Genomic DNA, 72089 nt, shown 5'->3' with positions numbered 1-72089 from the left:
AATCTAATCTCTCCAATCTCATCTCTCCAATCTAATCCCTCCAATCTAATCCCTCCAATCTAATCCCTCCGATCTCATCTCTCCGATCTAATCTCCCCGATCTCATCTCTCCAATCTAATCCCTCCAATCTAATCCCTCCAATCTAATCCCTCCAATCTAATCTCTCCAATCTCATCTCTCCAATCTAATCTCCTCAATCTAATCTCTCCAATCTAATCTCCTCAATCTAATCTCTCCAATCTAATCTCTCCAATCTAATCTCTCCAATCTAATCTCTCCAATCTAATCTCCCCGATCTAGTCTCTCCAATCTCATCTCTCCAATCTAATCCCTCCAATCTAATCTCCCCGATCTAATCTCTCCAATCTAGTCTCTCCAATCTAATCTCCCCGATCTAATCTCTCCAATCTAATCCCTCCAATCTAATCTCTCCAATCGAATCTCTTAAATCCAATCTCTCCAATCTAATATCTCCAATCTAATATCTCCAATCTAATCTCTCCAATCTAGTCTCTCCAATCTAATCTCTCCAATCTAATCTCTCCAATCTAATCTCCCCGATCTAATCTCTCCAATCTAATCTCTCCAATCTAATCTCTCCAATCTAATCTCTCCAATCTAATCTCTCCAATCTCATCTCTCCAATCTAATCTCTCCAATCTAATCTCCCCGATCTAATCTCTCCAATCTAATCTCCCCGATCTAGTCTCTCCAATCTAATCTCTTAAATCCAATCTCTCCAATCTAATATCTCCAATCTAATCTCTCCAATCGAATCTCTTAAATCCAATCTCTCCAATCTCATCTCTCCAATCTAATCTCTCCAATCTAATCCCTCCAATCCAATCTCTCCAATCTAGTCTCTCCAATCTAATCTCCCCAATCTAATCTCTCCAATCTAATCCCTCCAATCTAATCTCTCCAATCGAATCTCTCCAATCTAATCTCTCCAATCGAATCTCTTAAATCCAATCTCTCCAATCTAATATCTCCGGAGATATGACCTCGAGCTTAAATACACAGAAGTCACTAATTCATTTTAAGATTTAATTTCCCAAAGTGGGCGGAGCATAAAATATGTACAAATATAACAAGTTACAGAAATACAAAGATATAAGAAGACCCACAAATGACCGATTACTATAAAAGGGAACAAAAGACAGAATAACACGTCACCCTGCGGCTGGAGCAAGCCAGAAATCGGCAATGACACCTTGTCCATTCACTGACACCTTGTCCATTCACTGACATCTCCTTCATTCACTGACACCTCCTTTATTCACCGACACCTGTCCATTCACTGACACCTCCTTCATTCACTGACACCTCCTTCATTCACTGACACCTCCTTCATTCACTGACACCTGTCCATTCACTGACACCTCCTTCATTCACTGACACCTCCTTCATTCACTGACACCTCCTTCATTCACTGACACCTCCTTCATTCATTGACACCTCCTTCATTCATTGACACCTCCTTCATTGACACCATTTACTGACATCTCCTCCATTCACTGACACCTCCTTCATTCATTGACACCTCCTTCATTGACACCATTTACTGACATCTCCTCCATTCACTGACACCTCCTTCATTCACTGACACCTCCTTCATTCACTGACACCTTGCTCACACAGATTTTGTGTATTTTTTATTTTCATACAAATGGTACCAATTCCACTGGTTGTAACATGGGAACCTTCTTACCATCTGCCATAGCCCTCCCCCATCTTTCCCCATTCCGCCCCCCAATAAGGACTGACCCCGGTCTGATCTGTCTACCACGATATAATCCCTGATGTACAGGAAGACAGGACTTCAGTGAGGAACATTTCCCTCACTCAGGACAGGAATACGGCTTCTCCCTCGTGTGAGATCTCTGATGTTTGGAAAGACCGGACGACTGTGAAAAACATTTCCCGCACTCAGGACAGGAATACGGCTTCTCTCCCGTGTGAGATCTCTGATGTCTGGAGATATAGGATTTATAGGAAAAACATTTCCCGCACTCAGAACAGGAATATGGCTTCTCCCCCGTGTGAGATCTCTGATGTATGAGAAGTATTGATTTTACTATAAAACATTTCCCGCACTCAGGACAGGAATACAGCTTCTCCCTCATGTGAGATCTTTTATGCATACTAAGTTTAGCTTTAGATTGGAAACATTTCCCGCACTCAGGACAGGAATATGGCTTCTCCCCCGTGTGAGACCTCTGATGTATGATAAGTGTTGATTTTTCTACAAAACTTTTCCCGCACTCAGGACAGGAATACGGCTTCTCCTCCATGTGAGATCTTTTATGCCTACTAAGTGTAGATTTAGATTGGAAACATTTCCCGCACACAGGACAGGAATACGGCTTCTCCTCCATGTGAGATCTTTTATGCCTACTAAGTTCAGCTTTAGATTGGAAACATTTCCCACACTCATGACATAAATACGGCTTCTCCCCTGTGTGAGACCTCTGATGTATGATAAGTGCTGATTTTTCTACAAAACATTTCCCACACTCAGGACAGGAATATGGTTTCTCCCCCGTGTGAGATGTTTTATGCCTACTAAGTTGAGATTTAGATTGGAAACATTTCCCGCACTCAGGACAAGAATACGGCTTTTCCCCCGTGTGAGATCGCCAATGTGTGCAAAGATGGGACTTATCTGAAAAGCACTTTCCACACTCCGGACAGGAAAATGGCTTCTCCCCCGTGTGAGATCTCTGATGTATGTAAAGAGAGGACTGCGCTGAAAAACATTTCCCGCACTCAGAACAGGAAAATGGCTTCACCCCCGTGTGAGATCTCTGATGTTTGTAAAGAGATGACTTCGCTGAATAACATTTCCCGCACTCAGGACAGGAATATGGCTTCTCCCCCGTGTGAGATCTTTGATGTATGATAAGTAAAGATTTTTCTACAAAACATTTCCCGCACTCAGAACAGGAATACGGCTTCTCTCCCGTGTGAGATCTTTTATGAGCATTAAGTTTAGATGAAGAACGGAAACATTTCCCGCACTCAGGACAGGAATACGGCTTCTCCCCTGTGTGAGATCTTTCATGAAGATTAAGTTTAGATGAAGATCCGAAACATTTCCCGCACTCAGGACAGGAATAAGGCTTCTCCCCCGTGTGACATCTTATATGCTCATTAAGACCGGATTTATAATGGAAACATTTCCCGCACTCCGGACAGGAATACGGCTTTTCCTCCCTATGACATCTTATATGCACATTAAGTTTAGATTTAGATTGGAAACATTTCCCGCACTCAGTACAGGAATATGGCTTCTCCCCCGTGTGAGAGTTTATATGCTCATTAAGACTGGATTTATAATGGAAACATTTCCCGCACTCAGGACAGGAATGTGGCTTCTCCCTCGAGTGAGATCTTTCATGCCTATTAAGACCAGATTTATATTGGAAACATTTCCCGCACTCAGGACAGGAGAACCTCTTCTCTGTTGGAAGGCCGGCCCGGTCCCGCACAGTCTGAGGTTCCTCAGGATACGAGGAATCCGATGGTCCATCTACACTGGGTGGTGCCGGATGGACATTGGAGGGAGCCGGGTTTTCTCCTGGACTATACTGTGTGATGTCCTCATCTTCTACTTTCCAGTCTGGAGACAAAGTGAGACAATCCTCGGAGGTTTTCCTCATCTCCCGGCCATGGACTAAAATACAAAGACAAAGAGGATTACTAGACAGGAGCTGATTGGTTCCCCCAAACCAAGACTCCGCCCACATCAGGCAGCTTGGTCTCGGAGGAGCTTACAATTCCACCCTCAAGGGAACTAGGAAATGGCTCCTCTGATCTCCTACCAGGTCATTTCTTTATTCATGGACCTTAGTCAGAGAGTGAGGAAACAACCAGAACTGTCTTTTATAGGAGGGACAGTGATGAGGGGATTATAGGACGAGGGTCCCCACCCCCTCTATCACTCATCGCCATCTTCCCAACACAAGAAGTACTGCACTTCCTGATTTACTCCATGATTTAGTCATGAAGAACAGCGGGGCTGAGCCCCACCAGAGGTCAGAGAGTGAGGATGGGGGGCGAACAACCAAGATGAAGACTGGACTGATCCTGAAGACCACCATCATTGGGGTATTGACTCCTCCCTCATCCTGAAGACCACCATCATTGGGGTATTGACTCCTCCCTCATCCTGAAGACCACCATCATTGGGGTATTGACTCCTCCCCCATCCTGAGGACCACCATCATTGGGGTATTGACTCCTCCCTCATCCTGAAGACCACCATCATTGGGGTATTGACTCCTCCCCCATCCTGACCCTGAAGACCACCATCATTGGGGTATTGACTCCTCACTCATCCTGAAGACCACCATCATTGGGATACTGACTCCTCCCTCATCCTGAAGACCACCATCATTGGGAAATCTCCTCCCTCATCCTGACCCTGAACACCACCATCATTGGGGTATTGACTCCTCCCTCATCCTGAAGACCACCATCATTGGGGTATTGACTCCTCCCTCATTATCACTTTCTGGTTGGAGGATGTTATCACATTATTATCTCCAATCACATCATCTGATATAAAATGTCCAGCTGGGAGGAAATAGGGGGAACAGAGGAGAAGACATATTATGTGTATATATAGCAGTGGGGGGAGAGCAGGGGTCAGGAGTATGTAATGTACAACACGGAGTATATAGTGCAGGGGTCAGGAGTATGTAATGTACAACACAGAGTATATAGTGCAGGGGTCAGGAGTATGTAATGTACAACACAGAGTATATAGTGCAGGGGTCAGGAGTATGTAATGTACAACACAGAGTATATAGTGCAGGGGTCAGGAGGATGTAATGTACAACATAGAGTATATAGTGCAGGGGTCAGGAGGATGTAATGTACAACATAGAGTATATAGTGCAGGGGTCAGGAGGATGTAATGTACAACATAGAGTATATAATGCAGGGGTCAGGAGTATGTAATGTACAACATAGAGTGTATATAGTGCAGGGGTCAGGAGGATGTAATGTACAACACGGAGTATATAGTGCAGGGGTCAGGAGGATGTAATGTACAACACGGAGTATATAGTGCAGGGGTCAGGAGGATGTAATGTACAACACAGAGTATATAGTGCAGGGGTCAGGAGGATGTAATGTACAACACAGAGTATATAGTGCAGGGGTCAGGAGTATGTAATGTACAACATAGAGTATATAGTGCAGGGGTCAGGAGTATGTAATGTACAACATAGAGTATATAGTGCAGGGGTCAGGAGGATGTAATGTACAACATAGAGTATATAGTGCAGGGGTCAGGAGTATATAATGTACAACATAGAGTATATAGTGCAGGGGTCAGGAGTATATAATGTACAACATAGAGTATATAGTGCAGGGGTCAGGAGTATGGAATGTACAACATAGAGTATATAGTGCAGGGGTCAGGAGTATGTAATGTACAAGTTATATAGTATAAGGGTCAGGACTCTCAGTATTAGTATTCTGTAATCAGTGGAAGCTGAAATGTTTACTGTAGACAACATGTAGAGGTGAGCTGGGATTAAACCATCATGAAACCGGTTAGATTGGAGGTGAGCAAATCCTTGGACAGAGGGGTGGCTGTGGACGTGGCGCACTCGGACAGAGGGGTGGCGGCGGACGTGGCACACTCGGACAGAGGGGTGGCGGCGGACGTGGCACACTCGGACAGAGGGGTGGCGGCGGACGTGGCACACTCGGACAGAGGGGTGGCGGCGGACGTGGCACACTCGGACAGAGGGGTGGCGGCGGACGTGGCACACTCGGACAGAGGGGTGGCGGCGGACGTGGCACACTCAGACAGAGGGGTGGCGGCGGACGTGGCACACTCAGACAGAGGGGTGGCGGTGGATGTGGTACACTTGGACACAGTTCCCCACACACGGCTAATGTATAAGGTAAAGTCTATGGGCTGGAAAAATCTGAATATAAATGGATAGAAAACTGGCTGAAAGATCGTATTCAGAGAGTAGTGGTTAATGATTCATACATTGCATGGTCTGGGGGTGTCAGTGGGGTACCCCAAGGGTCAGTGTCATTAGTGGGGTACCCAAAGGTGCAGTGTTGGGACCACAAATTATTAATATATTTATAAACAATATAGGGTCTGATATTAAAAATCCCAATACATAAGGGGGATATGATCTCCATGTATAATACATAAGGGGGGATATGATCTCCATGTATAATACATAAGGGGGGGATATGATCTCCATGTATAATACATAAGGGGGATATGATCTCCATGTATAATACATAAGGGGGGGGATATGATCTCCATGTATAATACATAAGGGGGGGATATGATCTCCATGTATAATACATAAGGGGGGATATGATCTCCATGTATAATACATAAGGGGGGGATATGATCTCCATGTATAATACATAAGGGGGGGGATATGATCTCCATGTATAATACATAAGGGGGGGGATATGATCTCCATGTATAATACATAAGGGGGGATATGATCTCCATGTATAATACATAAGGGGGGGATATGATCTCCATGTATAATACATAAGGGGGGATATGATCTCCATGTATAATACATAAGGGGGGGATATGATCACCATGTATAATACATAAGGGGGGGATATGATCACCATGTATAATACATAAGGGGGGGATATGATCTCCATGTATAATACATAAGGGGGGGATATGATCTCCATGTATAATACATAAGGGGGGGATATGATCTCCATGTATAATACATAAGGGGGATATGATCTCCATGTATAATACATAAGGGGGGGATATGATCTCCATGTATAATACATAAGGGGGGGATATGATCTCCATGTATAATACATAAGGGGGGGATATGATCTCCATGTATAATACATAAGGGGGGGATATGATCTCCATGTATAATACATAAGGGGGGATATGATCTCCATGTATAATACATAAGGGGGATATGATCTCCATGTATAATACATAAGGGGGGGATATGATCTCCATGTATAATACATAAGGGGGGATATGATCTCCATGTATAATACATAAGGGGGGGATATGATCTCCATGTATAATACATAAGGGGGGGATATGATCTCCATGTATAATACATAAGGGGGGGATATGATCACCATGTATAATACATAAGGGGGGGATATGATCTCCATGTATAATACATAAGGGGGGGATATGATCTCCATGTATAATACATAAGGGGGATATGATCTCCATGTATAATACATAAGGGGGATATGATCTCCATGTATAATACATAAGGGGGGGATATGATCTCCATGTATAATACATAAGGGGGGGATATGATCTCCATGTATAATACATAAGGGGGGATATGATCACCATGTATAATACATAAGGGGGGATATGATCTCCATGTATAATACATAAGGGGGGATATGATCACCATGTATAATACATAAGGGGGGGATATGATCTCCATGTATAATACATAAGGGGGGATATGATCTCCATGTATAATACATAAGGGGGATATGATCACCATGTATAATACATAAGGGGGGATATGATCTCCATGTATAATACATAAGGGGGGGATATGATCACCATGTATAATACATAAGGGGGGGATATGATCTCCATGTATAATACATAAGGGGGGATATGATCTCCATGTATAATACATAAGGGGGATATGATCTCCATGTATAATACATAAGGGGGGATATGATCTCCATGTATAATACATAAGGGGGGATATGATCTCCATGTATAATACATAAGGGGGGATATGATCTCCGTGTATAATACATAAGGGGGGGATATGATCTCCGTGTATAATACATAAGGGGGATATGATCTCCGTGTATAATACATAAGGGGGGATATGATCTCCGTGTATAATACATAAGGGGGGATATGATCTCCGTGTATAATACATAAGGGGGGATATGATCTCCATGTATAATACATAAGGGGGGGATATGATCTCCATGTATAATACATAAGGGGGGGATATGATCTCCATGTATAATACATAAGGGGGGGATATGATCTCCATGTATAATACATAAGGGGGGGATATGATCTCCATGTATAATACATAAGGGGGGGATATGATCTCCATGTATAATACATAAGGGGGGGATATGATCTCCATGTATAATACATAAGGGGGGATATGATCTCCATGTATAATACATAAGGGGGGATATGATCTCCATGTATAATACATAAGGGGGGGATATGATCTCCATGTATAATACATAAGGGGGGGATATGATCTCCATGTATAATACATAAGGGGGGGATATGATCTCCATGTATAATACATAAGGGGGGGATATGATCTCCATGTATAATACATAAGGGGGGGATATGATCTCCATGTATAATACATAAGGGGGGATATGATCTCCATGTATAATACATAAGGGGGGGATATGATCTCCATGTATAATACATAAGGGGGGATATGATCTCCATGTATAATACATAAGGGGGATATGATCTCCATGTATAATACATAAGGGGGGGATATGATCTCCATGTATAATACATAAGGGGGGGGATATGATCTCCATATATAATACATAAGGGGGGGATATGATCTCCATGTATAATACATAAGGGGGGATATGATCTCCGTGTTTAATACATAAGGGGGGATATGATCTCCGTGTTTAATACATAAGGGGGGATATGATCTCCGTGTATAATACATAAGGGGGGATATGATCTCCGTGTATAATACATAAGGGGGGGGATATGATCTCCGTGTATAATATATAAGGGGGGATATGATCTCCATGTATAATACATAAGGGGGGATATGATCTCCATGTATAATACATAAGGGGGATATGATCTCCATGTATAATACATAAGGGGGGGATATGATCTCCGTGTATAATACATAAGGGGGATATGATCTCCGTGTATAATACATAAGGGGGATATGATCTCCATGTATAATACATAAGGGGGGGATATGATCTCCACGTATAATACATAAGGGGGATATGATCTCCATGTATAATACATAAGGGGGGGATATGATCTCCGTGTATAATACATAAGGGGGATATGATCTCCGTGTATAATACATAAGGGGGATATGATCTCCATGTATAATACATAAGGGGGGGATATGATCTCCACGTATAATACATAAGGGGGGGATATGATCTCCACGTATAATACATAAGGGGGGATATGATCTCCACGTATAATACATAAGGGGGGATATGATCTCCACGTATAATACATAAGGGGGGGATATAATCTCCACGTATAATACATAAGGGGGGATATGATCTCCACGTATAATACATAAGGGGGGATATGATCTCCACGTATAATACATAAGGGGGGGATATAATCTCCACGTATAATACATAAGGGGGGATATGATCTTTACGTATAATACATAAGGGGGGATATGATTTCCACGTATAATACATAAGGGGGGATATGATTTCCACGTATAATACATAAGGGGGATATGATCTCCATGTATAATACATAAGGGGGGGGGGGATATGATCACCATGTATAATACATAAGGGGGGATATGATCTCCATGTATAATACATAAGGGGGGGATATGATCTCCATGTATAATACATAAGGGGGGGATATGATCTCCATGTATAATACATAAGGGGGGATATGATCTCCATGTATAATACATAAGGGGGGATATGATCTTTACGTATAATACATAAGGGGGGATATGATTTCCACGTATAATACATAAGGGGGGATATGATCTCCATGTATAATACATAAGGGGGGATATGATCTCCATGTATAATACATAAGGGGGGGGGGGATATGATCACCATGTATAATACATAAGGGGGGATATGATCTCCATGTATAATACATAAGGGGGGGATATGATCTCCATGTATAATACATAAGGGGGGATATGATCTCCATGTATAATACATAAGGGGGGGATATGATCTCCATGTATAATACATAAGGGGGATATGATCTCCATGTATAATACATAAGGGGGGATATGATCTCCATGTATAATACATAAGGGGGGGATATGATCTCCATGTATAATACATAAGGGGGATATGATCTCCATGTATAATATATAAGGGGGGGATATGATCTCCATGTATATTACATAAGGGGGGGATATGATCTCCATGTATAATCCATAAGGGGGGATATGATCTCCATGTATAATACATAAGGGGGGATTGCTGGAGGAAAGTCCTGGATCCTTTCTCGGATACACAGAATATAACTGGATATAACATTTATAGGGAAAGTTGATCCCGGGAATATCCGATTGCCTCTCGGGGGGGTCAGGGAGGAATGTTTCCCCTGCAGGAGGAGATCGGATCGTGCTTTGCTGGGTTTTGCCTTCTGGTGGATCAGCTGTGGGTGTCGGATTATAACTTTTATTATTAATGGTACAACTAGATGGATGTCTTTTTTCAGCCAGACTAACTATGTAACTATGTAGGTCCCACACCGCTGCCTCCCATCTCCTGAGACTGCACTCAGTGACTTGGGGCTGAGACACTCCAGACATATCCCTCCACCCGGCACAGCCAGCAGATTACAGAGAAGGAAGATTATGGGAGAGAAATCCAGGAATACAGGACGGGGGACACAGCTCAGGGAAGTGACCCGGGATTACAGGCTGAACATAGAACAAATGGCGGCTGACTGGTGCATTACCGCCTACAAAGTGCTTCATTCCATCCCATGCGGAGTCATGTGACCTACAAACCTTCAATGCCATGTTGTATGTATTACCTCCGAGGGATGAAATCATGGAAAAATGATGAATGCAGGGAAACGGGATACGACGTCATCACGCTGGGCGTCTTCATAGGGTGCGGTATCCACGAGGAGGGAAGAGGCATGAGATGCAGCTCCATCTTGGATGAGCACGAGGCAATCTAGAATATGACGAGGCAACCGTTCTAAGGAGTCTTTTGGGTGATTTCAGAGACACGGCTCACTTCCTCCGGTGGCCAGTAACAGTCTGATTGGCTGAGTGACTTTAGATGGGAATCGGGAACGTTGGTTGTTCTGCCTGCAGCCCGAGTGTGAGGGAAATGTTTGGGCTCTAGGTGGTATATAGTATATACTATGTTGTATACGGTCAGTGATACGGGACGCAGGTCTCATACACCCCTAGAGGAAGCGCACTGAGCCTCTAATAAGAGCCATGTGTGGACCCCCTAGATGGGGATTCCATGATGGGATGGTGATGTCTGCATGACTTTCTGCACCTCCCATATAGAAGATCCTGGACCTTCACCTCCCTAGTCACAATACTGGGACCTCACGTCACATTCTCAGGGACAAGGAATGTCTTCTCTGCTCATTTCCATCATTTCTTCTTCCTGCACATATTCCAGGATCACTGATCTCCGATGGTCACTCTTCACGTTTCCAATCACTTCTTATTGTGGATTCATTTCTGATTGGGGGGATTCCCCAGGAAGGTTTCCTATCCATTGTAGATGGATGATGGCACAGCCAATGAGAAGGTAGAGGAGAGCCATACATGGCGGAGTATGTGCGTCCCTTCTGGGGAATGGAGTGACATTCATCATTTTCCAGGATTTCATCCCTCGGAGTTCATCCAGTTGGATGGTGTTATTTATGAAGGAACAATCCAAGAAGAATCTCTCTTCACTAGGATGCAGTATATGGGATGTTCCTGCTGATGTCTGCAGGGCCCTCCATTGCCTCATACCGACCAATTCTTCCCATACAGCGGCTGAGTGCTCAGCACTTCCCCCTGGCAGTACTCGGGGCGCTGGTTCCAATCCCAACCACAACACCACCTGCCTGGAGTCTGCATGTTCTCCCTGTGCCTGTGTGGGTTTGCTCCGGGTACTCCGGTTTCCTCCCGCACTCCAAAGACATGCTGGGAGGTTAATTAGCTCCTGTCTAAATTGTCCCTAGTATGTGTACAGTTGTGTCCAAAATTATTCAACCCCCAATGCTGTAAAGGGGTTTAGGGACTATAGTGTACATTTGGAATTGTATTCAGAATCAAATCCTACAAGGACGTTGTAACTACCCAAATGCAACTAAAATGACATCAATTGTTTATGTAATACAGTAGTAAATGGTTCTTATGTGGTTTCTTCATTGCCACAATTATTCAACCCCTTAAAGACTACCACTCTGAAGAACAGAGGTTCATACAGGTGCTTTCCATCAGGTATTGAAAACACCTGTGGATGTCACCGAGCAGCAATCAAGCATAATAAGCACCAATTAGGCAGCTTTAAAATGACTGTGATACTCAGCTCCTTCTAGACATTTACTGGTGTGGTTACAAACATGGTGAAGGCAAGAGAATGGTCCAGGAAGACAAGAGAAGAGGTGATTTCTCTTCACAGGAAGGGCAATGGCTATAAGAAGATTGCAAAGATGTTAAACATACCAAGAGACACCTTAGGAAGCATCATTCGCAAATTCAAGGCAAAGGGCACTGTTGAAACGCTACCTGGTCGTGGCAGAAAGAAGATGCTGACTTCGACTGCTGTGCGCTACCTGAAGCGTAGAGTGGAGAGAAGTCCCCGTGTGACTGCTGAGGAACTGAGAAAAGATTTGTCAGATGTGGGTACAGAAGTTTCAGCCCAGACAATAAGACGCACACTGCGTAATGAAGGCCTCCGTGCCAGAACTCCCAGGCGTACCCCCTTGCTGTCTCCAAAGAATAAGAAGAGTCGACTGCAGTATGCCAAAAGCCATGTGGACAAACCACAAAAGTTGTGGGATAGTGTTCTGTGGACTGATGAAACAAAATTAGAACTGTTTGGGCCCATGGATCAACGCTATGTTTGGAGGAGGAAGAACAAGGCCTATGATGAAAAGAACACCTTGCCTACTGTGAAGCATGGTGGAGGGTCAATCATGCTTTGGGGCTGTTTTGCTTCTGCAGGTACAGGGAAGCTTCAGCGTGTGCAAGGTACCATGAATTCTCTTCAGTACCAGGAGATATTGGATGGAAACGTGATGCAGTCCGTCACACACCTGAGGCTTGGGAGACGTTGGACCTTTCAACAGGACAATGATCCCAAGCATACCTCCAAGTCCACTAGAGCATGGTTGCAGAGGAAAGGCTGGAACATTTTGGAGTGGCCATCGCAGTCACCAGACTTAAATCCGATTGAGAACCTCTGGTGGGACTTAAAGAAAGCAGTTGCAGTGCGCAAGCCTAAGAATGTGACTGAACTGGAGGCCTTTGCCCATGAAGAATGGGCGAAGATACCCGTAGATCGCTGCAAGACACTTGTGTCAAGCTATGCTTCACGTTTAAAAGCTGTTATAACTGTAAAAGGATGCTGTACTAAGTACTAAGATTGAATGTCACTTGGGGGTTGAATAAAACTGATAATGCTGTGAGCACAGAAAAGACATTTGTGGTTATTTCATTATAACTGTTATGTTATATTTGTCTGACCTACAAGTGCCTCTTTAATGTAAATGTAAGCAAGATGACTGAATGATCAAAAGCAATGTCAAACTGGCCAAAACACTCAATTTCAGTGGGGGTTGAATAATTTTGGACACAACTGTATGTATGAATGTGAGTTAGGGACCTTTGATTGTACTCTCCTCGGGGGCAGGGACTGATGAGCATGTATGAATGTGAGTTAGGGACCTTAGATTGTACGCTCCTCGGGGGCGGGGACTGATGTGTATGTATGAATGTGAGTTAGGGACCTTAGATTGTACGCTCCTCGGGGGCGGGGTCTGATGAGAATGTATGAATGTGAGTTAGGGACCTTAGATTGTACTCTCCTCGGGGGCGGGGACTGATGTGAATGTGAGTTAGGGACCTTAGATTGTACGCTCCTCGGGGGGGGGGGGGGGACTGATGTGAATGTATGAATGGGAGTTAGGGACTTTAGATTGTACACTCTTCGGGGGCGGGGACTGATGTGAATGTGAGTTAGGGACCTTAGATTGTATGCTCCTAGGGGGCGGGGTGAGATGTGAATGTATGAATGAGAGTTAGGGACCTTAGATTGTACACTCCTCGGGGGCGGGGTCTGATGAGAATGTACATGGACGGCGATATACAAATACCTGAATTAAATAAATAAAAATACAACCATTTTTGAAGACGCTGAACGTTCTTTCATTTGAATTCTTTGATGTCTCTATGATTACAGCACGTCCACCATGTGAATGACAACCTTTCTATGACCCGTGTGATCTAATACATACAACATGGCATTGAAGGTTTGTAGGTCACATGACTCCGCATGGGATGGAAGGAACCACTTTGTAGGCGGTAATGCGCCAGTCAGCCGCCATTTTTCCTGAGTTCCAGTATTTCAGGTTTACAATCCACGCTTTTATTGAAGTGAGTCGCAGATATAATCCAGATACGTTTACCGGATCAATCGGGACGGCATTGTTTCTTCTGATGTATTACAGGCTGATATCACCCCGCCCCCGCCCTACTCTGGACCAATCAGTGAGCAGTATGGGTGGAGGAATGGATTTGGTGTTCATGACCCACCTGTGCTGATCTCTGTAGGAGTGTCCTCCTCTATAAATGTCCCCGTTATTCCATCCTCCTCCATAGACTGCTGATCATCCCTCACATACGCCTCTTCTTCTTCTGCTTTCACCTCAAATTCTATATCGATTGGATCTCCACTCTACATCAAGAGAAGGAGAGGAAATATCATCTGGAAGATAGAAGGTCACAGAAACTCCACACATTGTCTGTATGAGTCCATGTTCTAGATGCTCCATCCCACCAACCTTGCAATGGGGAGGGATGGTGTGACCTTCCTGTGTGGAATCCCGGGAATACAGAGGACGGGGACATCTCTCTGGTGGCTTCCTGGTATTAGGTGGCTCCATCATCTCCTTGTGTCCTTCTGAAAACTCCTCCATCACTCCATCCTCCTCATCCTCCTCTTTATACTCTTCTTTACCATCAATATTCTCATCCCCGAGGATTCCACTCTGAGAGATATAATAAAACATTCATTGTAACAAACATGCCGAGTATAAATCCCACCTACCAATAATTGTCATCATCTACCCCATTATCATCCCACGTGTGGACTACTGCAACTGCCTCCTCACCGGCCGACCTCCTCACCGGCCACCCCTCCTCACCGGCCACCCCTCCTCACCGGCCTCCCCTCCTCACCGGCCATCCCTCCTCACCGGCCACCCCTCCTCACCGGCCATCCCTCCTCACCGGCCACCCCTCCTCACCGGCCACCCCTCCTCACCGGCCACCCCTCCTCACCGGCCACCCCTCCTCACCGGCCACCCCTCCTCACCGGCCATCCCGCACCACCGGCCATCCCTCATCACAGACTATCCCCGCTTCAGTCTATCCTGAACTCAGCGGCCACTCATCCACCTCTCCAACTGCTCTGCTTCTGCCACCCCCCTCTGTCATTCCCTCCACTGGCCTCCACTCAGTGTCCTCCACCCCCGTCATTCCCTCCACCCCCCTCTGTCATTCCCTCCACTGGCCTCCACTCAGTGTCCTCCACCCCCCTTCTGACATACAAAGCCATTCATAACTCCGCCCCAAACTACCTCACCGACCTGATACCCAAATACCACCCAACCCGTAATCTTCGCTCCTCACAAGACCTCCTACTTTCTAGCTCCCTGGTCTCCTCCTCCCACGCCCGACTGCAGGACTTCTCCAGTACTTCCCCCATCCTCCGGAACTCCCTACCCCAACCCATCAGACTGTCCCCTACCCTCCTCACCTTCAGGCGCACCCTGAAAACCCATCTCTTCAGGGAAGCCTACCCCACCCTCACCTAACAGCCGATCTCCTCCACTCCTCCTACCACTCCATCCCCCACAGCTATTCCTCCTGTACCACTACCCCCTCCCTCCTAGATTGTAAGCTCCCAGGATCAGGGCCCTCGCACCCCTCATGTATTGTATTGTTACTGTATTGTCTCATGTTCTGTCCTCACTATAATGTACAGCGCTGAGCAAACCTTCTGCCGCCATATAAATACTGTATAATAATAATCTACCTGATGATGGTGAGGGATGGTGTGACCTACCTGTGTGGAATCCCGGGAATAAAGAGGACGGGGACATCTCTCTGGTGGGTTCCCATGACTGGATCCACCTACCTGATGATGGTGAGGGATGGTGTGATCTTCCTGTGTGGAATCCCGGGAATACAGAGGACGGGGACATCTCTCTGGGGGGTTCCTGTAGCTGGATGACTCCACCATGGTGTCCTGGTACAGATCTTTGTGTCCTTCTGGAATCTCTGACTCCTCCATCCCCCCATCCTCATCCTCCTCCTCTTTTATCTCTTCTTTAACTTCAACTGTAGAATCTCTCAGGTTTCCACTCTGAATATATAATAAAAATGCCATCAATGGTAACAATGCAGATAATGTACAGATCCTAATGATACTATCAGTGATTGTTCCTCATCTACCTGAGGATGGTGAGGGATGGTGTGACCTTCCTGTGTGGAATCCCGGGAATACAGAGGACGGGGACATCTCTCTGGTGGGTTCCCATGACAGGATCCACCTACCTGATGATGGTGAGGGATGGTGTGACCTTCCTGTGTGGAATCCCGGGAATACAGAGGACGGGGACATCTCTCTGGTGGGTTCCCATGACTGGATCCATCTTCCTGAGGATGGTGAGGGATGGTGTGACCTTCCTGTGTGGAATCCCGGGAATACAGAGGACGGGGACATCTCTCTGGTGGGTTTCCATGACTGGATCCACCTACCTGATGATGGGGAGGGATGGTGTGACCTTCCTGTGTGGAATCCCGGGAATACAGAGGACGGGGACATCTCTCTGGTGGGTTCCCATGACTGGATCCATCTGTAGGAAACACACACACTGACTGAATCCATTGTTTCTATGTGTTTATCAGATGATGGGGGATCTAGGTGGATCCTCCGTACTGCTCTCTCCTTTACAATAAAGTCTCCTCTTACCCGGTGATGTGAGGGGCGGCTGATTGTCCATCATGACGTCCTTGTAGAGGTCCTTGTGTCCTCTCCGGTGGTCCTCCATCATGACGTCCTTGTAGAGGTCCTTGTGTCCTCTCTGGTGGTCCTTCATCATGACGTCCTTGTAGAGATCCTTGTGTCCTCTCTGGTGGTCCTCCATCATGACATCCTTGTAGAGGTCCTTGTGTCCTCTCTGGTGGTCCTCCATCATGACGTCCTTGTAGAGGTCCTTGTGTCCTCTCTGGTGGTCCTTCATCATGACGTCCTTGTAGAGGTCCTTGTCTCCTCTCTGGTGGTCCTCCATCATGACGTCCTTGTAGAGGTCCTTGTGTCCTTCTAAATATTGATGTGTATAATCTGCTGGAGATAAAAGACGTCACAGTGACTATGGAGGAAGAGGACAGACATGAATATGGAGGAAGAGGACGGACATGACGGGGGGTTACTGGGTGTAAATAGAACATAACATCTTATTACCTCCTCTGCTGCTACTTCCTGCAATGTCTCCGATCTCATTAACACCGAATGGCACAGCCTGTCTTTATGCCACATCACTTCCTGTCTGTTCCTGACATCACTTCCTGTCTGTTCCTGACATCACTTCCTGTCTGTATTCTAGAGAAGTCCTGTCTGGTTAGTAGAAATGAGATCACCATCTTGTGGAGATCAGAGGAACTGCAGCCCCGAGAAATGTCCCCTAATACCCATTCCTGCATTGTATTACCTTACAGCAGGCATGTCCAAAGTCCGGCCCGCGGGCCATTTACGGCCCGGGGGTCGGTTTAATACGGCCCTCCAACAGCCCTCCCTGCTCTGTGTAATGTGGCCCTCCAACGGCCCTCCCTTCTATGGCAGACAGTCTGCTTGAGAGCAGAGGGCAGTGCACATGCCTGACTGCGGCGCGCTGGGAGCGACAGAGGGCGGTGACGTCAGGGCCGGGCTTCCAGCGTGAAGTGTCTCTTCCCCTCCCGGCTGACGAGCAGAGGCCTCCTCCGCGGGACTGCTGTATTTGGGGTGTGAGACAGACCGCCATTTCATGGGCTGGGATGCGGGGAGCTGGACAGAGGTAGGCCGGGCCCTAGCAGAATCTGTGACGCTGTGGAGTGGTGGAAGTGTGTGAGCTGCTACCAGAGAGTCTGACCGTGCCAACTCAGCTTACACCTGCCAAGGTCACACAGAAACAGAATCCTGCAGAATTATGAACAAGGAACAGATCTCCAAAATGTAATTCCTGCCATATGACTCTCAGAAACGTATTTCCAGAAGGGCCACGTTGTTACTCTGCCGCTGCACCATTCACTCTTCCCCTTCTGGCCAATTTATAAAATGGCGACTAGAAATAAAAAAAGGAAAGTTGACAGTGAGGGCCGCCGTTTCCAGGAATTTTTTTTTCCCTGAAATACGGAATCGCTGTGTTTGTCTGATATGCCAAGAGACTGCGGCCGTTTATAAAGAATTTAATGTCAAGAGACACTAGCAGACGAGACGTAGCGCATACGACAAACGGGGCGCGACCGCGGTGAAAAGTCGAAGCAACTTGAAGCGGTTTTAATGTCACAACAGCGATTTTTCACAAGAGCCCGCGAGGCCAATGAAAATGCCACAAAGACAAGCTATGAGGTGGCAACATTAATTGGTAAAAATTGCAAGACGTTTGTTGAGGGTGAATTTATTAAAGAGCGCATCATGGAAATGGTTGGGAATATCTGTCCCCAGAAGAGTTTGCCAACATTTGCCTGACTCGTAACACTGTAGCACGGAGAATTATTATTATTATTATTATTATACAGTATTTATATAGCGCCAAAGGGTTTGCTCAGCGCTGTACAGTAGCAAGGGGGACAGAACATGAGACAAGACAGTAACAATACAATACACGAGGGGTTCGAGGGCCCTGATCTTTCCAGCTTACAATCTAGGAGGGAGGGGAAAGTGGTACAGGAGGAAATGGCTGTGGAGGATGGAGTGGTGGGAGGAGTGGAGGAAGTTAGTTGTTAGGTGAGGTCAGGTGTTAGGTGAGGTTGGGGTAGGCTTCCCTGAAGAGATGGGTTTTCAGGGTGCGCCTGAAGGTGAGGAGGGTAGGTGACAGTCTGATGGATTGGGGTAGGGAGTTCCAGAGGATGAGGGAAGTCCTAGAGAAGTCCTGCAATCGGGCGTGGGAGGATGAGACCAGGGAGCTAGAGAGTAGGAGGTCCTGTGAGGTGCGGAGGGCACGGGTAGGGTAGTATTTGGGTATCAGGTCGGTTATGTAGTTTGGGGCGGTGTTGTGGATGGCTTTGTAGGTCAGAGTTAGCAGTTTGAATTTGATGCGTTGGGCAATCGGGAGCCAGTGAAGGGATTGGCAGAGGGGGGTGGCAGATGTGAAGCGGTTGGTGAGGTGGATGAGTCTAGCCACTGAGTAACTAGCTGCAGGAGCCAACAGCCTCCCTTTGCTTTCAATGGAGCTTCTTCCAGCAGCTAATCGCCAGGAACCCCCACTGGAGTTCTTTCATTGTCTGGTCCATTCTTAGGTGTGAATGTGGCCTCATCTGATACCAGTTGGTCTCTGATCTTCTAAGAACATTATATTAATACATGATCTCCCAACACTTTTCGATGGTTGCAACCATTCTGTATACCTGTCTCTATTACAAAAAATGTAACAGAAGGAGTGAGACTCCTTTCAGGAGCCTGCAATCACCCATGAAGAATAAGAACATCACTTTCAGAGGCTTTGAATATTTCATAAATTACTTTTACAAATGAGCAGAATGCATTTTCCATGTCTGCAGCCTACAAAAGGAAGGGAGTGAACAACTATTTTAGTTGTAACTCTTCTCAGCTCAGATTTGCTGTCAAGTAATTTCACTGAGCAAGCACACGCACAAGATTAATACGGTATCAGAGGCATGAGATTAAGCGCACAGCCGCTGTGAGAGGCAGGATTTTACATGATAACTAATAGATTATACCACTTGACTGGGAAGTCCTTTTCATGCAGCATATGTTGTAATCTTGGGCACAAAATATTGAGTTACAAGAGCTGCTAAAACCAGACTGTGCCGATGCTGACACAGCAGAGAGATGATTGGGCAGGAAGAAATCAGATCAGCTAAGACAATGATAGGATCAGACATTTATCAGGACTTTTCTTTGTCCAGAAGTATAAGGCAGCACCAAAGAACAGTTCAGCATGCCCTAGGAGCTGAGGAAGCGTGAAAAGCATACAAACAGGCATTCTGTAAGTACTATGGAGTCTATTTATAAAAATAAGCATTCAGTAAATACTATGGGGTCCATTTATAAAAAAAAAAAAGAAATACTGAGCGAATTTATGAGCATTCTCTCAGCCATCACTTTTTTACATATATTTTCTATGATTGTCAGATATTTCATCAGATATTAAGAGACGGTTGACGTCCAAAGGACAGGATTTTGACTTCTTTTCAATAGCCTGTGATGAAAGCACACACCTCTCTGACACAGCTCAGTTGCTGATTTTTTTGAGAGGGATGGACGATGAAATAAATGTGACTGAAGAGCTACTTGACCTCCAAAGCCTTACGGATCAAACAAGAGGAAAAGATGTATTTGTTGCTGTTAGTTCCGCAATAGATTATTATTATACAGTATTTATAAAGCACCAATAGTTCGCTCAGCGCTGTACATTACAGAGGGGGACAGAACATGTGACAGAACAATACCAATACAATGTGATACATGAGGGGATCGAGGGCCCTGATCCTTGGAGCTTACAATCTAGGAGGGAGGGGAAGGTGGTACAGGAGGAGATAGCTGTGGGGGATGGAGTGGTAGGAAGAGTGGAGGAGGTCGGCAGGTTAGCAGGGGGTGGGGTAGGCTTCCCTGAAGAGGTGGGTTTTCAGGGTGCGCCTAAAGGAGAGGAGAGTAGGTGATAATCTGATGGGTTGGGGCAGGGAGTTCCAGGGGATGGGTGACACCCTGGAGAAGTCCTGGAGGTGGGCATGGGAGGAGGAGACCAGGGAACTAGAGAGAAGGAGGTCTTGTGAGGAGCAGAGTGTGCGTGTTGGGCGGTACTTGGATATTAGGTCAGTGATGTAGTTCGGGGCAGTATGGTGGACGGCTTTGTATGTCTGTCAGCGTTCGGATTTTGAATTTGATCCGTTGCGCAATCAGAAGCCAGTGGAGGGATTGGCAGAGGGGGGTGGAGGACACTGAGTGGAGGCCAGTGGAGGGATTGGCAGAGGGGGGTGGAGGACACTGAGTGGAGGCCAGTGGAGGGATTGGCAGAGGGGGGTGGAGGACACTGAGTGGAGGCCAGTGGAGGGATTGGCAGAGGGGGGTGGAGGACACTGAGTGGAGGCCAGTGGAGGGATTGGCAGAGGGGGGTGGAGGACACTGAGTGGAGGCCAGTGGAGGGATTGGCAGAGGGGGGTGGCGGAGATGGAGTGGTTGGAAAGGTGAATGAGTCTGGCAGCCGTATTCAGGATGGACTGAAGCAGGGATAGCCAGCGGCGAGGCAGGCCAGTGAGGAGGGAGTTGCAGTAGTCGAGTCGTGATATGAAAAGGGAGTGGATGAGCTGCTTAGTGGTTTCTGGGGTTAGGAACGTGCAGATTTTGGCGATGTTGCGGAGGCGGAGTCTGCATGTTGCGGAGGCGGAGTCTGCACGAGTTTGTTAAAGATTGGACTTGGGGCTGGAAGGATAGGTTGGAGTCCAGAATGACACCAAGTACTCTGGCCTGCGGGGCGGGTTTGATGGTAGCGTTGTTGGATGTGACAGAGAAGTCAATGGGGGGTGGTGTCCGGGCTGGGGGGAAGACAAGAAACTCGGTTTTGGAGAGGTTCAATTTAAGGAAGTGGAGTGACATCCAGTCTGATATGTCGCTCAGTAGGTGTGTGATTCGGGCTGAGACCAAGGGGGTGAGGTGGGGGGTCGAGAGATAGATTTGCGTGTTGTCGGCATAGAGGTGATAGTTGAAGCCGTGAGAGTGTATGAGTTGGCCAAGAGAGGAGGTGTAGACGGAGAAGAGAAGGGGCCCGAGGACAGAGCCTTGAGGGACCCCAACAGAGAGGGGGAGTGAGGGGGAGGTGGTAGCATTATAGGTAACGCTGAAGGAGCGTTGTGACAGGTAGGATGAGAGCCAGGAGAGAGCAGAATCTCTGAGGCCAAGGGAGTGTAGTTTTTTGAGGAGGAGGGGGTGGTCAACTGTGTCGAAGGCCGCAGAGAGGTCAAGGAGTAGTAGCACTGAGTAGTGGCCATTAGCTTTGGTGGTTAGCAGGTCGTTGGAGAGTTTCAGTAAGGCAGTTTCGGTGGAGTGTAGGGGGTGGAAGCCGGACTGTAGGGGATCAAGGAGGTGGTTGTCGTTGAGGTGAGAGCATAGGCGGGTGTAGACGAGGCGCTCGAGGAGTTTAGATGTAAATGGGAGCAGGGAGATGGGTCTGAGGTTGTTCGGCTCATTGGGGTCCAGGGAGGGCTTTTTAAGTATGGGGGTGATGTGTGCATGCTTCAGAGGGGAGGGGAAAGTGCCGGAGGAGAGGGAGAGATTAAAGATGTGGGTGATGGAGCGTAGGATGGAGGGGGAGGGAGGTCGTAGGAGTTGTGAGGGGATAGGGTCGAGGGGGCAGGTGGTGAGGCGGGCATCAGAGAGGATCTTGGAGACTTCCTTGATGGTAGTAAATGACATGAAACTGCCCTGGAACAAAGTTACTGGGATTATTACTGATGGGGCACCTGCCATGGTTGGTGAACGAAGTGGATTATCAACCCGAATCTGTAACAAGGTGATTGAAGAAGGAGGCGAAGCTATTAAACTCCATTGTATCATTCATCAGCAAGTTCTCTGTGCTAAACATCTCACATATGATCACGTTATGAAACCGCTTGTAAAGAATATTCATTTTATTCCCGCTAAAGCTCTGTGCCACCGCCAGTTTAAACAGTTTCTACTGGACATCCAGGCTGAATACGAAGATGTTTTATATCACAGCAATGTAAGATGGCTCAGTCGGGGGTCTGCGCTGCAGCGTTTTCACTCTCTCAGAAAGGAAATCAAAGAATTCCTGGAAACAAAGGGGCGACCGATGCGAGAACTTTCTGATCCTATTTGGCCGGCTGATTTGGGGTTTTTAGTCGACATAACAAAGCATCCGAATGTACTAAACACGAGTCTTCAGGGAAAAGATGCCGCGGTGAACCAGCTTTATTCACACCTCAAGGCCTTTGAAACAAAGCTGCAACTTTTCCAAAGGCATTTGTCACAATCGCTTCTCGGCCTTTTGGCTAAGATCAAGTGTAGTATCTGTTCTTATCAGTGTCCAGTGGGGGCGCTCCCGGCCATTCTAGCTTTGCGGGGATGGTTGTTGTATAGTACCCTCACTGGAATGATGGGGGTCCGGAAGGCTAGTACCGGAGGGACAGAAACCGGGGAGCGCCACGAGTTATGCTAGGGCCCTGGGAGTAATTCCTCTGGGAAGACTGGAAAGACCCAGTTCCTCCTGATTTGAACAAGCTACCTTGGTCTGGCCAGGGGCTGGGGAGGCAAAAAGTCCGCAAACTCAGTGCCCCCTGGGGAGACGCGCTCAGGGGTGTCACTAGTAACACTTAGGTGTGGGACCCCACGGTGTGAAAATGACACTTGGTCACTGTTTTTGCACTCCTTTTTGCACAGCGCCCTAAGGACCAGGCCTTTTGGCTAAGTCCAGGGCAATTTTTGCTACGGGCCTCAGGGCCCGGTCTGTGCACAATTCGGCACGGTACCATTTTTTTATTTTCTCTTTCTCTTATTTATTATGCACTTACCCACGTTTGTCACTTTTTCTTTGCCTTATGTGTGTGTTTTTCACGGATGGAGGGTGTGGGTCCTCGGGCCTACCCTGAAGTCTAGGGGGAGGATGTGTGGCCATACGGTTCCTTCCTCCCCTGATCCCTAGGAGGCTCTTCTTCGGGAGAGCCTCCTTGCCTAGTACTGGATGTCCGGCTTCGGCTGGGCATAGGGAACGGTGGTCCACCAGGCCTTTTGGCCAGGAGGACCAATTGGGAACCTTGTCCCCGTCAGGAGCTTCGTGCCCCGGGGGATCAGGGTAAGCGGTCCAAGCCCCTTTAGGGGTAGGACATAGCACACCCCTAAGTGCACTTTTTCGTGTGGTGTTTTGCACTTGCACTTTTTTTGTGAACACTTACGGGTTTTTTTTCGTTATAGTTGCACGTTTGCGGACTTAAAAAAATTTGTCACAAACGCAGCCCAATACCATACATTTTTCAGCATTGCAGGAAGTAATGAACAGTTTTTCACAGGACAATATCAGTGCGCAAATGAGCAGGCATGCAGCGGACATCGCATCTCTGGCTGGGGAGTTTAAACAGCTCTTTGAAGATTTTGCAGCTATTGAAAGTGAGATCAGCCTTTCCTCCTCTCCATTCTCTGTTGACCCCGATGATGCTCCAGATCAGCTGCAGCTCGAGCTCATTGAGCTGCATTGTGACAGCGAGTTACGCAGTCGTCACCAACAGCTCTCTCTTGTGAACTTTCACCGCCAACTGGATAAGGGCCGGGTTCAAGAGATTCGGACATTGGCTAAGAAAATGCTGAGCTTGTTTGGCTGAAACATATTTGTGTGAGAAGACATTCTCTGCTATGAAAAGTGCGAGGACAGGACTAAGTGACTCTCATCTGCGTGACATTTTGCGCATCAAAACCACGGCCTTTGTACCTGATCTAACCGATTTGCTGCAGTCCAGATCTCACTTTCACCCTTCACATTAGTGCAGGTAAGTTTTTTTCAATACATTGTGAAATCTCAGCTGTCAGTTGATCTCAATGTTATGAAATGGAAAGTATGTCGTTTGCAATTAACTCGGCATAAAATAATTTATTTGCATTTAATTGTAATGGTTCAAAGAATGTTCGGAAAAATGTTCGGCCCTCCACCATGTTCACTTCATCCAATCTGGCCCTCTTTGAAAAAAGTTTGGACACCCCTGCCTTACAGAGATATCAGGGAGGAGCCAAAATAACTAATAAAAAGTAAGAAACAATAAACCAACTCTTATGTAACCAACTGTTTAACAAATATATTTTACTGCAGATAGAAAAGTCTTAAAGACACAGAACACAAGATAAAAACAAAGGTATACAGAATAAAACAGAGACCCCCAAAATCAGACAGACTACCCAGAATGTCCCGTCCTTCATATCAGAGAGAGAGACAGACTACCCAGAATGTCCCGTCCTTCATATCAGAGAGAGACAGACTACCCAGAATGTCCCGTCCTTCATATCAGAGAGAGAGACAGACTACCCAGAATGTCCCGTCCTTCATATCAGAGAGAGACAGACTACCCAGAATGTCCCGTCCTTCATATCAGAGAGAGAGACAGACTACCCAGAATGTCCCGTCCTTCATATCAGAGAGAGACAGACTACCCAGAATGTCCCGTCCTTCAAATCAGAGAGAGACAGACTACCCAGAATGTCCCGTCCTTTATATCAGAGAGAGAGACAGACTACCCAGAATGTCCCGTCCTTCATATCAGAGAGAGAGAGACTACCCAGAATGTCCCGTCCTTCATATCAGAGAGAGAGACAGACGACCCAGAATGTCCCGTCCTTCATATCAGAGAGAGAGACAGACGACCCAGAATGTCCCGTCCTTCATATCAGAGAGAGAGAGACTACCCAGAATGTCCCGTCCTTCATATCAGAGAGAGAGAGACAGACGACCCAAAATGTCCCGTCCTTCATATCAGAGAGAGAGACAGACTACCCAGAATGTCCCGTCCTTCATATCAGAGAGAGAGACAGACTACCCAGAATGTCCCGTCCTTCATATCAGAGAGACAGACTACCCAGAATGTCCCGTCCTTCATATCAGAGAGAGAGACAGACTACCCAGAATGTCCCGTCCTTCATATCAGAGAGAGACAGACTACCCAGAATGTCCCGTCCTTCATATCAGAGAGACAGACTACCCAGAATGTCCCGTCCTTCATATCAGAGAGAGACAGACTACCCAGAATGTCCCGTCCTTCATATCAGAGAGAGAGACAGACGACCCAGAATGTCCCATCCTTCATATCAGAGAGAGACAGACTACCCAGAATGTCCCGTCCTTCATATCAGAGAGAGAGAGACAGACGACCCAGAATGTCCCGTCCTTCATATCAGAGAGAGAGACAGACGACCCAGAATGTCCCGTCCTTCATATCAGAGAGAGACAGACTACCCAGAATGTCCCGTCCTTCATATCAGAGAGAGACAGACTACCCAGAATGTCCCGTCCTTCATATCAGAGAGAGACAGACTACCCAGAATGTCCCGTCCTTCATATCAGAGAGAGACAGACGACCCAGAATGTCCCGTCCTTCATATCAGAGAGAGAGAGACAGACGACCCAGAATGTCCCGTCCTTCATATCAGAGAGAGAGACAGACGACCCAGAATGTCCCGTCCTTCATATCAGAGAGAGACAGACTACCCAGAATGTCCCGTCCTTCATATCAGAGAGAGACAGACGACCCAGAATGTCCCCTCCTTCATATCAGAGAGAGACAGACTACCCAGAATGTCCCTTCCTTCATATTAGAGAGCGAGACAGATGACCCAGAATGTCCCATCCTTCATATCAGAGAGAGACAGACTACCCAGAATGTCCCGTCCTTCATATCAGAGAGAGACAGACTACCCAGAATGTCCCGTCCTTCATATCAGAGAGAGACAGACTACCCAGAATGTCCCGTCCTTCATATTAGAGAGCGAGACAGATGACCCAGAATGTCTCGTCCTTCATATCAGAGAGAGAGACTACAAAGAATGTCCCGTCCTTCATATCAGAGAGAGACAGACTACCCAGAATGTCCCGTCCTTCATATCAGAGAGAGACAGACCACCCAGAATGTCTCATCCTTCATATCAGAGAGAGACAGACTACCCAGAATGTCCCGTCCTTCATATCAGAGAGACAGACTACCCAGAATGTCCCGTCCTTCATATCAGAGAGAGACAGACTTCCCAGAATGTCCCGTCCTTCATATCAGAGAGAGAGACAGACGACCCAGAATGTCCCGTCCTTCATATCAGAGAGAGAGAGACAGACGACCCAGAATGTCCCGTCCTTCATATCAGAGAGAGAGACAGACGACCCAGAATGTCCCGTCCTTCATATCAGAGAGAGAGAGACTACCCAGAATGTCCCGTCCTTCATATCAGAGAGAGAGACAGACGACCCAGAATGTCCCGTCCTTCATATCAGAGAGAGAGACAGACTACCCAGAATGTCCCGTCCTTCATATCAGAGAGAGAGACAGACGACCCAGAATGTCCCGTCCTTCATATCAGAGAGAGAGACAGACGACCCAGAATGTCCCGTCCTTTATATCAGAGAGAGACAGACTACCCAGAATGTCCCGTCCTTCATATCAGAGAGAGACAGACGACCCAGAATGTCCCGCCCTTCATATCAGAGAGAGACAGACGACCCAGAATGTCCCGCCCTTCATATCAGAGAGAGACAGACTACCCAGAATGTCCCGTCCTTCATATCAGAGAGAGACAGACGACCCAGAATGTCCCGTCCTTCATATCAGAGAGAGAGACTACAAAGAATGTCCCGTCCTTCATATCAGAGAGAGACAGACTACCCAGAATGTCCCGTCCTTCATATCAGAGAGAGACAGACTACCCAGAATGTCCCGTCCTTCATATCAGAGAGACAGACTACCCAGAATGTCCCGTCCTTCATATCAGAGAGAGAGACAGACTACCCAGAATGTCCCGTCCTTCATATCAGAGAGAGACAGACTACCCAGAATGTCCCGTCCTTCATATCAGAGAGAGACAGACTACCCAGAATGTCCCGTCCTTCATATCAGAGAGAGACAGACTACCCAGAATGTCCCGTCCTTCATATTAGAGAGCGAGACAGATGACCCAGAATGTCTCGTTCTTCATATCAGAGACCGAGACAGATGACCCAGAATGTCCCGTCCTTCATATCAGAGACCGAGACAGACTACCCAGAATGTCCCGTCCTTCATATCAGAGAGAGAGACAGACTACCCAGAATGTCCCGTCCTTCATATCAGGGAGAGAGACAGACTACCCAGAATGTCCCGTCCTTCATATCAGAGAAAGAGACAGACTACCCAGAATGTCCCGTCCTTCATATCAGAGAGAGACAGACTACCCAGAATGTCCCATCCTTCATATCAGAGAGAGAGACAGACTACCCAGAATGTCCCATCCTTCATATCAGAGAGAGAGACAGACTACCCAGAATGCCCCGTCCTTCATATCAGGGAGAGAGACAGACTACCCAGAATGTCCTGTCCTTCATATCAGGGAGAGAGACTGTCTTGGAAATTCACTTTCAACAAATTTTTCCTTACCGTGAGTACCCGCAGTTGGATGCGCAGCAATCCCCCGTAAAGCTGTGCGAACTTTGCTGCAGCCGTATTGCGCCCTCCATTTACCGCGACTGTAGCTTAGCCCCACGATTCCAGCGCCTCCAACTGGTTTAGCTCTGTTGAGATGTGGGGAAAATGGAGCTCCCGTGACCCAGGAATAATCAGATGATACTCTAAGGTTGGAGGTTGAATTCACTCTGTGTCCGGCTCTAACCCCAGACTCTTGTTTTATTCACTTACAAAAAAACACACACACACCCGCACGGGGGGGTCAGGCCAATCCCCTCCCACAGAACAATGTATAGGGAGTGTCCATACACGAGAATGTCCATCCTGGTTGGAGTGTAATGTTTCCTCTTATCTATACTGAAAACCAGTTAAACCAGTCCTCCGCCTCCCCCTGGTGAGCTCTCTTTGGAGAGCAAGCTTCCCATCCTTTACATGCTATCAGCTCCTAGCAGTATGTTCATTCTCTGTACAAGCATCCCCTAGATTAAACATCAGTCTGTACCTGGATGGGCCCGATACGATCTTTATTAAAACACATCCATCCAGATACAGTTCAGGTCGGTAATGGCTTGTAGAGATATACATGAGCCTACACGTGGAGTTCGCACTGCCCGGTGCCTGGCCATACGAAGTCCATGTGGTACTATGCTGCTGATATGTGGATACAGGCCCGCGGCCTACCACCGGCGGCATTCGCATCGAATGGTGGTATACACGCCGGGCTATAGGCGCAGATCTGCCATCTCATCCATTACCGAGCTGAGTACTGTAATACATACATTGTACATGGCATGGCCCAATTGCAGCCTTCAGAGCTTTCATTATACACACAAGAGACATATGAAGAACACTCATATATGACACATTTAAAGTTCAACCTGTAAATACAAAATTTCCATGACATTCCCTCCTGTTTTATCATATTCTCCTCGTGTCCCTTCTTGATCTTCTTCAGCTTGATGGGTGTCGTCTCAAAACCTCAAACAGTTGGTCTTAGACCAGAGTTCCTGTAGTTGTCCCTGAGAATAAAGCTGCACGGGGTACCTGAAACAACAAGACCCGACGCAGACTCGACGCAAACAGGCTTGATTGAAGCGATGATCCTCAAGAGTGTTGGAGCCTTCACTACAGGAAGGCTCTTGCAAAAACCACAAACGGAACTTTTTCAAACTGGTCCGGCAAATGGAACCGGACTTGTGGTATAAACAAGGCTTGTCATCCCACGGTGGTGCGGGGAGATCCAGCAGCCGATTCTCAAATTGCCCCTGCAAACGGGGCCACACAAGGCTGGTCTCGACCCAGACGGTTTTCCAAAAAGTGGAACAAATCTTGCAGCTTTATACACAAACAACGATAAGGCTTGAAGCTTGCTTGGAGGTCTTGGAGAATGTGGTCTTCAGGGAGATAAATTAGAGGGAAGCCAGGATGTAACCTGCAGAGAAGGTGGTTGGTTGGTGAGGTCTTCCTCCGATCAGTGGTTGGAGTGGGATCCCAGGAGCGGGAATGGAGATGTGGTCGTCTGCCCGAGCTTGGCTTACACGGTCGATGAGGCAACAGGAACATCTCACCGCGGCATATAAAAGGCAGATGAAAAAGAGAAGCATCAGGACATACACTCCCATTTCCTTCAACCAAGATCCGATGGAGAACAGGAAATCTCCCAATCCTCCCAAACCCTTGAACGGGTTCCAACCCTCACTAGCTATAGCTCTAGCTTTTCCCTGTAGTTCACTAACTTTGTCCATATGGGCCTGGACCTTGTCATCGGTGTCTTCTATCCAAGTACAACAATCCTCTCCGATGAACTCACAGAACCCCCCTTTGGCGGCTAAAAGGTAATCAAGGGCCATCTTCTCCTGAAGCACTAGAATTCCCATCTGCCGTTGTTCTTGGGCAATTTCTCTGACAGCCTCTACGGTCTCGATATCCATACTATCCACGATGACAGAAAAATTGTTCAGGTGCTTCATAAGTTCTATTCCCCATCCTGTCCATGAGGGGAACCAAGCCCATGCCTGGTCGCCCTCAGAGAACAGCTCCCTGCGAACTCTCCCTGCCATCCTTACCTTCTTGTGGACCATCAACTCTTCATGATCCATCACTACATAGGATGCGGGGACTAGCTTTATGAGGGCACACAAACCTTTTGCGTTCTGGGGAAATGTTCTATAGGCTGCCGAACCACACAGAAAATAGTATGGACCTGTCAGAGCAGAACAGGAGGAGTTCCTCGTTCGGCCTCTGGCACTGAGCAACAGTTGCACAGACTGGGGGATTGCTCCCTCAGTCTGCACATCACATCCGTCCTTCCAACACACGTGGTCTGGTCGGTCAGTGTGGTTACTCAGAAAGGAAGTCTGGTTAGTCAGATTGACAGTTATACCTCCCTCGCAGGTGGTAGTCCCAACAAACTTGTTACCTGTGCCAAAGCTGATGTTAAAGCACACCTGAGGGCTGCCTAGCTGTCCAGTTACCCATAATGGACTGACGAGGGTCCTACAGGAGCTAGAGCTAATATTGGTGCTAAAACTGATGTTACCTGCTAAAAATGTGTCATTAAGTTCTACCGACAAATGTCTACGTGGGGGCTGACCAGGGGTCCCTTGCCTTTTCATGCCAACACGGATGTCATATAGGGCATGAACAGCGGCCATTGTGGACATGTGATGACTGGGTGGGGGCTTAGAGCATACCTGTCAGGGACCATCGCGACGCATGGGTCTGCACATGCGTAGGTGCATGTCAAGACATGCAGGCAGCAGGGCACTAGGACCCAGGCGCACCCGTCATTTATGACAGTGCTGGGCAGGCACTAGGACCTAGGCTGAACCTGTCAGGTGCAGGGCGGGCTACTTAAACCAGCCCTGCACAGACACTTGTTGCCGAATGGTCTTTCTGCGATTCCTGTTATCTGATACCTGTGTTGTGAGTACTATTGATCCGGATTGTCTGACCTTGCTGCCTTCTCCTATCCTGACCCCCTGGCTTGCCTGACTTTGCTCCTGGATGTTCCCCTTTAGATCTGATCTCCTGTTATGGACCTGGCGTGTGACCCGACCATTCTTTGCCTACTGTTTTGTACCGCACCGACCCCCTGGCTACCGACTCGGCTTGTTTGACTTAGCTTTCGCTCCTCCATCCATCCCTCTAGGACCCCCTGGTCCCCTCACATCAGACTCTCACCCTGCGGGAGCCCCTGGCGGACTCCTCTACCACTGGTGGGTATATCCAGTAGTCGCGACCTGGTCTCGGAGCGCTCCAAGTCCATCCCCACCATCAGGGGCTCTGGTGAACAAGTGCTCCGGAACTTAGACTCCGCGCTCTGGAGAAGCCCGACCAGTGGGTTGCTAGAGGTGCTGTCATGTGATCCCTTACAGTACCATTCAGCCATGACAGAGTCTGGAGGGAGACCTTCTCCCCTGGAGGACATTTGCAGGCACTTATTGGCCCTGACCCAGGCCGTCACGGCATTACAAGACAAATGCACCCGCCTAGAGAATCGCTTTCAGACCTTGACCACGTCTGATGCCCCTTCCCAGGCCCCGGCCTCTGCCGCCGGTTCTGAGGAAACCCCTGGGCCCGCCACGGTAGCTGCTGCACCCCCTCTGGCTGAACCCCGTGTTCCTCTACCAGAACGATTCCGGGGAGACCGTGCGCGTATTAGGGCTTTCCGGAATTCCTGTCTCCTTTATTTTGACTTACAGCCCCGCGCGTTCACGACCGAGTCGGTTAAAGTGGGGTTCATAATCTCCCTGCTTCAAGACGAACCCCAGGACTGGGCCCATCGATTGATGGAAAACCATGATTCCCATTTGAAATCAGTAAACGATTTTTTCGAAGCCATGGCCATCCTTTATGATGACCCACAGCGGGCAGCTTCCGCTGAATCAGCCCTATACTCACTCCGACAGGGTCGCCGGGCGGCGGAAGAATACGCTTCCGAATTCAGGCGATGGATGGGAGACACGCGCTGGAATGACGCTGCCCTGCGTCACCAATTTCGGGTCGGACTCTCAGAGGCCTTGAAAGACGAACTGGCCCGAGTGGGCCTCCCAGAGTCCCTGGAGGATCTAATCTCCCTGGCGATCCAAATCGATCGCAGATTGCGGGAACACAGGTTTGAGAGGTCTGGCCAGGGTCAGGGAGTTACATGGGCCCCGGTCAGAAGAGCAGGTCAGCTTGCCCCCACGAACAACCAATCATCCGTTCCGGTGGACACCCCAGAGCCCATGCAGTTGGGGCTGGCTCGGCATACCCTGTCTCCCGAGGAGCGTCAACGAAGACGATCCAGGAATCTCTGCCTCTATTGTGGAGAAAGCACGTAAGTCGACTTCTTCAGTTTCTTCTTGTTCTATTGGGAATATGAGTCAGTCCAGTTACTAAGCGGTACCCCTCTTCTTTCAGCTCCCAGGAAGAACCGTGGAAACGACGGCTATCATTGACTCAGGGGCATGCAGTTGTTTTTTGGATCTTGATTTTGCACGTCAGCAGGAGATTCCTCTACAGCCCAGAAAATGGGGTCTCAATTTATTTTTAGCTGATGGCTCCCGGATTAGATCAGGGTTAGTAGACCAGGAAACACCCCCTATTCTTACCATCATAGCGGGTCAACACCGGGAACTCTTACATTTTGATGCCATCGCGTCACCCCTTTTTGCAGTGATTTTGGGGCTTCCATGGCTACAGGCTCACAACCCCCAAATCAACTGGGAAACCGGGTCAATAAGGTTCCTCTCGACATATTGTCAGGAACACTGTCACGCTTCGGGCCCCAGAACCCCCCAGATTCTCCTGTGCTCAGAGGAAGACCCCAGTTTAAGACAAGTCATTCCAGCGGCCTACCATGGCTATCTAGATGTCTTTAGCAAGCGCGGGGCCGACACCCTGCCTCCTCACCGCCCATACGACTGTCCAATCGATCTTTTGCCTGGTTCCGAGATTCCTTTTGGCCGAATCTTCCCTCTGTCTGAATTAGAATTGGGGGTTCTCAAGGAATACATAGATGAGAATCTTCAAAAAGGGTTTATCCGCCCTTCCACCTCACCAGCAGGAGCAGGGATTTTCTTTGTAGAAAAGAAGGATAAATCCCTAAGACCCTGTGTTGACTACCGTGAATTGAATAGGATCACGATTAAAAATCGCTATCCTTTGCCTCCGGTCCCGGAGCTTTTTCAAAGCTTAAAATCCGCAGCTTGTTTCACTAAATAAGATCTAAGGGGGGCATATAATTTGGTCCGCATAAGGGAAGGGGACGAGTGGAAGACTGCGTTTCGCACTCGTTTTGGCCACTTCGAGTACCTGGTTATGCCCTTTGGACTCTGCAATGCCCCGGCCACTTTCCAACATTTTGTCAACGACATATTCAGGGACTACCTTGACATTTTGACATTTGACATTTTTGTCATTGTGTATATTGACGATATCTTGATATTTTCACCCTCACTGGAGACTCATAGGGATCATGTGACAAGGGTCCTTGAACAACAGAGTATCTCCTTTTTGGGTCTGATCATCTCCACCGCGGGGGTTGCGATGGACCCCCAGAAAGTCACGGCAATTCTCGATTGGCCAATCACTACTGACAAGAAGGGCGTCCACATGTTCATTGCATTTGCCAACTTCTATAGGAAGTTTATCAAGAACTTTTCAGGTCTGGTCTCCCCTATCACACAGTTAACCAAACAAGGATTCCGCTTCAAATGGACGCCAGAGGCCCAGGCAGCCTTCGAGTCCCTAAAAAGCTTGTTTACCACGGCACCCATTCTGGGCCACCCGGACACGGCACTACCATATATACTAGAAGTAGACGCATCTGAAAATGCAGTAGGGTCAATCCTGTCCCAGAGGAAGGGCACGAAGGAACTTCTGCACCCGGTGGCATTCTTCTCAAGGAAACTTACCCCGGCCGAGCGAAACTATGACATTGTTGACCAAGAATTATTGGCTATCAAAACCGCTTTGGAGGAATGGAGGTATTTGCTAGAAGGAGCCGCCCACCCGATTTTGATTTTTACAGACCATAAAAATCTGGAATATTTGAGGACGGCAAAACGCCTACGACCACGCCAGGCGAGATGGGCGCTCTTCTTCTCCCGATTCTCATTCCATATTACCTATAGGCCAGGATCCAAGAACACAAAACCTGATGATCTCTCGCGCATGTTTGAGGACCCTAAGGAAGAACCCAGACCAGATACCATCCCTTCATCCGGAAACTTTCTGGCCCTCCAGACAGAACTGCGCTCTAAGCTACAGGATGCATCGGTGACTATGCCCATCCCACCGAGGGTACCACTCCTGAAAAAAGGGGACTGAAATGGAAAGAGGGGTTGATCGTGGTGCCAGAAGAGGTCCAGACGCGGGTCCTGGAGCATTGCCATGATCACCCGATGGCAGGACACTTCCGACTGGCAAAGACCCTTGAGCTGCTTAGACGCACCTTTTGGTGGCCTAACATGGCCGGAGACTGCGAACGGTACGTCAAGTCTTGTACCACCTGTCAAAGGAACAAACCACCTAGAAGCAAGGCCTGGGGGCTATTATGCCCATTACCCATACCTGTTCGTTCTTGGCAAATGATTGCTACGGACTTCATAGTTGAGCTTCCTCCGTCCCAGGGCCATACTGCAATCTTCATGGTTATCGACCGCCTATCTAAAATGGCCCATTTCTTGCCCCTGAAGAGCACCCCATCGGCGTTGGAGACCGCTCAGATATTCGTTCGAGAAGTGGTCAGGCTGCATGGGGTCCCGGAAGACATCGTGTCGGACCGAGGAGTCCAATTTACCTCCAAATTCTAGAAGGCCTTATGTAAGGCACTTGGCATCAAACTGGCTCTCTCCTCTGCGTTTCATCCTCAGACCAACGGGCAGACAGAAAGGACCAATCAGACCCTGGAACAATATTTAAGATGCTATACGTCCTTCCTACAGGACGATTGGCTGACGTTCCTGCCTTTGGCGGAATTTGCGAATAATAATGCGATTTAATTCAGCCACGGGACAATCCCCGTCTCTACGACACAGGTCCAGCAGAGCATCATTACTAGTTGGGGCCTCTATGACCAGGTACAGCAGAGCATCATTCCTAGTTGGGGCCTCTATGACACAGGTCCAGCAGAGCATCATTCCTAGGTGGGGCCTCTATGAACTGAACCATACAATTGTCATGTAGTAGGTTTATACATTTTTGTCCTTTTAACTGTTCCTGCAGTCCCATTACTCCAGTATGTTTCCGGGTAGTTACCATCCCCCATTATTATCACTGTCCCCGCCCTTTCCATCTGTGGGAGGAGCTGAGTCTCCACCTCCTCATTAACACTGGAAGGCCTATAACAAACTCCAATGATGACCTTTGTAGTACCGCCCCCCATGTGCAGCTCCACCCATAATACTTCAGCCTCATCACACTCTCCATCAACTAGGTCCTCTCACACTCGCTGAGATCACTTCTCACAGACAGACTCCACCCCTTTCCTATTCCAGACTCCACCCCCTTTCCTATTTCCCCCGTCACTCCGAAAGAGAACCTAGCCAGGAATATGAATGGCCCAGTCATGTGAGGAATGAAGCCAAGATTCAGCAATACCAATCCAATCCTAGTTCTCTTCATTCACCGAACCTTCCAACTCACCTATTGTGCTGGGCAGACTTCTGGCATTGGGGAACAAACACTTCCATTCACTGACACCTCCTCCATTCACTGACACCTCCTTCATTCACTGACATTTTGTTCATTCATTGACAGCTTGTCCATTCACTGACATCTCCTTCATTCACTGACACCTTGTCCATTCACTGACACCTTTTTCAATGACACCTCCTTCATTCACTGACACCTTTTTCATTCACTAACACCTCCTTCATTCCCTGACACCTTGTTCATACACTGACATCTCCATTCACTGACACCTCCTTCATTCCCTGACACCTCCTTCATTCCCTGACACCTTGTTCATACACTGACATCTCCATTCACTGACACCTCCTTCATTCCCTGACACCTTGTTCATTCCCTGACACCTCCTTCATTCCCTGACACCTTGTTCATACACTGACATCTCCATTCACTGACACCTCCTTTATTTACTGACACCTTGTCTATTCTCTGACACCTTCATTCCCTGACACCTCCTTCATTCCCTGACACCTTGTTCATACACTGACATCTCCATTCACTGACACCTCCTTTATTTACTGACACCTTGTTCATTCACCGACACCTTGTCTATTCTCTGACACCTTCTTTCACTGGCACCTCCTTCATTCACTGACACCTTGTTCACACGGATTTTGTGTATTTTTTATTTGCATACAAATGGTACCAATTCCACTGGTTGTTTGTAACATGGGAACCTTCTTACCATCTGTTATAGCCCTCCCCCCATCTTTCCCCATTCCGCCCCCCAATAAGGACTGACCCCGGTCTGATCTGTCTACCACAATATAATCCCTGATGTACAGGAAGACAGGACTTCAGTGAGGAACATTTCCCTCACTCTGGACAGGAATACGGCTTCTCCCCCGTGTGAGATCTCTGATGTAAGTGAAGACTGCGAGTATGTGAAAAACATTTCCCGCACTCAGGACAGGAATATGGCTTTTCACCCGTGTGAGATCTCTGATGTAAGCAGAGAACAGACTTCCGTGAAAAACATTTCCCGCACTCAGGACAGGAATACGGCTTTTCCCCCGTGTGAGATCTCTGATGTAAGCAAAGATGGGACTTCTGTGAAAAACATTTCCCGCACTCAGGACAAGAATACGGCTTCTCCCCCGTGTGAGATCTCTGATGTGAGTAAAGACTGTGAGTATATGAAAAACATTTCCCGCACTCAGGACAGGAATACGGCTTCTCCCCCGTGTGAGATCTCTGATGTATGTTAAGTTTGGACTTGTAGGGAAAACATTTCCCGCACTCAGGACAGGAATATGGCTGCTCCCCCGTGTGAGATCTCTGATGTGAGTTAAAATGGGACTTCTGTGAAAACAACTTTCCACACTCGGGACAGGAATACGGCTTCTCCCCCGTGTGAGATCTCTGATGTATGTAAAGACTGGACTTACATGAAAACAACTTTCCGCACTCAGGACAGGAATACGGCATTTCCCCCGTGTGAGATCTTATATGCTTATTAAGATCAGATTTAGATTGGAAACATTTCCCGCACTCAGAACAGGAATATGGCTGCTCCCCCGTGTGAGATCTTTGATGTGAGCGAAGATGAGAGTTATATGAAAACCACTTTCCACACTCAGGACAGGAATATGGCTTTTCACCCGTGTGAAATCTCTGATGTAAGCAAAGAACAGACTTCCGTGAAAAACATTTCCCGCACTCAGGACAGGAATACGGCTTTTCCCCCGTGTGAGATCTCTGATGTAAGCGAAGATGGGACTTCCATGAAAAACATTTCCCGCACTCAGGACAAGAATACGGCTTCTCCCCCGTGTGAGATCTCTGATGTGTGTGAAGATAGGAACTCTGTGAAAAAGATTTCCCGCACTCAGGACAAATATACGGCTTCTCTCCCGTGTGAAGTCTCTGATGTCTGGAAAGATAGTACTTCGCTGAAAAACATTTCCCACACTCAGGACAGGAATATGGCTTTTCCCCCGTGTGAGATCTCTGATGTGTGTGAAAACAGGACTTGCTTGAAAAACATTTCCCGCACTCTAAACAGGAATATGGCTTCTCCCCCGTGTGAGATCGTTTATGCACATTAAGTTGAGATTTAGATTGGAAATATTTCCCGCACTCAGGACAGGAATATGGCTTCTCCCCCGTGTGAGACCTCTGATGTACGATAAGTGTTTGTTTCATAGAAAAATCTTTCCCACAGTTAGGCCCGGAATACGGCTTCTCCCCCGTGTGAGATCGTTTATGCACATTAAGTTGAGATTTAGATTGGAAACCTTTCCCGCACTTAGGACAGGCATATAGCTTCTCCCCTGTGTGAGATCTCTGATGTATAAGAAGTCTTGATTTTTCTAAAAAACATTTCCCGCACTCAGAACAGGAATACGGCTTCTCCACCGTGTGAGATCTTACATGCTCATTAAAATTGGATTTAGAAGGGAAACATTTCCCGCACTCAGGACAGGAATACAGCTTCTCTGCCGTGTGAGCTCTTTCATGCCTTTTAAGACCGAATTTATAAGAGAAACATTTCCCGCACTCAGAACAGGAATACTGCTTCTCCCCCGTGTGAGATATTATATGCAAATTAAGACGGGATTTATATTGGAAACATTTCCCGCACTCAGGACAGGAGAACCTCTTCCCTGTTGGAAGGTCGGCCCGGTCCCGCACAGTCTGAGGTTCCTCAGGATACGAGGAATCCGATGGTCCATCTACACTGGGTGGTGCCGGATGGACATTGGAGGGAGCCGGGTTTTCTCCTGGACTATACTGTGTGATGTCCTCATCTTCTACTTTCCAGTCTGGAGACAAAGTGAGACAATCCTCGGAGGTTTTCCTCATCTCCCGGCCATGGACTAAAATACAAAGACAAAGAGGATTACTAGACAGGAGCTGATTGGTTCCCCCAAACTAGGACTCCGCCCACATCAGGCAGCTTGGTCTCTGAGGAGCTTACAATTCCACCCTCAAGGGAACTAGGAAATGGCTCCTCTGATCTCCTACCAGGTCATTTCTTTATTCATGGACCTTAGTCAGAGAGTGAGGAAACAACCAGAACTGTCTTTTATAGGAGGGACAGTGATGAGGGGATTATAGGATGAGGGTCCCCACCCCCTCTATCACTCATCGCCATCTTCCCAACACAAGAAGTACTGCACTTCCTTATTTACTCCATGATTTAGTCATGAAGAACAGCGGGGCTGAGCCCCACCAGAGGTCAGAGAGTGAGGATGGGGGGTGAACAACCAAGATGAAGACTGGACTGACCCTGAAGACCACCATCATTGGGGCATTGACTCCTCCCCCATCCTGACCCTGAAGACCACCATCATTGTGGTATTGACTCCTCCCACATCCTGAAGACCACCATCATTGGGGTATTGACTCCTCCCTCACCCTGACCTTGAAGGCCACCATCATTGGGCTATTGGCTCCTCCCCCATCCTGTAGACCACCATCATTGGGGTATTTACTCCTCCCTTATCCTGAAGACCACCATCATTGGGGTATTGGCTCCTCCCCCATCCTGAAAACCACCATCATTTGGGTATTGACTCCTCCCACATCCTGAAGACCACCATCATTGGGGTATTGACTCCTCCCTCATCCTGACCTTGAAGACCACCATCATTGGGCTATTGGCTCCTCCCCCATCCTGTAGACCACCATCATTGGGTATTGACTCCTCCCTCATCCTGAAGACCACCATCATTGGGGTAGTGACTCCTCCCTCATCCTGAAGACCACCATCATTGGGGTATTGGCTCCTCCCCGATCCTGAAGACCACCATCATTGGGGTATTGGCTCCTCCCCGATCCTGAAGACCACCATCATTGGGGTATTCACTCCTCCCTCATCCTGAAGACCACCATCATTGGGGTATTGGCTCCTCCCTCATTATCACTTTCTGGTTGGAGGATGTTATCACATTATTATCACCATGTAAAAGTCTGTGCTCCAATCACATCATCCGATATAAAATGTCCAGCTGGGAGGAAATGGGGGGAACAGAGAAGACATATTATGTGTATATATAGCAGTGGGGGGAGGATGAGAGCAGGGGTCAGGGGTATGTAATGTACAACACAGAGTATATAGTGCAGGGGTCAGGGGTATGTAATGTACAACACAGAGTATATAGTGCAGGGGTCAGGAGTATGTAATGTACAACATGGAGTATATAGTGCAGGGGTCAGGAGTATGTAATGTACAACATGGAGTATATAGTGCAGGGGTCAGGAGTATGTAATGTACAACATGGAGTATATAATGCAGGGGTCAGGAGTATGTAATGTACAACATAGAGTATATAGTGCAGGGGTCAGGAGGATGTAATGTACAACATACAGTATATAGTGCAGGGGTCAGGAGTATGTAATGTACAACATGGAGTATATAATGCAGGGGTCAGGAGTATGTAATGTACAACACGGAGTATATAGTGCAGGGGTCAGGAGGATGGAATGTACAACAGAGTATATAGTGCAGGGGTCAGGAGTATGTAATGTACAACATAGAGTATATAATGCAGGGGTCAGGAGTATGTAATGTACAACACGGAGTATATAGTGCAGGGGTCAGGAGGATGTAATGTACAACATAGAGTATATAGTGCAGGGGTCAGGTGTATGTAATGTACAACACGGAGTATATAGTGCAGGGGTCAGGAGTATGTAATGTACAACATAGAGTATATAGTGCAGGGGTCAGGAGTATGTAATGTACAACATAGAGTATATAGTGCAGGGGTCAGGTGTATGTAATGTACAACATAGAGTATATAGTGCAGGGGTCAGGAGTATGTAATGTACAACATAGAGTATATAGTGCAGGGGTCAGGAGGATGTAATGTACAAGTTATATAGTATAAGGGTCAGGACTCTCAGTATTAGTATTCTGTAATCAGTGGAAGCTGAAATGTTTACTGTAGACAACATGTAGAGGTGAGCTGGGATTAAACCATCATGGAACGGGTTAGATTGGAGGTGAGCAAATCCTTGGACAGAGGGGTGGCGGTGGATGTGGCATACTCGGACAGAGGGGTGGCGGTGGACGTGGCGTACTCGGACAGAGGGGTGGCGGTGGACGTGGCGTACTCGGACAGAGGGGTGGCGGTGGACGTGGCGTACTCGGACAGAGGGGTGGCGGTGGACGTGGCGTACTCGGACAGAGGGGCGGCGGTGGACGTGGTGTACTCGGACAGAGGGGCGGCGGTGGACGTGGTATACTCGGACAGAGGGGTGGCGGTGGACGTGGCGTACTCGGACAGAGGGGTGGCGGTGGACGTGGCGTACTCGGACAGAGGGGTGGCGGTGGACGTGGCGTACTCGGACAGAGGGGTGGCGGTGGACGTGGCGTACTCGGACAGAGGGGTGGCGGTGGACGTGGCGTACTCGGACAGAGGGGCGGCGGTGGACGTGGCGTACTCGGACAGAGGGGCGGCGGTGGACGTGGCGTACTCGGACAGAGGGGCGGCGGTGGACGTGGTATACTTGGACAGAGGGGTGGCGGTGGACGTGGCGTACGCGGACACAGTTCCCCACACACAGCTAATGTGTAAGTTAAATACTGGAATAATCTGAATGTAAATGGATAGAAAACTGGCTGAAAGATCGTATTCAGAGAGTAGTGGTTAATGATTCATACTCTGCATGGTCTGGGGGTGTCAGTGGGGTACCCCAAGGCTCAGTATTATTAGTGGGGTACCCCAAGGTTCAGTGTGATTAGTGGGGTACCCCAAGGCTCAGTGTGATTAGTGGGGTACCCCAAGGCTCAGTGTGATTAGTGGGGTACCCCAAGGCTCAGTGTGATTAGTGGGGTACCCCAAGGCTCAGTGTGACTAGTGGGGTACCCCAAGGCTCAGTGTGACTAGTGGGGTACCCCAAGGCTCAGTGTCATTAGTGGGGTACCCCAAGGCTCAGTGTCATTAGTGGGGTACTCCAAGGCTCAGTGTGATTAGTGGGGTACCCCGAGGCTCAGTGTGATTAGTGGGGTACCCCGAGGCTCAGTGTGATTAGTGGGGTACCCCAAGTCTCAGTGTTATTAGTGGGGTACCCCAAGGCTCAGTGTGATTAGTGGGGTACCCCAAGGCTCAGTGTGATTAGCCGGTTCCCCCCCGGACTATGGCAGATGGTGGCGGGGTGAGCACCTCGTCCCTCCGGGTGGAAGCCATATGGAGTCCTTCCAGGAATGCGCAGTTTGCCTCCCCGCAGAGCCGTGCAGCGGCGGGATCTGTCACCGACCACGTACCTCCGACACGGCCAATGACAGATCTGTGTACCGCCCCATTGTCAGTACCATGTGACCTGTTGTGACCAATCACTGCAGGTCACATGACAGTTGTATACTATGGATGGCTTCATTTTCTTCTCAAAAGACCAAAAATTTTGAAAATAAAACGTTTTTCTTTATTTCTGTTATAAAAGTTTACAAATAAATAATTGTTCTTCAGAAATTTAGGCCGAGATGTTTTCTGCTCCATTTCTGGGGTGAAAAAACCCAAATTAGGATTTATGATTTAGTCTGAAGGGAAGTTATAGAGTTCACAAACTATGGGAGATATCTGAGTATTGATCAATCCTGAAGGACTGACAGCCAATCTCATTTCCTGAGGTCCACGAATGTCGGGACGGGACAGAGATCCCCCCAAATGTCGGGACGGGACAGAGATCCCCCCAAATGTCGGGACGGGACAGACATCCCCCCAAATGTCGGGACGGGACAGACATCCCCCCAAATGTCGGGACGGGACAGACATCCCCCCAAATGTCGGGACTATACAGAGATCCCCCCAAATGTCGGGACAGAGATCCCCCAAATGTCGGGACGGGACAGAGATCCCCCAAATGTCGGGACGGTAAAGACATCCCCCAAATGTCGGGACGGGACAGACATCCCCCCCAAATGTCGGGACGGGACAGACATCCCCCCCAAATGTCGGGACGGGACAGACATCCCCCCCAAATGTCGGGACGGGACAGACATCCCCCCCCAAATGTCGGGACGGGACAGACATCCCCCCCAAATGTCGGGACGGGACAGACATCCCCCCCAAATGTCGGGACGGGACAGACATCCCCCCCAAATGTCGGGACGGGACAGACATCCCCCCAAATGTCGGGACGGGACAGAGATCCCCCCAAATGTCGGGACGGGACAGAGATCCCCCAAATGTCGGGACGGGACAGAGATCCCCCAAGTGTCGGGACGGGACAGAGATCCCCCAAGTGTCGGGACGGGACAGATATCCCCCAAATGTCAAGACGGTACAGATATCCCCCAAATGTCGGGACGGTACAGATATCCCCCAAATGTCGGGACGGTACAGATATCCCCCAAATGTCAGGACGGTACAGATATCCCCCCAAATGTCAGAACGGTACAGATATCCCCCAAATGTCGGGACGGTACAGATATCCCCCCAAATGTCGGGACGGTACAGATATCCCCCCAAATGTCGGGACGGTACAGATATCCCCCCAAATGTCGGGACGGTACAGATATCCCCCCAAATGTCGGGACGGTACAGATATCCCCCAAATTTTAGTTTGGGTACAGTGTTGTATGATCGCACAATTGTCACTGAAAGTGAGAGAACTGAAACCTCAAAAATGGCCTGGGGGAAGGAAGGGGGTAAAAGTGCTCAGTATGGAAGGGGTTAATGGGGTACCCCAAGGTTCAGTGTTATTAGTGGGGTACCCCAAGGCTCAGTGTTGGGACCCCAACTTATTAATATATTTATAAAAAATATAGGGTCTTATATTAAAAATCCTAAAAAATAAGGGGGGGATATGATCTCCATGTATAATACATAAGGGGGGGATATGATCTCCATGTATAATACATAAGGGGGGATATGATCTCCATGTATAATACATAAGGGGGATATGATCTCCATGTATAATACATAAGAGGGGATATGATCTCCATGTATAATACATAAGGGGGGGATATGATCTCCACGTATAATACATAAGGGGGGGATATGATCTCCACGTATAATACATAAGGGGGGATATGATCTCCACGTATAATACATAAGGGGGGATATGATCTCCACGAATAATACATAAGGGGGGGATATGATCTCCACGTATAATACATAAGGGGGGGATATGATCTCCACGTATAATACATAAGGGGGGGATATGATCTCCACGTATAATACATAAGGGGGGGATATGATCTCCACGTATAATACATAAGGGGGGGATATGATCACCATGTATAATACATAAGGGGGGGATGTGATCTCCATGTATAATACATAAGGGGGGATGTGATCTCCATGTATAATACATAAGGGGGGGATGTGATCTCCATGTATAATACATAAGGGGGGATATGATCTCCATGTATAATACATAAGGGGGGATATGATCTCCATGTATAATACATAAGGGGGATATGATCTCCATGTATAATACATAAGGGGGGATATGATCTCCATGTATAATACATAAGGGGGGATATGATCTCCATGTATAATACATAAGGGGGGATATGATCTCCATGTATAATACATAGGGGGGATGTGATCACCATGTATAATACATAAGGGGGGGATGTGATCTCCATGTATAATACATAAGGGGGGATGTGATCTCCATGTATAATACATAAGGGGGGGATGTGATCTCCATGTATAATACATAAGGGGGGATATGATCTCCATGTATAATACATAAGGGGGGATATGATCTCCATGTATAATACATAAGGGGGGATATGATCTCCATGTATAATACATAAGGGGGGATATGATCTCCATGTATAATACATAAGGGGGGATATGATCTCCATGTATAATACATAAGGGGGGATATGATCTCCATGTATAATACATAGGGGGGATGTGATCACCATGTATAATACATAAGGGGGGGATGTGATCTCCATGTATAATACATAAGGGGGGATGTGATCTCCATGTATAATACATAAGGGGGGATGTGATCTCCATGTATAATACATAAGGGGGGGATATGATCTCCATGTATAATACATAAGGGGGGGATATGATCTCCATGTATAATACATAAGGGGGGATATGATCTCCATGTATAATACATAAGGGGGGATATGATCTCCATGTATAATACATAAGGGGGGATATGATCTCCATGTATAATACATAAGGGGGATATGATCACCATGTATAATACATAAGGGGGGGGGGATATGATCACCATGTATAATACATAAGGGGGGGGGATGTGATCACCATGTATAATACATAAGGGGGGGATGTGATCTCCATGTATAATACATAGGGGGGATGTGATCACCATGTATAATACATAAGGGGGGGATGTGATCTCCATGTATAATACATAAGGGGGGATGTGATCTCCATGTATAATACATAAGGGGGGATGTGATCTCCATGTATAATACATAAGGGGGGGATATGATCTCCATGTATAATACATAAGGGGGGGATATGATCTCCATGTATAATACATAAGGGGGGATATGATCTCCATGTATAATACATAAGGGGGGATATGATCTCCATGTATAATACATAAGGGGGGATATGATCTCCATGTATAATACATAAGGGGGATATGATCACCATGTATAATACATAAGGGGGGGGGGGGATATGATCACCATGTATAATACATAAGGGGGGGGGATGTGATCACCATGTATAATACATAAGGGGGGGATGTGATCTCCATGTATAATACATAAGGGGGGATATGATCTCCATGTATAATACATAAGGGGGGGATATGATCTCCATGTATAATACATAAGGGGGGGATATGATCTCCATGTATAATACATAAGGGGGGATATGATCTCCATGTATAATACATAATGGGGGGATATGATCTCCATGTATAATACATAAGGGGGGATATGATCTCCATGTATAATACATAAGGGGGGATATGATCTCCATGTATAATACATAAGGGGTTATATGATCTCCAGGTATAATACATAAGGGGGGATATGATCTCCATGTATAATACATAAGGGGGATATGATCTCCATGTATAATACATAAGGGGGGGATGTGATCTCCATGTATAATATATAAGCGGGATATGATCTCCATGTATAATACATAAGGGGGGATATGATCTCCATGTATAATACATAAGGGGGGGATATGATCTCCATGTATAATACATAAGGGGGGGATATGATCTCCATGTATAATACATAAGGGGGGGATATGATCTCCATGTATAATACATAAGGGGGGGATATGATCTCCATGTATAATACATAAGGGGGGGATATGATCTCCATGTATAATACATAAGGGGGGGATATGATCTCCATGTATAATACATAAGGGGGGATATGATCTCCATGTATAATACATAAGGGGGGATATGATCTCCATGTATAATACATAAGGGGGATATGATCTCCATGTATAATACATAAGGGGGGGATATGATCTCCATGTATAATACATAAGGGGGGAGATATGATCTCCATGTATAATACATAAGGGGGGGATATGATCTCCATGTATAATACATAAGGGGGGGATATGATCTCCATGTATAATACATAAGGGGGAGGGGAGGATATGATCACCATGTATAATACATAAGGGGGGGGGGGGGATATGATCACCATGTATAATACATAAGGGGGGGGGGGATATGATCACCATGTATAATACATAAGGGGGGGGGGGATATGATCTCCATGTATAATACATAAGGGGGGGATATGATCTCCATGTATAATACATAAGGGGGGGATATGATCACCATGTATAATACATAAGGGGGGGATATGATCTCCATGTATAATACATAAGGGGGGATATGATCACCATGTATAATACATAAGGGGGGGATATGATCTCCATGTATAATACATAAGGGGGGATATGATCACCATGTATAATACATAAGGGGGGGATATGATCACCATGTATAATACATAAGGGGGGATATGATCTCCATGTATAATACATAAGGGGGGATATGATCACCATGTATAATACATAAGGGGGGGATATGATCTCCATGTATAATACATAAGGGGGGATATGATCACCATGTATAATACATAAGGGGGGGATATGATCTCCATGTATAATACATAAGGGGGGAGATATGATCTCCATGTATAATACATAAGGGGGGAGATATGATCTCCATGTATAATACATAAGGGGGGGATATGATCTCCATGTATAATACATAAGGGGGAGGGGAGGATATGATCACCATGTATAATACATAAGGGGGGGGGGATATGATCACCATGTATAATACATAAGGGGGGGGGGATATGATCACCATGTATAATACATAAGGGGGGATATGATCTCCATGTATAATACATAAGGGGGGGATATGATCTCCATGTATAATACATAAGGGGGGGATATGATCACCATGTATAATACATAAGGGGGGATATGATCTCCATGTATAATACATAAGGGGGGATATGATCACCATGTATAATACATAAGGGGGGGATATGATCTCCATGTATAATACATAAGGGGGGATATGATCACCATGTATAATACATAAGGGGGGGATATGATCACCATGTATAATACATAAGGGGGGATATGATCTCCATGTATAATACATAAGGGGGGATATGATCACCATGTATAATACATAAGGGGGGGATATGATCTCCATGTATAATACATAAGGGGGGATATGATCACCATGTATAATACATAAGGGGGGGATATGATCACCATGTATAATACATAAGGGGGGATATGATCACCATGTATAATACATAAGGGGGGATATGATCTCCATGTATAATACATAAGGGGGGATATGATCTCCATGTATAATACATAAGGGGGGGATATGATCTCCATGTATAATACATAAGGGGGGATGTGATCTCCATGTATAATACATAAGGGGGGATATGATCTCCATGTATAATACATAAGGGGGGGATATGATCTCCATGTATAATACATAAGGGGGGAGATATGATCTCCATGTATAATACATAAGGGGGGAGATATGATCTCCATGTATAATACATAAGGGGGGGATATGATCTCCATGTATAATACATAAGGGGGAGGGGAGGATATGATCACCATGTATAATACATAAGGGGGGGGGGATATGATCACCATGTATAATACATAAGGGGGGGGGGATATGATCACCATGTATAATACATAAGGGGGGATATGATCTCCATGTATAATACATAAGGGGGGGATATGATCTCCATGTATAATACATAAGGGGGGGATATGATCACCATGTATAATACATAAGGGGGGATATGATCTCCATGTATAATACATAAGGGGGGATATGATCACCATGTATAATACATAAGGGGGGGATATGATCTCCATGTATAATACATAAGGGGGGATATGATCACCATGTATAATACATAAGGGGGGGATATGATCACCATGTATAATACATAAGGGGGGATATGATCTCCATGTATAATACATAAGGGGGGATATGATCACCATGTATAATACATAAGGGGGGGATATGATCTCCATGTATAATACATAAGGGGGGATATGATCACCATGTATAATACATAAGGGGGGATATGATCACCATGTATAATACATAAGGGGGGATATGATCTCCATGTATAATACATAAGGGGGGATATGATCTCCATGTATAATACATAAGGGGGGGATATGATCTCCATGTATAATACATAAGGGGGGATGTGATCTCCATGTATAATACATAAGGGGGGATATGATCTCCATGTATAATACATAAGGGGGGATATGATCTCCATGTATAATACATAAGGGGGGATATGATCTCCATGTATAATACATAAGGGGGATATGATCTCCATGTATAATACATAAGGGGGATATGATCTCCATGTATAATACATAAGGGGGATATGATCTCCATGTATAATACATAAGGGGGGATATGATCTCCATGTATAATACATAAGGGGGGATATGATCTCCATGTATAATACATAAGGGGGGGTATGATCTCCATGTATAATACATAAGGGGGGGGGGATGTGATCTCCATGTATAATACATAAGGGGGGGGGATGTGATCTCCATGTATAATACATAAGGGGGGGTTGCTGTAGGAAAGTCCTGGATCCTTTCTCGGATACACAGAATATAACTGGATATAACATTTATAGGGAAAGTTGATCCCGGGAATATCCGATTGCCTCTCGGGGGGTCAGGGAGGAAGGTTTCCCCTGCAGGAGGAGATCGGATCGTGCTTTGCTGGGTTTTGCCTTCTGGTGGATCAGCTGTGGGTGTCGGATTATAACTTTTATTATTAATGGTACAACTAGATGGATGTGTTTTTTCAGCCAGACTAACTATGTAACTATGTAGGTCCCACACCGCTGCCTCCCATCTCCTGAGACTGCACTCAGTGACTTGGGGCTGAGACACTCCAGACATATCCCTCCACCCGGCACAGCCAGCAGATAACAGAGAAGGAAGATTATGGGAGAGAAATCCAGGAATACAGGACGGGGAACACAGCTCAGGGAAGTGACCCGGGATTACAGGCTGAACACAGAACAAATGGCGGCTGACTGGCGCATTACCGCCTACAAAGTGGTTCATTCCATCCCATGCGGAGTCATGTGACCTACAAACCTTCAATGCCATGTTGTATGTATTACCTCCGAGGGATGAAATCATGGAAAAATGATGAATGCAGGGAAACGGGATATGACGTCATCACGCTGGCCGTCTTCATAGGGTGCGGTATCCACGAGGAGGGAAGAGGCATGAGATGCAGCTCCATCTTGGATGAGCACGAGGCAATCTAGAATATGACGAGGCAACCGTTCTAAGGAGTCTTTTGGGTGATTTCAGAGACACGGCTCACTTCCTCCGGTGGCCAGTAACAGTCTGATTGGCTGAGTGACTTTAGATGGGAATCGGGAACGTTGGTTGTTCTGCCTGCAGCCCGAGTGTGAGGGAAATGTTTGGGCTCTAGGTGGTATATAGTATATACTATGTTGTATACGGTCAGTGATACGGGACGCAGGTCTCATACACCCCTAGAGGAAGCGCACTGAGCCTCTAATAAGCCCCTCATGCCGGGGGGATGGGCGTCACCCTAGAATCTGACCCCTCCTTCCGGCCCCCACATCCAATCACCGGCTAAATCCTGCCGCCTCAACCCCCAGAACATCGCCAAACTCCTCCCCTTCCTGACCAATGACACCAAACAACTCATCCACGCCTTGTTATATCCCGCCTCCATTACTGCAACTCCCTCCTCACTGGTCTACCGTCACACAGGCCACACCCCCTTCAGTCTATTATGAATGCTGCTGCTAGACTCATACACCTTACCAACCAATCAGTGACTGCCGCCCCTTTCTGCCAATCCCTCCACTGACCTCCACCCCCCTCTGCCAATCCCTCCACCCCCCTGTGCCAATCCCTCCACTGACCTCCACCCCTCTCTGCCAATCCCTCCACTCCTCTCTGCCAATCCCTCCACTGACCTCCACCCCTCTCTGCCAATCCCTCCACCCCCCTCTGCCAATCCCTCCACCCCCCTCTGTCATTCCCTCCACTGACCTCCACCCCTCTCTGTCATTCCCTCCACTGACCTCCACCCCTCTCTGTCATTCCCTCCACTGACCTCCACCCCTCTCTGCCAACCCCTCCACTGACCTCCATTCAGTGTCCTCCACCCCCCTCTGTCATTCCCTCCACTCCCCTCTATGATTACAGCACGTCCACCATGTGAATGACAACTTTTCTATGAGCCGTGTGATCTAATACATACAACATGGCATTGGACGTTTGTAGGTCACATGACTCCGCATGGGATGGAAGGAACCACTTTGTAGGCGGTAATGCGCCAGTCAGCCGCCATTTTTTCTGACTTCCAGTATTTCAGGTTTACAATCCACGCTTTTATTGAAGTGAGTCGCAGATATAATCCAGATACGTTTACCGGATCAATCGGGACGGCATTGTTTCTTCTGATGTATTACAGGCTGATATCACCCCGCCCCCGCCCTACTCTGGACCAATCAGTGAGCAGTATGGGTGGAGGAATGGATTTGGTGTTCATGACCCACCTGTGCTGATCTCTGTAGGAGTGTCCTCCTCTATAAATGTCCCCGTTATTCCATCCTCCTCCATAGACTGCTGATCATCCCTCACATACGCCTCTTCTTCTTCTGCTTTCACCTCAAATTCTATATCGATTGGATCTCCACTCTACATCAAGAGAAGGAGAGGAAATATCATCTGGAAGATAGAAGGTCACAGAAACTCCACACATTGTCTGTATGAATCCATGTTCTAGATGCTCCATCCCACCAACCTTGCAATGGTGAGGGATGGTGTGACCTTCCTGTGTGGAATCCCGGGAATACAGAGGACGGGGACATCTCTCTGGTGGCTTCCTGGTATTAGGTGGCTCCATCATCTTCTTGTGTCCTTCTGAAAACTCCTCCATCACTCCATCCTCCTCATCCTCCTCTTTATACTCTTCTTTACCATCAATATTCTCATCCCCGAGGATTCCACTCTGAGAGATATAATAAAACATTCATTGTAACAAACATGCCGAGTATAAATCCCACCTACCAATAATTGTCATCATCTACCTGATGATGGTGAGGGATGGTGTGACCTTCCTGTGTGGAATCCCGGGAATACAGAGGACGAGGACATCTCTCTGGTGGGTTCCTGTAGCTGGATGACTCCAGCATGGTGTCCTGGTACAGATCTTTGTGTTCTCCTAGAAGCTCTGACTCCTCCATCCCCCCATCCTCATCCTGCTCCTCTTTTATCTCTTCTTTAACTTCAACTTTAGGATCTCTCAGGTTTGCACTCTGAATATATAATAAAAATGACATCAATGGTAACAATGCAGATAATGTACAGATCCTAATGATACTATCAGTGATTGTTCCTCATCTACCTGATGATGGTGAGGGATGGTGTGACCTTCCTGTGTGGAATCCCGGGAATACAGAGGACGGGGACATCTCTCTGGTGGGTTCCCATGACTGGATCCACCCACCTGATGATGGTGAGGGATGGTGTGACCTTCCTGTGTGGAATCCCGGGAATACAGAGGATGGGGACATCTCTCTGGTGGGTTCCCATGACTGAATCCATCTGTAGGAAACACACACACTGACTGAATCCATTGTTTCTATGTGTTTATCAGATGATGGGGGATCTAGGTGGATCCTCCGTACTGCTCTCTCCTTTACAATAAAGTCTCCTCTTACCCGGTGATGTGAGGGGCGGCTGATTGTCCATCATGACGTCCTTGTAGAGGTCCTTGTTTCCTCTCTGGTGGTCCTCCATCATGACGTCCTTGTAGAGGTCCTTGTGTCCTCTCTGGTGGTCCTCCATCATGACGTCCTTGTAGAGGTCCTTGTGTCCTCTCTGGTGGTCCTCCATCATGACGTCCTTGTAGAGGTCCTTGTTTCCTCTCTGGTGGTCCTCCATCATGACGTCCTTGTAGAGGTCCTTGTGTCCTCTCTGGTGGTCCTCCATCATGACGTCCTTGTAGAGGTCCTTGTGTCCTTCTAAATATTGATGTGTATAATCTGCTGGAGATAAAAGACATCACAGAGACTATGGAGGAAGAAGACAGACATGACTATGGAGGAAGAGGACAGACATGACTATAGAGGAAGAGGACAGACATGACGGGGTGTTACTGGGTTTAAATAGAACATAACATCTTATTACCTCCTCTGCTGCTACTTCCTGCAATGTCTCCGATCTCCTCCACACCACATGGCACAGCCCGTCTTTATTCCACATCACTTCCTATCTGTTCCTGACATCACTTCCTGTCTGTTGCTGACATCACTTCCTGTCTTTATTCACATCACTTCCTGTCTGTTCCTGACATCACTTCCTGTCTGTATTCTAGAGCAGTGTTTTTCAACCTTTTTTGTGCAAAGGCACACTTTTTTCATGAAAAAAATCACGAGGCACACCACCATTAGAAAATGTTAAAAAAATTTACCTCTGTGCCTATATTGACTATATATAAAGTAATTCTCTTGAATAGGAATCAAACACAAAGAAATTATTTTATAATTACTTTATTATGAAATAATAAAGTATTTTATAATTGGACCCGGGGGCCGGACCAAGAGTAGATGAATGATGTGTATGTGTCATCCATAGTAAGTATAGTAATATTCCCCCATAGTAAGCATAGTAATTAATCCCCCATATAGTAATTCATCCTCCATATAGTAATTCATCCCCCATAGTAATTCATCCCTCATATAGTATTTCATCCCCCCATATAGTATTTCATCCCCCCATATAGTATTTCATCCCCCCATATAGTATTTCATCCCTCATATAGTAATTCATCCCTCATATAGTATTTCATCCCTCATATAGTATTTCATCCCCCATATAGTATTTCATCCCCCCATATAGTATTTCATCCCCTCATATAGTATTTCATCCCTCATATAGTATTTCATCCCCCCATATAGTATTTCATCCCTCATACAGTAATTCATCCCTCATATAGTAATTCATCCCCCATATAGTATTTCATCCCTCATATAGTATTTCATCCCCCCATATAGTATTTCATCCCTCATATAGTATTTCATCCCCCCATATAGTATTTCATCCCCCCATATAGTATTTCATCCCTCATATAGTAATTCATCCCTGATATAGTAATTCATCCCCCATATAGTATTTCATCCCCCCATATAGTATTTCATCCCTCATAAAGTAATTCATCCCTCATATAGTATTTCATCCCCCACAGTACTATTCCCCCCCCCCCCCTTCTAGTAAGCCAAGTCCCCCGTGTCAATTCACTTACCTTTTGCGTTCCTCTCGCTGTCTTCCCGCGCCGTTCGGGTCTTCAGGGCGGACTGTGAGAGGAGCCTAGCTCCCCTCCCCTCACGTTCGGCACGCTGCCCCGCCTACACACATCCTGACAGCCACATCCGCAAGCCGGATTAAAAGGTCCGCGCGGACTTTTGGGGCTGCCAACCGAGAGGAGGCAGGGGAGCGGCCGACCGAGAGGAGGGAGGGGAGCAGGCGCCCGGCACACAGAAGAGCCGCATTAGACTGGGTAAAGAGCCGCATGTGGCTCGCGAGCCGCGGCTTGCCGACCACTGAATCATTAGATTCTAATGATTGGTCTATTTGTGAGCCGAAGCCACATGTTACAGATGAAATTGGAATTTTTCCCACGGCACACCAGAGAATATCTCACGGCACACTAGTGTGCCGCGGCACAGTGGTTGAAAAACGCTGTTCTAGAGAAGTCCTGTCTGGTTAGTAGAAATGAGATTACCACCTTGTGGAGATCAGAGGAACTGCAGCCCCGAGAAATGTCCCCTAATACCCATTCCTGCATTGTATTACCTTACAGCAGGCATGTCCAAAGTCCGGCCCGCGGGCCATTTACGTCCCGGGGGTCGGTTTAATACGGCCCTCCAACAGCCCTCCCTGCTCTGTGTAATGTGGCCCTCCCACGGCCCTCCCTTCTGTGGCAGACAGTCTTCTGCTTGAGAGCAGTGCGCATGCGTGACTGCGCCGCGCTGGGAGCGACAGAGGGCGGTGACGTCAGGGCCGGGCTTCCAGCGTGAAGTGTGTTTCTCTTCCCCTCCCGGCTGCCGAGCGGAGACTTCAGCTCCACCTACCTTTTTCACCCTTCACATTAGTGCAGGTAAGTTTTTTTCAATACATTGTGAAATCTCAGCTGTCAGTTGATCTCAATGTTATGAAATGGAAAGTATGTCGTTTGCAATTAACTCGGCATAAAATAATTTATTTGCATTTAATTGTAATGGTTCAAAGAATGTTCGGAAAAATGTTCGGCCCTCCACCATGTTCACTTCATCCAATCTGGCCCTCTTTGAAAAAAGTTTGGACATCCCTGTCTTACAGAGATATCAGGGAGGAGCCAAAATAACTAATAAAAAGTAAGAAACAATAAACCAACTCTTATGTAACCAACTGTTTAACAAATATATTTTACTGCAGATAGAAAAGTCTTAAAAACACAAAACACAAGATAGAAACAAAGGTATACAGAATAAAACAGAGACCCCCAAAATCAGACAGACTACCCAGAATGTCCCGTCCTTCATATCAGAGAGAGACAGACTACCCAGAATGTCCCGTCCTTCATATCAGAGAGAGAGACAGACTACCCAGAATGTCCCGTCCTTCATATCAGAGAGAGAGACAGACTACCCAGAATGTCCCGTCCTTCATATCAGAGAGAGAGACAGACTACCCAGAATGTCCCGTCCTTCATATCAGAGAGAGACAGACTACCCAGAATGTCCCGTCCTTCATATCAGAGAGAGACAGACTACCCAGAATGTCCCGTCCTTCATATCAGAGAGAGACAGACTACCCAGAATGTCCCGTCCTTCATATCAGAGAGAGACAGACGACCCAGAATGTCCCATCCTTCATATCAGAGAGAGAGACAGACTACCCAGAATGTCCCGTCCTTCATATCAGAGAGAGAGACAGACTACCCAGAATGTCCCGTCCTTCATATCAGAGAGAGAGACAGACTACCCAGAATGTCCCGTCCTTCATATCAGAGAGAGAGACAGACTACCCAGAATGTCCCGTCCTTCATATCAGAGAGAGACAGACGACCCAGAATGTCCCGTCCTTCATATCAGAGAGAGACAGACGACCCAGAATGTCCCGTCCTTCATATCAGAGAGAGACAGACGACCCAGAATGTCCCGTCCTTCATATCAGAGAGACAGACTACCCAGAATGTCCCGTCCTTCATATCAGAGAGAGACAGACTACCCAGAATGTCCCGTCCTTCATATCAGAGAGAGACAGACTACCCAGAATGTCCCGTCCTTCATACATATCAGAGAGAGACAGACGACCCAGAATGTCCCGTCCTTCATATCAGAGAGAGACAGACTACCCAGAATGTCCCGTCCTTCATATCAGAGAGAGAGAGACTACCCAGAATGTCCCGTCCTTCATATCAGAGAGAGAGAGACAGACTACCCAGAATGTCCCGTCCTTCATATCAGAGAGAAACAGACGACCCAGAATGTCCCGTCCTTCATATCAGAGAGTGAGACAGACTACCCAGAATGTCCCATCCTTCATATCAGAGAGAGAGAGACTACCCAGAATGTCCCATCCTTCATATCAGAGAGAGAGACAGACTACCCAGAATGTCCCGTCCTTCATATCAGAGAGAGACAGACTACCCAGAATGTCCCGTCCTTCATATCAGAGAGAGAGACAGACTACCCAGAATGTCCCATCCTTCATATCAGAGAGTGAGACAGACTACCCAGAATGTCCCGTCCTTCATATCAGAGAGAGAGACAGACTACCCAGAATGTCCCGTCCTTCATATCAGAGAGTGAGACAGACTACCCAGAATGTCCCGTCCTTCATATCAGAGAGAGAGACAGACTACCCAGAATGTCCCGTCCTTCATATCAGAGAGAGACAGACTACCCAGAATGTCCCGTCCTTCATATCAGAGAGAGAGACAGACTACCCAGAATGTCCCGTCCTTCATATCAGAGAGAGACAGACGACCCAGAATGTCCCGTCCTTCATATCAGAGAGAGAGACAGACTACCCAGAATGTCCCGTCCTTCATATCAGAGAGAGACAGACTACCCAGAATGTCCCGTCCTTCATATCAGAGAGAGAGAGACTACCCAGAATGTCCCGTCCTTCATATCAGAGAGAGAGACAGACTACCCAGAATGTCCCATCCTTCATATCAGAGAGAGAGACAGACTACCCAGAATGTCCCGTCCTTCATATCAGAGAGAGACAGACTACCCAGAATGTCCTGTCCTTCATATCAGAGAGAGAGACAGACGACCCAGAATGTCCCGTCCTTCATATCAGAGAGTGAGACAGACTACCCAGAATGTCCCGTCCTTCATATCAGAGAGAGACAGACGACCCAGAATGTCCCGTCCTTCATATCAGAGCGAGACAGACGACCCAGAATGTCCCATCCTTCATAACAGAGAGAGACAGACGACCCAGAATGTCCCGTCCTTCATATCAGAGAGAGACAGACGACCCAGAATGTCCCGTCCTTCATATCAGAGAGAGACAGACGACCCAGAATGTCCCATCCTTCATAACAGAGAGAGACAGACGACCCAGAATGTCCCATCCTTCATAACAGAGAGAGACAGACGACCCAGAATGTCCCGTCCTTCATATCAGAGCGAGACAGACAGACTACCAAGAATGTCCCGTCCTTCATATCAGTGAGAGAGACAGACTACCCAGAATGTCCCGTCCTTCATATCAGAGAGAGACAGACTACCCAGAATGTCCCGTCCTTCATATCAGAGAGAGAGACAGACTACCCAGAATGTCCCATCCTTCATATCAGAGAGAGAGACAGACTACCCAGAATGTCCCGTCCTTCATATCAGAGAGAGAGACAGACTACCCAGAATGTCCCGTCCTTCATATCAGAGAGAGAGAGACTACCCAGAATGTCCCGTCCTTCATATCAGAGAGAGACAGACTACCCAGAATGTCCCGTCCTTCATATCAGAGAGAGACAGACTACCCAGAATGTCCCGTCCTTCATATCAGAGAGAGACAGACTACCCAGAATGTCCCGACCTTCATATCAGAGAGAGAGACAGACTACCCAGAATGTCCCGTCCTTCATATCAGAGAGAGAGACAGACTACCAAGAATGTCCCGTCCTTGATATCAGAGAGAGACAGATGACCCAGAATGTCCCGTCCTTCATATCAGAGAGAGAGACAGACTACCCAGAATGTCCCGTCCTTCATATCAGAGAGAGACAGACTACCCAGAATGTCCCGTCCTTCATATCAGAGAGAGACAGACGACCCAGAATGTCCCGTCCTTCATATCAGAGAGAGACAGACTACCCAGAATGTCCCGTCCTTCATATCAGAGAGAGACAGACTACCCAGAATGTCCCGTCCTTCATATCAGAGAGAGAAACAGACGACCCAGAATGTCCCGTCCTTCATATCAGGGAGAGAGACAGACGACCCAGAATGTCCCGTCCTTCATATCAGAGAGAGACAGACTACCCAGAATGTCCCGTCCTTCATATCAGAGAGAGAGAGAGACTACCCAGAATGTCCCGTCCTTCATATCAGAGAGAGACAGACTACCCAGAATGTCCCGTCCTTCATACCAGAGAGAGAGACAGACTACCCAGAATGTCCCGTCCTTCATATCAGAGAGAGAGAAAGAAGACACAGAGGCCCTGATTTACTATTGTGGCTGGGCGCATGTCCGTGGGCGACCATCTACTTTTACCCCGCTAAGAGATTTACTATTGAGCAGCGCCAACAAGTAGACGCCAATCGAATTTACTAAGCAGACACACACCAGGAATCAGACTCACAAAGCAGACTTGGTAAGAGGCACGTCTGACACCATGAAAGATCACTGCAGAGACCTTCACATGGAAATTTGCTTTGCCAGATATCAGGACTTCACTTCAAACAATATCTGACATTTCAAAAAAAAATTAAAATGTGTTAAAAGTAGTTTTTTTCAAGTAAATCAACACAGTAAAAAAGTAGACGCCCGTGCTGTGTCTTTGGCTAATACAAATGAGCATGTGCAGAACACATTTTAGACGTCCTCTGTGGGCGCTTGCTTTTTAACCACTGCTCAATATTTAATCTCAGAGTGGATTCCTCTGACAGCCGGCACTCGGTGGTGTCTCCTGTGTGTGGAGTCCTCTGACAGCCGGCACTCGGTGGCGTCTCCTGTGTGTGGAGTCCTCTGACAGCCGGCACTCGGTGGCGTCTCCTGTGTGTGGAGTCCTCTGACAGCCGGCACTCGGTGGTGTCTCCTGTGTGTGGAGTCCTCTGACAGCCGGCACTCGGTGGCGTCTCCTGTGTGTGGAGTCCTCTGACAGCCGGCACTCGGTGGCGTCTCCTGTGTGTGTAATCCTCTGACAGCCGGCACTCGGTGGCGTCTCCTGTGTGTGGATTCCTCTGACAGCCGGCACTCGGTGGCGTCTCCTGTGTGTGGATTCCTCTGACAGCCGGCACTCGGTGGCGTCTCCTGTGTGTGGATTCCTCTGACAGCCGGCACTCGGTGGCGTCTCCTGTGTGTGGATTCCTCTGACAGCCGGCACTCGGTGGCGTCTCCTGTGTGTGGAGTCCTCTGACAGCCGGAACTCGGTGGCGTCTCTTGTGTGTGGAGTCCTCTGACAGCCGGCACTCGGTGGCGTCTCCTGTGTGTGGAGTCCTCTGACAGCCGGCACTCGGTGGCGTCTCCTGTGTGTGGAGTCCTCTGACAGCCTGCACTCGGTGATGTCTCCTGTGTGTGGAGTCCTCTGACAGCCGGCACTCGGTGGCGTCTCCTGTGTGTGGAGTCCTCTGACAGCCGGCACTCGGTGGCGTCTCCTGTGTGTGGAGTCCTCTGACAGCCGGCACTCGGTGGCGTCTCCTGTGTGTGGAGTCCTCTGACAGCCGGCACTCGGTGGCGTCTCCTGTGTGTGGATTCCTCTGACAGCCGGCACTCTGTGGCGTCTCCTTTGTGTGGAATCCTCTGACAGCCGGCACTCGGTGGTGTCTCCTGTGTGTGACAACCAGCACTCGGCAGATCTTTATGGATCTCATTGGATTTCCTTAGTTCTAGTGATTCTATTTTTTTTCTTTTCTTTATAGTTATTTCTGTGATGATTTTACTTATTTCGAAGGTCTGGATAATATTTATTTTGACAGCTGAATGTAAAAATAAAGGTCTGCAATAAAAAAAAAACAAAAAACAGCGTGGGGTCCCCCTCTCATCCATACCAAGCCCTTCGGGGGTCCCCCCTCCCATTCATACCAAGCCCTTCGTGGGTCCCCCCCTCCCATCCACACCAAGCCCTTCGGGGGTCCCCCCTCCCATTCATACCAAGCCCTTCGGGGGTCCCCCCCTCCCATCCATACCAAGCCCTTCGGGGGTCCCCCCCTCCCATCCACACCAAGCCCTTCGGGGGTCCCCCCTCCCATCCATACCAAGCCCTTCGTGGGTCCCCCCCTCCCATCCACACCAAGCCCTTCGGGGGTCCCCCCTCCCATTCATACCAAGCCCTTCGGGGGTCCCCCCTCCCATCCATACCAAGCCCTTCGGGGGTCCCCCCTCCCATCCACACCAAGCCCTTCGGGTCTGGTATGGATATTAAGGGGGAACTCCATGCTGAAATAAAAAAAAAAAAACAGCGTGGGTCCCCCTCAATATTCATACCTGACCTTTATCCGAGCATGCAGCCCGGCAGGTCAGGAAAGGGGGGGGGGCTCGAGCGAGCGCACCCCCCCTGAACCATACCAGGCCACATGCCATCAACATGGGGGGGTGCTTTTGGGCAGGGGGGCTCCCCCTGCCCCAAAGCACCTTGTCCCCATGTTGATGAGGACAAGGGCCTCTTCCCCACAACCCTGGCCGGTGGTTGTGGGGGTCTGCGGACAGGGGGCTTATCATAATCTGGAAGCCCCCTTTAGCAAGGGGGCCCCCAGATCCCGCCCCCCCCTATGTGAATGAGTCTGTGGTACATGGTCTCGTGACTCATTCACAAAAAAACAAAGTGTGGTGTAAAAAAAACACAGTACGGGGTCTCTGACAAGTCCTTTATTAAAACAATGTCCCCCGAAGTAGATCCAACGTCAATCACGGCGGTGGGGACCCGAAAAAAGAAAAAAAAAAGGTTCCTCTCCCGTCGGAGGCTTCCAGCCTTGTGAAGATAAGGACAGTTCTTAAATAGGTTAGGGGCGGGGCCAGCCGGGGACATCATCCCCGCCCCTTACCTATTTAGGAATTGTCACCCTGTCTCTCCACTGAGGCTAACTAGCTGAATGCAGGAGACAGTCTGACATTTCTTATATAGGGAAGGGGCGGGGCCAGCCGGGGACATCATCCAAATGACCCCGCCCCATGTCACATGCTTGCTGTTCCCGGCTGGCCCCGCCCCTTACCCTATATAAAAATTACCAAAATTTCCAACTTTACTGATAAACAAAATATGCTAAAATCCTGAAAAATGGCCGACCAATTATCCCAGTAACGGAAGAGGCCCTTGTCCCCATTAACGTGGACACAAGGTGCTTTGGGGGGGAGCCCCCCCTGCCCCAAAGCACCCCCCATGTTGAGGGCATGTGGCCTGGTATGGTTCAGGAGGCGGGGCGCTCGCTTGTTCCCCCCCTTTCTTAACCTGCTGGGCTGCATGCTCAGATAAGAGTCTGGTATGGATTTTGGGGGGATTCCTAAGCTGTTTTTTATTTAATTTCAGCGTGTAGTTCCTCCTTAACATCCATACCAGACCCGAAGGGCTTGGTGTGGATGGGAGGGGGGACCCCCGAAGGGCTTGGTGTGGATGGGAGGGGGTACCCCCGAAGGGCTTGGTGTGGATGGGAGGGGGGACCCCCGAAGGGTTTGGTGTGGATGGGAGGGGGGACCCCCGAAGGGCTTGGTGTGGATGGGAGGGGGGACCCCCGAAGGGCTTGGTGTGGATGGGAGGGGGGACCCCACGCCGTTTTTTATTTATTATGGTGCTGGTTTTTAAATGTAATTCTTCCTTTTTTTTCTTCACTATAGCTCAGAAATTCACCTGTCACTTCCCCCGGCTAAAAGAGAAAGTTTTCTTGGAATTTATATCCCTGAAGGAAACAATGTTTACTTTGAGTTTAATAAAAGATACAAAGTTTCCTGTAACTTCGGGGAAAGTGACTTCTAAGCTTGTGAACTATAGTGAAGAAAGAAAAAGGCGGCATTTGTATTTGAAAATCAGCGCCGACATAGACTTTGTATTGTGAAAAAAATGATTAACAATTGTGTAAACCGAGGCGTTATTTTCAATGGATTTTCATTGGTAAACCAAACATTCCGTTCCCCGAGGCGTTGGGACCCCGAGGTATGCCTGTACTAGTATTGTAATCCTTTGTATTGGGATACATACAACCAACATACATGTGAATTGGTAACATAGCACAACATTTGTGTCACATGGGAGATATCTGGTAGTTACACTGACCTTGCCCAGGGACCTAGGATTGATTCACACCACAGAAATACAGGCAGGATTAGTGTCACAGCTCCGTGGATTAGTGGTTAGCACTGCTGTCTCACAATGCTAGGGTTGTTGGTTTGAATCCCAACCACAGCAATGAATTTGCATGATCTCCGTGTGACTACTCTAACATACATGTGCTGGTGGCAGCATCTTTGCTTTCTGTTTAAATGATCCCTAGAATGTGAATTAGAAAGAGGCCTTGTCTGTTCAATCACCTTCAATGCTGCACCTTATGTGAATGTCAAACAATGGGAGGAGATAAGGGCCGGGACTAATCATTGATTGGATAATGCTGGTTTGCACTCCACCTCCTTTTGGGAAAGTTTGTTAAACCAGTGAGTGAAAGAAATGGATTAAAAAAAAAAAAAAAAATTAAATAATGGCATTGAGCCCCCTCCCCCCCCCCAATTCCATAACAGACCCTTATCTGAGCATGCAGATACCGCACGCCTTCAAAGATTTATTTCCTTTGTTGAATTGCCTGCTTGGTTCACACTAGATGTGATTTAAAATTGTGCTTTTTTTTGGCAATTTCACTGTGTTTTCTGTAGATTTACCAATGAGTTATTGCGTTTTCAATTGTGTTTTGCATTGCGATTTCTATTGTAGTCTATACAGTTGTGACCAAAATTATTCAACCCCCACTGAAATTGAGTGTTTTGGCCAGTTTGACATTGCTTTTGATCATTCAGTCATCTTGCTTACATTTACATTAAAGAGGCACTTGTAGGTCAGACAAATATAACATAACAGTTATAATGAAATAACCACAAATGTCTTTTCTGTGCTCACAGCATTATCAGTTTTATTCAACCCCCAAGTGACATTCAATCTTAGTACTTAGTACAGCATCCTTTTACAGTTATAACAGCTTTTAAACGTGAAGCATAGCTTGACACAAGTGTCTTGCAGCGATCTACGGGTATCTTCGCCCATTCTTCATGGGCAAAGGCCTCCAGTTCAGTCACATTCTTAGGCTTGCGCACTGCAACTGCTTTCTTTAAGTCCCACCAGAGGTTCTCAATCGGATTTAAGTCTGGTGACTGCGATGGCCACTCCAAAATGTTCCAGCCTTTCCTCTGCAACCATGCTCTAGTGGACTTGGAGGTATGCTTGGGATCATTGTCCTGTTGAAAGGTCCAACGTCTCCCAAGCCTCAGGTGTGTGACGGACTGCATCACGTTTCCATCCAATATCTCCTGGTACTGAAGAGAATTCATGGTACCTTGCACACGCTGAAGCTTCCCTGTACCTGCAGAAGCAAAACAGCCCCAAAGCATGATTGACCCTCCACCATGCTTCACAGTAGGCAAGGTGTTCTTTTCATCATAGGCCTTGTTCTTCCTCCTCCAAACATAGCGTTGATCCATGGGCCCAAACAGTTCTAATTTTGTTTCATCAGTCCACAGAACACTATCCCACAACTTTTGTGGTTTGTCCACATGGCTTTTGGCATACTGCAGTCGACTCTTCTTATTCTTTGGAGACAGCAAGGGGGTACGCCTGGGAGTTCTGGCACGGAGGCCTTCATTACGCAGTGTGCGTCTTATTGTCTGGGCTGAAACTTCTGTACCCACATCTGACAAATCTTTTCTCAGTTCCTCAGCAGTCACACGGGGACTTCTCTCCACTCTACGCTTCAGGTAGCGCACAGCAGTCGAAGTCAGCATCTTCTTTCTGCCACGACCAGGTAGCGTTTCAACAGTGCCCTTTGCCTTGAATTTGCGAATGATGCTTCCTAAGGTGTCTCTTGGTATGTTTAACATCTTTGCAATCTTCTTATAGCCATTGCCCTTCCTGTGAAGAGAAATCACCTCTTCTCTTGTCTTCCTGGACCATTCTCTTGCCTTCACCATGTTTGTAACCACACCAGTAAATGTCTAGAAGGAGCTGAGTATCACAGTCATTTTAAAGCTGCCTAATTGGTGCTTATTATGCTTGATTGCTGCTCGGTGACATCCACAGGTGTTTTCAATACCTGATGGAAAGCACCTGTATGAACCTCTGTTCTTCAGAGTGGTAGTCTTTAAGGGGTTGAATAATTGTGGCAATGAAGAAACCACATAAGAACCATTTACTACTGTATTACATAAACAATTGATGTCATTTTAGTTGCATTTGGGTAGTTACAACGTCCTTGTAGGATTTGATTCTGAATACAATTCCAAATGTACACTATAGTCCCTAAACCCCTTTACAGCATTGGGGGTTGAATAATTTTGGTCACAACTGTATGTGAAATCGCTACAAAATGCTGAAAAAGTTAGACAAGAACTACTACGTTAAGACACTCACATCCACATTCATTAGATCGGATATCAGGTACAATTTCAATTCCCAAATCGCACCTGAAATCGTGCACCCTGGATGCGACTTGGCATGCGATTTGCATGGCATGCCACTTGCAAATCGTATGCCAAGTCGCACCCAATTGTCTGCTATTAGAGGGTCACATGGGTGCGTTTCCGACACTGATTTCTATAGTAGTACATGGACGACTTTTGTGACGATTTGCATAGATATCGGTGTCAGATGTCTTGCAAATCGTAAGGAAATCGGCATCTTCGCTGTACGTCGCACAATTTCTAAATCGGCTTTGATGTGACCGCGGTGTAAGGCCTTTTTATGTTTGATTTCCTGAGTGTTTTCCGATTTATGGGAAATGCCGCATACTAGCAAAAGTGAATTGACATTTTCAGTATTGCATGCGAGATGTGGTCATGTGACTGCCTTAACTCATGCGATAATCTGGAGGGAATTGTGCCCATAGGGCCAAGAAATATTACCAATAGGGTTCCCTTCACATCCCTGTTCAATGTTCTGTTGTATGCTGCACAGGTACACGTCACTGTGGCTTTCTTTCTGACTCTGATTTGTGGGGCCTGTATACCAAGGGTTACCGCAGGTGGGAAGAGGATTCATCAGGTGCAAACACTTTCTCTGACCCAATGAATGACAGTGGTGGGCGTGGCCTACCTTATATAAAGAGTTGCAGTGGTGGGTGTGGCCTACATTATATAAAGAGTTGCAGTTGGGGCTGATTTTTGCCTGGTACAGGAACATTACACTGTTCAACAAATTTTTATTTTTTGCCAGTTTTGGAAACAAAAGGATCCATTTCTTAATGAATTTCACATTCTGAGTTCAAATATAACAATGAAATTTGTCAATTGGCTCTAGTTTTTCTGTAAACGGAAAGTTTTCTACTATAGGCGTAATGACTACATAATGCACAATAATTATATAGATAGATGTCTTTCCACAAATATAAAGCAAGTGATATGACTACATAACAAAGCCTAAATGGCAGAATATATTGCATAGGATTACCAAGAAAAATTATAGCCATAAGCTAAGTTGAATCATTTTAATACTTAGGATTCTCACTAGTTTTGTCTTCAGTTTGTGTCGGTTTTGCTTCTCTTGGCTTTTCTCTTGTATTCGAGGAAAGGGCTATCTCTTACAACTGCACGTGACTACACGCTTCAGGTTCTTCCTCACTTGACTCAACCACGAAGGATTCTGGTGCTTTAGGAATTGGTAGCCCCTCTCCATGAGGAACTGGACGTATTGCCGATGGAATATTTGGATAGTGCACAGATAACTTTTTCTTCTTATTTAGCCCTTTTACAATTGGAGGCACCATACAAAAGTAACAATTACTAACATGATCTGTTGGCTCTCTCCAAATCATTGGCACAGCGAAAGGCATAGATGCCTTTTTTCCATTCAACCATTGCTCCAGTGCCGTCCCACAAGAATTGCAGCATATATGTGGTGCCCAGCTCTTGTCCTGGTCTCCTATCCTGCAGCCAAAATACAAGTTGTAGGCTTTCTTAATCATTCCTGTTATCCTCCTTTTTTGTGAGATAAAAGTTATTTCACCGCAGATATAGCAGAAATTATCTGCTTTATTCACACAAGTTCGAGGCATTACTGAGTAGCCTATATAAGCATAAAACAAAATGTAAAGACGAACTCCAATCAGCTACAGATACTGCAGCTTTTATGCAGTGAAGTGATGCAATTAAAGGCTAATATTGCATCATCTCAGTATACATGCAATTTTCTATTGGTCACCAGTATCAATTGCGCAATATGCAGCTGAAGTTGCATCATCATTTTGAATGGCTTACGTCATTAGATGGGTGAATATATCATGGAAACTAGAGCCAATCAACATTTTTTAGGGTCATTTTCGTTTTCAGCACCCCAAAATTATGTAAGATTAGCTAATTTTATGCCCAAAACTTTTTACCTGTTGAACAGTGTTATTTTTGCATGTCCTTGTCTGTGGTGGTTTGGGGAGGAAGAGATATTGTGGTGAATTGCCCCAGGCCACGCTCACGCTGTGTTTGGGGGGGAGGAAGATATATTGTGGTGAATTGCCCCAGGTCACACTCACGCTGTGTGTTGATGTGGGCTGTAAATGTTTTGCATGTTCTTCCTTCTAAGGTGTGTTTGTGTGTTATTGTACAATGATTGTGTTTATTATCTTTGCATTGTAATCCTAACACATGTCCATTGCTCTGCTCTTCCAAGTTTGCTTTATTTAGAATGAAATGCAGTTTTCAGACAAACATGGTGAGAAATGTATGTGTGGGGGATTTGGGGAGGGGGGAGGTGTTTATATTTTGGCATGTATGTATTTTTATATTGATATTTCGATCTGCAGCTTGTTTTGTGGATAAGCCCAAGTGATTCATATTACCCATTTGTTTCCTGCTGTAACCTGTGAAAGCACAGTTCATTAGAAGTATCATCTTTTAGATTGTAAGCTCTTATGAGCAGGACCGTTCTATTTTAGCAACATCAATCCTGCTTTTTTTTTTTTCACACCAAGATATTGAATGTAGCTTTTTGTTGCTGTCCAAATAAATGTGGAATGTGTAGATTGACAGCACTATATAAGTATCTGAAATGTACTCGCACCCCTAACACTTATTTTTGCTAGCTATATAATATGCCCAAATCTTCCTTGTTAGAGCGCACATGTGCAAGTATGCCCAAAATAACAAACCAAAAGCCCCCTATTGCACCACAAGACCATGTTATGTACCAATGAATAGGTCGTGTTCAATGTGCAGCTAGCTATTCTTTTTCTACAATCCTCTTAACAGTAATAAATTGGGCCCCCAATTTATGTTGACTTTGGGCCTTTACCGCCAAATATATATTCACCAATGTCATATACACAGTATAGCTGCAAGCATACATTCACCAATGTCATATACAAACAGTATAGCTGCAAGCATACATTCACCAATGTCATATACACAGTATAGCTGCAAGCATACATTCACCAATGTCATACACACAGTATAGCTGCAAACATACATTCACCAATGTCATATACACAGTATAGCTGCAAGCATACATTCACCAATGTCATATACACAGTATACCTGCAAGCATACATTTACCAATGTCATATACACAGTACAGCTGCAAGCATACATTCACCAATGTCATATACACAGTATAGCTGCAAACATACATTCACCAATGTCATATACACAGTATAGCTGCAAGCATACATTCACCAATGTCATATACACAGTATACCTGCAAGCATACATTCACCAATGTCATATACACAGTATAGCTGCAAGCATACATTCACCAATGTCATATACACAGTATACCTGCAAGCATACATTCACCAATGTCATATACACAGTATAGCTGCAAGCATACATTCACCAATGTCATATACACAGTACAGCTGCAAGCATACATTCACCAATGTCATATACACAGTACAGCTGCAAGTATACATTCACCAATGTCATATACACAATGGAGCCGCATGTAAAATTGCTATGGTGCACAAATAAATGCCAAGACGGCTGTTGGAGGCGCTAGAGCAGCTGTCATACCAGAAATACGTCATGACGTTGGCGGCAGGACGTTTGCACACACCGGGAAGTGTGAGTGGATGGGAGTGTAGTTAGGAGAGTTTAGTGGTCAATTACAAGTCTATGTTTTAGTTTTGTGAATTGTTCTTTTGTGGAATTCCAGACCACATCTGGACATGGCGAGATCGCTGTTCTCCACCGAGGAGCTGATCCTCATTGGCCGGGAAAACATTACTAATAATTGTTGTATCTTCATGAGGAAACATGTCCAATTCCTAGATCCATTGAGGTACATAGCAGAGGTTCAAGGTTCTTCCTAACTATACAGGTGGCACAGACACAAGCATACACCCAGGGCCACTGTTAGATATCACGGGGCCCCGTACAGCATACCTGACAGCCCCCCACCGCCAGAGAAAATATCCAAATTATATTTATGGTAAAAATACACTAAAAACATTATTAATGGACATAATCCCAACCATATTCCTGTGAAATCTAAATGATAAAACTGTACTGAGTTCATAAATCAAGCTGTGTGTGTAATGGAGGTGTTGGGGCTCATTCACATGGGTGCTGTGGCCTGTAGAGTGGGAATCAGTGGTTGGTTTTTGTGGCTGTCGCCGTTTGCAGGCAACCTATGTTACACAATGGAAATACTGCAGGTTATAATTTGACAGGCATATGGGTGCAGGTGTACAGCCCTGAACACAGACAGTGAGCATTCAGGGCCACTTCCCCACGCCTTCACACCTATCAGATGACAACCTGTGTTCATACAGCTGCTGTGTCCCCATAGTGTAACAGGTGGCTCCACCCACATGAACAACCCCCTCATTCATGCTGTACAGGACAGAGGACCTGTGTGAATGGGGCATTTTTTACTTTCTTTTTTTTTCCTCAGCTCGTTAATTTCAATGGTCTGCCTAACAAGTGGGAACATGCAGAGATACTGCAGACATGTTATTGTAAATGTGTGTTGCACCTAACCGCACACATCTGCAGAGGGCATTGCATTTCTTTGCTGTGCTGGACAATGTGTGTTCTTGCATGCGTTTCTGCACCACCAGTGGTGTGAACAAGTCCTAAGGGCCAGTTCACACTATAGAAACAGTCTAGATGTGTTCCTGATGCGTTTTTTCATGCCCTTTTGGCATGCATGTTTAGTGTGTTGCAGTACATTTTGGATGCGTTTTGGACACGTTGCATTGCATTTTTGTATCCCTTCCAGTTAGTTTTTTCTACTTTCTTTTTATTCAATTTAATTAGGGACATGTGCGTTTTAGTACATTCAAGGACGTCTCAATGCGTTCCAGTACAGTTCTGTGCAGAAACAATGCAGCGTGGTCAGCTTTGTTTACAGCACCTGCAATGCACTGAAAATGCAAGCGCTGATGTGAACTATGACATTGACAACCATATAACCTTCTTTCTGTGCGTTTGTGATGCCGAAAAAGCAACTGAAACACATGTAGTGTGAACTGGTCCTAAAGATTATTAGAGGTCAGGGAATGGGACTGACCAGAGATTGTGAATTCAATCAGACTAGTGGTGATATACAATCAGCAATCCTATAATAATGTGAGATCTCAGCTGTAGCTGATAGAAAATGAGACACATTCAGTTGATCAGTAAATAGTTAAAAAGAGTGGGGCGGTGATCCATAGATTTGCATATGGGACAGATGATGACGGGGTGGGGGAGGGGGTCAAGTTGTATAAGGAGATAGATTTAAAAGAAGAGAAAAAAGTTACAATGAAATATACACAGCATGAAACTTGCACATTTCCTAATTGGCAGAAGAACAGGACACAGGTAACATTCATCCACTTTCTAGTCATTAGGCAAAATCATAATTGATTGATCAATATTCCTGGCACTGACACAACCCAGAAAATTGATCTCCATTCTTTTATCATTCATAAATGTCAAGGAGCTTATAATCTAAGGGCAGAAACTCAGCCATGTACTAGGCCCAATGAACCTCACAGCATGTCTTTGGAGTGTTGGCAGAAACACATCCATACAGGGAAAGCATGTAAACTGGGATGCAGCCATGACTGGGATTAGAACCCATGACCCAAGTGCTGTAAGTTCTGAGCTCTAACCACTAAACCACTGTGGGAGACACAGTTTGAGATACAATGTAGAATAGTTACATTGTTTAAAAATGATAAAGTGAGCGCTGGTCACATGATATAGACTACTAAAATGGTATTACACAAGATAAATATAACCACGAACAGTAGTGCATGAACTCGTGAAAGGTCATCCCCCCCTGTGACAGTATACTACACTATTAAGCACCTTTCTGGCTCCTGTGGCTGAGCCAATTCTTCCCCAGGACCATTTGGGCACCCACCCTGATGGATGGATGGATGGATGGATGGATGGAGCTGGATGACTAACCCATAGCTGCCAGCATACAGCTGCACCCCCAGATGTGTGATGTGTATAACCCATGCACATTAATACTTTTGTTCTGGTGAGTGTAGACCAGTCCCAAGGGTGGATGACCTTTCACGAGTTCATGCACTACTGTCCTTCACGGAGAGACCACACGTGCCATTCATAGGCACTCTCTGAGTTGGTACTCTCACACCAAGGACATTCCATTATTCAGGAATGATTAGAGGAACTTATTTTAGCACCGTTTACCATTTTACATCATTATTGCAATTCTTTGCACTTTTTGGTTTTTCCATGCGTTGATTATTGATCACATGCATTTATAGCGCCGCACTATGACTGTAACATAGAATAGTTACATGATTACAGAGAAGGAAGATATATCATTATATTGGGAACTTAGAAGTATTCAAATTATTAAACATTATTATTATTATAAAATTAATAAACATTCCAAATTATTTGAGATATAAGTGTGAAAATGTTTAACATTTGAAAATAGAATGTATGACATTCATTAGTAAATGCATTAGTTGTCTGATCATTTTGGAGAAACAGCAAAAAAAAAAAAATTCTAATACAGGTGTAATATTTATTACATTCTAAAGATTCTCTTTTGCTAACAGGAAAACGCCAATGCTAATAAAGCCCGCGCTTGTGCGCCATCTAGCGAACATATCCGGTATTGCACCTAAAAATGTGCCAGACGCAATACCACATTTACTAATAGCAAAGTGTCACAGACTGCCAGTGCCTCTCCCATCCCCCACCATATCCCTCCACCCCTCCCTCCCCCCTGGCACATTCTGAAGTCTGCTGGGCCGGCCGTTGCCGAGGCAACCTAGCCGCGTCCCACTTGATTTTCAAAACCCTCGCACAGGAAGTAGCCCTCTCTCTGTTCCTGGCCGTGCGGCTGTAACCATCTTGCTCCCAGAAAGATGCTGGGAGGCTCGGGTGAGGAGGACCGAGCCTCCTAGCCATCCCCCCTGCGCACTCTGCAGACCCCAAAAGGTCAGGACTGCAGCCCTCTGCAATACCCCAGGGTTGGGAGTCTCCACAGCTCTGCATGAGCCTTCTCCTCAAAGGTCAGACCCCACAGCTGAGACCCTGCCAGTCTGTAAGCCTGTCTACTGAGCACCCTTGCACCCTGGGAGCTGCTGCTGAGGGAGCCTGCACACTGTCCGTGGCTGCGTGTCCCTGGAAGCTGTCTGCTGCTGAGTGCCCTGGGAGCTGCTGCTGTCTGCTGATCACTGGTTGTCCCTGGAACGCTGACCGCTGGTCATCCCTGTCTAGAGCCGCCTGCCAATGAGGGTCTGCAAGCTGCTTACCGTGAGTGTCCTGAACTGTCCCCACTGTGTGCACCGACCACCCATGTCCTGAACTGTCCCCGCTGTGTGCACCGACCACCCGGGTCCTGAACTGTCCCTGTTGTGCGCACTGACCACCCGTGTTCTGAACTGTTCCTGTTGTGTGCACTGACCAGCCGTGTCCTGAACTGTGCCTGCTGTGTGCACCGACCACCCGTGTTCTGAACTGTCCCCGCTGTGTGCACCGACCACTGTGTCCTGAACTGTGCCTGTTGTGCGCACTGACCACCTGTGTTCTGAACTGTCCCCGCTGTGTGCACCGACCACCCGTGTTCTGAACTGTCCCCTCTGTGTGCACCAACCACCCGTGTTCTGAACTGTCCCCGCTGTGTGCACCGACCACTGTGTCCTGAACTGTGCCTGTTGTGCGCACTGACCACCTGTGTTCTGAACTGTCCCCGCTGTGTGCACCGACCACCCGTGTTCTGAACTGTCCCCTCTGTGTGCACCAACCACCCGCGTTCTG

The 72089-nt window shown here is 46.9% G+C and overlaps 4 protein-coding genes and 1 pseudogene across 8 annotated transcripts; 1 reads left to right on the top strand and 4 right to left on the bottom strand.

The window, feature by feature from the left end:
- Positions 1-1034: 1034 nt before the first annotated feature.
- LOC149438188 (uncharacterized) lies at positions 1035-3739 on the bottom strand. Its single transcript, XM_089660118.1, has one exon. The coding sequence runs from the start codon at positions 3661-3663 to the stop codon at positions 1843-1845; it is 1821 nt and encodes a 606-aa protein (XP_089516244.1). The 5' UTR covers positions 3664-3739; the 3' UTR covers positions 1035-1842.
- Positions 3740-14303: 10564 nt separating this feature from the next.
- Positions 14304-17566, bottom strand: LOC149438187 (uncharacterized). Of its 4 annotated transcripts, none has more exons than XM_089660124.1 (6): positions 17429-17566; positions 16937-17311; positions 16417-16820; positions 16100-16327; positions 14742-14948; positions 14304-14635 (listed from the first exon to the last, which is right to left on the bottom strand). In XM_089660124.1, the coding sequence occupies exons 2-6, from the start codon at positions 17256-17258 to the stop codon at positions 14483-14485; spliced, it is 1314 nt and encodes a 437-aa protein (XP_089516250.1). In that variant the 5' UTR covers positions 17259-17311; positions 17429-17566; the 3' UTR covers positions 14304-14482. The 4 variants fall into 4 exon arrangements, with proteins under 4 accessions (XP_089516250.1, XP_089516252.1, XP_089516254.1 ...); XM_089660126.1 differs by having other exon boundaries at positions 16519-16820; XM_089660128.1 differs by having other exon boundaries at positions 16417-16616.
- A 5604-nt stretch (positions 17567-23170) lies between these two features.
- On the top strand, positions 23171-23286 carry LOC149438186 (U2 spliceosomal RNA; annotated as a pseudogene).
- Positions 23287-36609: 13323 nt separating this feature from the next.
- Positions 36610-38812, bottom strand: LOC149438185 (uncharacterized). Its single transcript, XM_089660116.1, has one exon. It carries the CDS (start codon positions 38800-38802, stop codon positions 36814-36816), a length of 1989 nt encoding a protein of 662 aa, XP_089516242.1. The 5' UTR covers positions 38803-38812; the 3' UTR covers positions 36610-36813.
- A 12017-nt stretch (positions 38813-50829) lies between these two features.
- Positions 50830-52752, bottom strand: LOC149438184 (uncharacterized). 2 transcript variants are annotated; one of them, XM_089660129.1, is made up of 6 exons: positions 52656-52752; positions 52187-52513; positions 51871-52070; positions 51554-51781; positions 51268-51474; positions 50830-51161 (listed from the first exon to the last, which is right to left on the bottom strand). In XM_089660129.1, the coding sequence occupies exons 2-6, from the start codon at positions 52458-52460 to the stop codon at positions 51009-51011; spliced, it is 1062 nt and encodes a 353-aa protein (XP_089516255.1). In that variant the 5' UTR covers positions 52461-52513; positions 52656-52752; the 3' UTR covers positions 50830-51008. The 2 variants fall into 2 exon arrangements, with proteins under 2 accessions (XP_089516255.1, XP_089516256.1); XM_089660130.1 differs by having other exon boundaries at positions 52187-52510; positions 52656-52750.
- Positions 52753-72089: the final 19337 nt, after the last annotated feature.

Source organism: Staurois parvus, unplaced genomic scaffold (genome assembly GCF_062004578.1).
Source record: "Staurois parvus isolate SC_StPar_1 unplaced genomic scaffold, SC_StPar_1.0 ptg001207l, whole genome shotgun sequence".
Classification (NCBI taxonomy): domain Eukaryota; kingdom Metazoa; phylum Chordata; class Amphibia; order Anura; family Ranidae; genus Staurois; species Staurois parvus.
The sequence above is the reverse complement of the archived record's forward strand: the minus strand, read 5'-3'. Positions and strand labels throughout refer to the sequence as shown.

Coding starts and splice junctions, on each gene's coding strand:
- LOC149438188 (XM_089660118.1), bottom strand. CDS start 3,663: ATGAGGAAAACCTCCGAGGATTGTCTCACTTTGTCTCCAGACTGGAAA.
- LOC149438187 (XM_089660124.1), bottom strand. CDS start 17,258: ATGATGGAGGACCACCAGAGAGGAGACAAGGACCTCTACAAGGACGTC. Junction 16,821..16,936: donor GCCGCCCCTCACATCACCGG/GTAAGAGGAGAC, acceptor TGTTTCCTACAG/ATGGATCCAGTCATGGGAAC. Junction 16,328..16,416: donor CCATCCCTCACCATCCTCAG/GTAGATGAGGAA, acceptor TTATATATTCAG/AGTGGAAACCTGAGAGATTC.
- LOC149438185 (XM_089660116.1), bottom strand. CDS start 38,802: ATGAGGAAAACCTCCGAGGATTGTCTCACTTTGTCTCCAGACTGGAAA.
- LOC149438184 (XM_089660129.1), bottom strand. CDS start 52,460: ATGATGGAGGACCACCAGAGAGGACACAAGGACCTCTACAAGGACGTC. Junction 51,782..51,870: donor CCATCCCTCACCATCATCAG/GTAGATGAGGAA, acceptor TTATATATTCAG/AGTGCAAACCTGAGAGATCC. Junction 51,475..51,553: donor CCATCCCTCACCATCATCAG/GTAGATGATGAC, acceptor TATATCTCTCAG/AGTGGAATCCTCGGGGATGA.